Consider the following 71,824-nt stretch of genomic DNA (forward strand, 5'->3'; position numbering starts at 1 on the left):
ATCTGAACCGTGTTTGATGCATCCTCCATCGCAAAGGTTTTGCACCTTTTTTGACGGTTATTTTACACCACCGTTTGCGATTATGGCATCGCACACAGTTTCATTGAAGGGTCTCTGATCGTAGTGTCGCGTTAGCAGCATCTTGTAGTAGTGAAGGAAATATAAATAACAACTTTATTATTGCCTCTAGGGCATATTTCCTTCATAAAGGTGCTCTACAGGTATCTCCGAGGGTGTCTATTGAGTTGGCATGGATCAAGACTGGGATTTGTCACCCCATATTGTGGAGAGGTATCTCAGGGCCCACTCGGTAATACAACATCACAAGAAGCTTGCAAGCAATGTGACTAGTGAGTTAGTGATACGTCTCCAACGTATCTATAATTTTTTATTATTCCATGCTATTATATTATCTGTTTTGGATGTTTAATGGGCTTTAATACGCTCTTTTATATTATTTTTGGGACTAACCTATTAACCAAAGGCCCAGTGCCAGTTTCTGTTTTTTTTTTGCATATTTCAGTGTTTTGCTGAAAAGGAGTACCAAACGGAATCCAAGCAGAATGAAACCTTCGCGATGATCTTTCTTGGAACGAAAGCAATCCAGAAGACTTGGAGTTGAAGTCTGGAACTCCGCGAGGCGGCCACGAGGCAGGAGGGCGCGCCCGGGGGGGTAGGCGCACCCCCCACCCTCGTGGGCCCCACGAAGCTCCACCGACGTACTTCTTTCGCCTATATATACTCTTATACCCTAAAAACATCAGGGGGAGCCACGAAACCACTTTTCTACCGCCGCAACCTTCTGTACTCGTGAGATCCCATCTTGGGGCCTTTTGCGGCGCTCTGCCGGAAGGGGAATCGATCGCGGAGGGCTTCTACATCAACACCATAGCCTCTCCGATGATGTGTGAGTAGTTTACCACAGACCTTCGGGTCCATAGTTATTAGCTAGATGGCTTCTTCTCTCTCTTTGATTCTCAATACAAAGTTCTCCTCGATGTTCATGGAGATCTATTTGATGTAATACTCTTTTGCGGTGTGTTTACCGAGATCCGATGAATTGTGGATTTATGATCAAGTTTATCTATGAACAATATTTGGTTCTTCTCTGAATTCTTATATGCATGATTTGATATCTTTGCAAGTCTCTCCGAATTATCGGTTTAGTTTGGCCTACTAGATTGATCTTTCTTGCAATGGGAGAAGTGCTTAGCTTTGGGTTCAATCTTGTGGTGTCCTTTCCCAGTGACAGTAGGGGCAGCAAGGCACGTATTGTATTGTTGCCATCAAGGATAAAAAGATGGGGTTTATATCATATTGCTTTAGTTTATCCCTCTACATCATGTCATCTTGCTTAATGCGTTACTATGTTCTTATGAACTTAATACTCTAGATGCATGCTGGATAGCGGTCGATGTGTGGAGTAATAGTAGTAGATGCAGAATCGTTTCGGTCTACTTGACACGGACGTGATGCCTATATTCGTGATCATTGCCTAGATATTCTCATAACTATGCGCTTTTCTATCAATTGTTCGGCAGTAATTTGTTCACCCACCGTAATACATGCTATCTTGAAAGAAGCCACTAGTGAAACCTATGGCCCCCGGCTCTATTTTACATCATATAAGTTTCCGATCTATAATTATAGTTTCCTATTTATTTTATGTTGCAATCTTTACTTTCCAATCTATACAACAAAAATACCAAAAATATTTATCTTACTATCTTTATTAGATCCCACTTTTGCGAGTGACCGTGAAGGGATTGACAACCCCTTTATCGCGTTGGTTGCAAGGTTCTTGATTGTTTGTGCAGGTACTAGGTGACTTGCGTGTTATCTCCTACTGGATTGATACCTTGGTTCTCAAAAACTGAGGGAAATACTTACGCTACTTTGCTGCATCACCCTTTCCTCTTCAAGGGAAAACCAACGCATGCTCAAGAGGTAGCAGTTAGCCATGGGATCTTGTATTACGGAACGAGTAAAGAGACTTGCTGGTAACGAGATTGAACTAGGTATGGAGATACCGATGATCGAATCTCGGGCAAGTAACATACCGACAGACAAAGGGAACTGCATACAGGATTAGCTGAATCCTTGACATCGAGGTTCGACCGATAAGATCTTCATAGAATATGGGGGAACCAGTATGGACATCCAGGTCCCGCTATTGGTTATTGACCGTAGAGGTGTCTCCGTCATGTCTGCATAGTTCTCGAACCCGCACGGTCTACACACTTAACGTTTGGTGACGATATAAGTATAGTTGAGTCATTATGGTGGTTATCGAAGGTTCTTCGGAGTCCCGGATGAGATGCCGGACATGACGAGGAACTCTGGAATGGTCCGGAGGTGAAGATTGATATATTGGACGAAGGGTATTGGAGTCCGGAATTGTTCCGGAGGTACCGGGTGATGACGAGCATGACCGAAAGGGGTTTTGGGGGTCCCCGACAAGTGTTAGGGGGGACTCATGGGCTAAGGGGAGGGGGCACACTAGCCCACTAAGGGGTTGTGCGCCCCCCACACCCCATCCCACCTTGCAAGAAGGGGTGGGGTGCCTCCCTAGGGTTTTGCCTCCACCTAGCTTGGGGGCCAAGTCTCCTAAGGGGAGGGCCAAAACCCATCTAGGGTCTCCCATCCCTTGTGGCCGCCGCCCCCTAGATGGGATATAGGGCGCCCCCTCCTCCTCCATTCCCCCTATATATAGAGGGGTAGAGGGAGGGCAGCCGCACCCCATCGATGCCACGACGCTGCCCTCCCTCTCCCTCGTAGTCCTTCTTCTTCTCCATGAGGCTTGGCGAAGCCCTGTTGAGATTTCTCCACCACTGCCGTCGTGCTGCCGGAGGACTCGAGCTACTACTTCACCATCGCTCACTGGATTGAGGAGGTGAAGGCGTCATCAAGCCATATGTGTGTTGAACGCGGAGGTGTCGTCCGTTCGGCACTTGGATCGGGAGTTCGCGGGACGAATCGTGATTGAATTGCGAAGACGTTCCACTACATCATCCGCGTTTCTTAATGCTTCCGCTTAGCGATCTACAAGGGTATGTAGATGCAATCTCTCCTATCATAGATGTGCATCTCCTAGATTGATCTTGGTGAGCGTAGGAAATTTTTTGTTTCCCATGCAACGTTCCCCAACATTATTCTCCATCAATACAAAAGCTTCTACAATTGCTCTTTCTACTCTTTACTTATTGTCGCTTTGCCTACCACTATCCGCTTTTAATCTTGTAGCTGGCAAGAACAAGGGGAGTGACGCGGCCCTTGCCTTTGTTGGGCGCAAGCAATTGTGTTGTGTTTGTGTGCAGGTACTACTAACGTTGTTAGTGTGGTGCCTACTACTAGTTCGAAAACCTTGGTTCTTAACTAAGGGAAATACTCTCTGCTGCTGTGCTACATCACCTTTCCTCTTTGGGGAATCCAGCAACTCCTATGGGAGTAGCGGGTTGCCCTTTGGATGGCTATAAAGTTGTGAATATGTGAAATGAGTTGTCTAATGAATTGCAAGACGGCACAAAAGATGTAATACAGGATCCTGCGATGAAGAACAACAAGCTTGAGAGGAGAATCAACAAAACCGAGGTTGAAAATCAAAGTGAGCAACAAGATAGGAGAATGAGGGCAAAGATGCACAAAGAGCAGGTGATTAATTCGATGGATAGGATGCTGGTATTTTATTATTATATTTTTAGTTGTTTGATATAATTAGTAAATAGTCATAGTTAACTTTTGAGGTCCAATTATAGATGCCCTTTGAACCAATCTAGCCTCTTTTCTGTTGAAAAAATAACAAGAAAGCTCAAAAGCTGATGGCTAAGAGTACAAAATAAAAAAGAACAAAACATGGTGCAACACAACAACTTGTACAAACAAGCAGTGCTAGACAAGTGGTGCAATCCTTTGGAATCCACCTAGGGCAATCTAGCATGCTGATACATCAAGGGTGTGTCTAGAACTCAGTCGACTGAGACTTAATGAAGTCTCAGTCGAGTGACATCAGCGTAGTTGTTTTGCTACGAGCGGCACGGCTAGATGCTGCAATCGGTGACGAAAACTGTTGCGACAGTTTTCCAGTCAATGACAAGTGACGCTGCAAGCTGTGCAACTAAATGATACAACCATCAATGACGGATGTTGCGACCGGCGAGACGAAGTGCTACGAACGATGAGAGCAGATGTTGTGACCGGTGAGACGACATGCTGCAATCAGCAATGACGGATGCTGCCACCGATAGAAATACGTGTTGCGAACAGTGCGACAAAATGCCGCGAGGTCCATTGGATGATGCTTAATCCAGCACAAATCTTCGTGCAAAAATCAACAGCTGAACAGTCGACTGAACTTGATTAAATTTCAGTCTATTGAGTTTTAGGCTTAAGCCCGGTATATAAAAGTAGAGCGAAAAGATAACACAAAGGACTGTCGCGTCTCAATGCTAGTACTCCCTCTGTAAAAGAAATATAAGAGCAGCTGGAAACTGCAACAAAACCTGATCTTTGGTCTTCAGAGTAAAGCAAAGCATTGCAGTAAATTACAGTGACACACATTCACAAAACGAACCAAATCACTGCACGCAACACCCAAACTAAGAACTTTCTAGATCAGTCGCTAAATTCAGTTATGCTCCGATATCATCTGGCTGCCACTTCATTGACAATCCTAATGTTCTCCTCCGAGCTGGGCTGCCATAGCTTCTCGAACGCGTCGCCCACCGGCAACGGCTGCACCAGCATCGAGAGGCTGAACACCACGTCGGCCATCTTCGGCCGCCGCGCCGCGTCCTCCTCCGTGCAAGCCCTCGCCATGCCGGCCAGGCTGAGTGCCGCATCCAAGTAGTACTCGTCCCCAAGGGCGGGGTCCATCCACTTCCTCAGCTTGGCGTCCCTCTTGTCCCCGGCCTCCAGCACCGCCCGGATGTCCCTCCATAGCATGCCGATCTCCGCGCCGACGCGCGCCTCCATGGCCGTCCTGCCGGAGAGAAGCTCGAGGACAAGTAGGCCGAAGGCGAACACGTCGCTGCTCGTCGCCGCGGCGTCGGCCATCGCCGGCGTGGCCACGGAGAAGTTGGATATCCTGGCCCTGAAGTCCGCGGTGAGGAGGATGTTCCGTGCGCGGACGTCACCGTGCACCATGCTCGGCTGAGTGTGCTCGTGCATGTATAGTAGGCCGTTGGCGACGTCGAACGCGATGCCCAGCCTCTGGTTCCACGAGAGCGTGTCCGCTGATGAGCTCGACGACGGCAGCGAGGACGGAGGCTTCTGGTACAGCCACTTGTCGAGCGAGCCCTTCTCGGCGAACTCGTACACGAGGAAGGTGTAGTCCCCATCGGCGCCGATGGATATGCCGGCCAGCCTGATGAGGTTGGCGTGGTTGACCATCTGCATCATCCTCAGCTCCGCCGACACGTCGCCTTTCGCCGGCTTCACCGCGAACACCTCGCCTTCTAGCTTGGCCCGGTAGTAGGAGCTGCCGATCCTGCACCGTTCGTCCAAGTTCATCGTCGCTTCCATGATCTCCGCTGTGCCGAAGATGACAGGCTTGTCGATGAACTGCGACACGCTGGTGAGCAGCTTGTCCCCTCCGTTGATCATGCGCGCGATGGAACTGCTGCTCTGAATCCCGTAGGCGTTCTGGTTGAAACAAAACCTCGGGCTCGCGAACCTGGACGCCGAGTGCACCGTGGCCTTCTTCTCGCGGTACCTCCGGTACGCGAAGATCGCCGCGCACAAGGCGGCGACCGCGATGAGAGACCCGGCGATGCTCGCCGCGACGGTGGCACCCGAGAAGCGCTTGCTAACTCCGGGATCGCCGGTGCTCGCGCTCGCGCCATATTGCAGCGGAGGAAGCACCGGCGGCCGCGCCACCGGGATCAGCATCGGCAGCATCGTCGTGGAGGTGAAGTCGGCGCTGACGTTGTTCACCGCAGCGATCGCGCTCGCGCTAGAGTTCATCAGCTTGCTCACCTCGGACATGGTGTCGACAGGTCGCCACATGTAGGTGACGAGCAGCTGCGCCCCGCCGCTCCGCTCCGCCGGCGTGGGGCACCGGCAGAAGAGCGGCACGGTGACCAGCTGCGAGACATTGAGCTTGTTGAAGACCGCCTGCGGGTTGAGCTCCTGGATGACGTCGGGGGTGGTGAGGTTCTCGAAGCCGGTGAGCGCGAGCGCGTAGAAGGTGTCGCCGGAGCGGATGGGGTAGGTGACGTTGACGAAGGAGCGGTTGCCGGTGCAGCCGCAGCGGACGGGCACGAGCAGCGGCTGGTCGGGCAGCAGCGCCGCGCCCTCGGCGTCGAGGCTGAGGCCGTTGGCGCTGGCGATCATGGCCCGGCTCACGCCGAAGAGGTCCGAGATGGCGCCGAGGTCGAGGGACCCCGGGGCCTGCGTGCGGTACAGGACGAACGTGTCGCACGGGGCCGGCACGAGGCACGCGAAGCGCCCGGTGCCGTTGGCGGCGCCCTGCGCGCCGCAGCGGCGGAAGGCGAGGGCGAGGGCGAGCAAGAGGCAGCAGAGGAAGCGGCGGGGGTCCATTTGGCGCGCTCCGTGCCGCGGCCAGGGTTCGTGTCGTGTGCCGCGGAATGGGAATGCGGTGGTGGAAGTGGCCAAGGGGTGTGGGCTCGGTTTAGTATACGTAGCTAGTGGCGTGCAGGGCGGCGGCTGGCTCCGGTGGTTGTTCGGGTCAATAAACCGCGGTGGGCTTTTGTCGCGGCTCTGGAGTTTTTGATTCCGCACTCCAATTCCCGCTGAGCGACTCAGATGCCGTCCCTTCCCCTGCCTGCATTAGACCCGATTAGTTTTGCAAGCAGGCATGATTTGATGCTGAGTAAACACCGCTCTGCAGGTAGCGTCTTCAGGTAATCTATGAGGCGGGCTGCTATATTCTGCAGGCAGCCATGTTTGATTACTCTGTATTAGTAGTATACTCTGTTAACTGGAGGAGGTAGCTTTCGTGTGTGATTGATTGCACTTGCAGTGGGAACAGCGGAACGGGTCCGCCGTCTCCTTGATTGGAGAAAGTGTATGCCAGATGATAATACTCCCTCTCTCTCAGTTTAAAGGGAGTACTACCGGTATCGTTTTCAGAGGAAAATTCAGGATTATACAATAAGCTACTGTACACGCTAACCAACAAGTTATTCATGCGCCCTGTGCGATCTTTTAGCAGCAAACTGTAATACCCACTAATCATATACAGTACAGATACAGCGTGTAGATATCTGTGTGCCAGCCGAGTTGATAGATTGGTCCTGGTATCGCCGCAGGAAGACCGTACGATCCCATTGGGCTATGTCCAAAGCATAATAAACGAGGAACGCCGCAAGTGATTCAGGTGTTACCCTTGTTTTCACTGGAGTCTACAAACATCTATTAAACGGGAAAGAATCCAGCATAAACGAGGAACGCCGCAAGTGATTCAGGTTACCCTTGTTTTCACTCGAGTCTACAAACATCTATTAAACCGGAAAGAAACCAGCCCTTTCACAAAGAGAAGAAATGGCTCTATCTTCTTTATCTATTCTCCAACTAGACGATGCCGCGTGCATTGCTGAGGGAATTTGTAAAAAATATATTTCGATTGTATTTGGTTGTATGGACTATGAATTTTAATGTTATAATATAAAAACTAAAATTTGAGGTACATATTATTTACTGTATTTAATTATTGAGTTGTATCTTTTCCCGTGCATATTTGCATGTTGAAGTAAACATTTTTTATGCATGTTTGCATGTTGAGGTGGCACATGTGCATGTTGAGAGAAATAAGAATTATTGAGTTGAGTTTTTTTTTCCATGCATGTTTGCTTGTTGAGGTGGACCTTACCCTTTCATGTTGGTATCATGAGGTGGCATGTGTGGGCACATGTTGAGAGAAATACATTAGTGGGGACTAGCAATTTAGATATAGTAAGATCTCGCTTAGGATCTCTAAGAAAAGTATCACGAAACAACACATTCCAATTTTGTGGGCATCTTCATAAAAAAGAACTCGTCCTTCATGTCCTTGATCGTGAGTATTTCCGTGCATGCGTGCGGTGATGTGCATATGTTTGCACCTTCCCTGGTGCTCCTAAATGAAACAATAACCTAAAGAAAATAAGAATGAGTTTGACACCACATCATACCATCACATGCAAGTTTTTGTTCAAATGGAACGCAACAAAGTTTAGGAAAAATAAACATAGGTATGTCACTCGTGACAACAAGAACGAAACAAAATGCCCATGGAATTGATATATGGTTGGCCAAATGAGTATGCCTCATGATAGGACGAACAATGGCAACAAAAATCTCTGCATGCCAGAGGATCATGAGCTAATTGGCCGCCTCTTCTTTTGTCTTACTCGTTTCAGCTTAAGCAGAAAGCTCACTCAATTGTTTAAAATTATCGTGTGGCACTTTGCGAATGATTTGTTTTGTCTCTTTGGTGGATATGATTGATCTCAATCATTTTAATACTCATCTTTGGCTTACCTTTTTTGTACGGTTTTGCTAATCCCAAGTCATCTGAGATTTGTTATATTTAAATCGGTTCTTCTAAAAATCAACTTAGATATAAAGAAAAATCTCAGTCGAGAACATTCTAGGCCTATACTTCGCCATTCTTAATTTTTGTGAGAAGCTTACCCTTCATACTACCAGTCAACATAAGAACACTTGAGTGTCTGAAAGAAATATAACAATATTCAAGCTCTCAATTAGTATAGACAACACACGGTCTAGCAAAGTTCTATTGGGCACAATGGCGAAAGTGTCCTTCTGCTCCCGACCTCAAATGAGCTCGGTGAATCGTAAAATAAAAAAGAAATCAAACAGCTCTGTTTTTTTTGTGACACAAAAGTTTCAAGTGCTTACAAAATTTCGTCATGTAATCACATTTCTGTAAGGCGTGACAAACAAAAAAAACAAAACCAGTGCTCCAAAAATGCTTTTGAAAGTAGCATTTTCAGAGTATCAAAAAAAATTTTTTTGCCACGCCTTCTAGAGATGTGATTCCATGACGAATTTTTGCAAGCCGTTGAAACTTTTGTTAGTGTTTGTCACAAAAAAATCAGTTTTTTTTAATTTTTTCTTGATTTTTTTAATTTTACTGTTCACCCGAGCTTATTTGAGCTTGGGCTGAGAAACTCTGCGTCCGCACAATGAGCCCTATGCGCAGGCCAGTTTGCCACAAATGGACAAATGTCCTCCTGTTCACGGATACAAAAATTAAGAACAACGTGAACTCCATGAATTTTAAGCATGCGTGATGGATTTTTTTTTAATAAAGCGATGGACTTATTGGATGACAATATTTTCAAGTTTACAACAAGCACAATGTGGGTTAAAATCAATGCAGATGGTGCTTTTTATCTCGAATGCTGAGAAATGCGACCAGTGCCATCGCCATCACAAATGAAACACGCATGTAGAAGCGTAACCAACGGTATGGATGGGATCTCAAACTTGCACTTGCAGCGAAACGGCAACCAACAATCTTAGGATCAGACCTGAGCATTGGTTGTTCGTCAATTAGCTAATGGATGTCCAAGAATGTCAAAGTTGTTTATACAAACTATATTGCGTGTGGTGTCTTAAGAGAAAATTGCACGGCACATGAATCAGCAGACTAAGCAAGGTGGACTTTTTTTTTTGAGGGGTCTAAGCAAGGTGAACTAAGAATGGAGTTCAGTGGAGACAGGGACCATTCGCCCGCGTGCGTAAACTCTCGCTGTCCATGAGGTCTTACCTTGCCTTCCAAGCCCAGCCTGCTACACAGGCCCAAAGTCACAGCTGGGCCGCAGCAGGATGCCTACGGTGGTACCGCAGCCAACGTAGGTGTCTGCCAACTGCCAGCTTTCCCCATTAAAAAAATCAAAACGGTGCCTGGCATTTTTTCACTTACCCCCTTCGCCCTTGCCAGCAGCAGCCGAAAGGCGCAGCCCTTCCCCAATTCCGGCCACGCCCCAGCGCCTCCGCCTCCCCCCCTTCACTCCCCTCCCAGCTCCTCCGCCGCCCCCGTCCCCGTCTCCTCCGCCGCCTCCCTCCGGCCCGATATCCACCCGCGCGCTTCCTCCCTCCCTACCCCTCTTCCCCAGCGCCGCCGCCTCTTCCACCAACTCCATCCGCCAATCTAGAAAGAAACCCCTATTTGTTGCGCTACCGCCGCCCTCTTTGATTCGGCTGATCTGATCGGTCGCTGAGCCGATGGGCAGCGACGCCGAGGAAGTGTCCCAGCCGGCGTCGTCGCCGGAGTACGAGCAGGACGACGAGGACGAGGACTGCTACCTGAGCGATCAGGAGGACGATGCCCTAGAGGAGTCCGTCCTCCAGGTCCTCGAGGACGGCAACCTCGAGGACTGCCATTGGTCCTCCTCCTCCGTACGCGCCTCGCTTACCCGTGCTTCTCCCGGCCCTCCCCGATTGCTTCTCTTACCGACGGATTTTTTTTTCCTTGCTTGTGCTTGCAGGTGATCACCAAGGAATACCTCTTGGCGGCGCAGGTGACTATGTGGCCTGAGGGCTCCCCCCATTCTGTTTCCAGGCTCTAAGCGATTTCCGGATGCTGACGCTTTGTTTTGTAAATTTATTCTGGCTGATTGGGGTCTGTAGAGGGAGGATCTGAGGAAGGTGATGGAGCTGCTAGGGTTAAAGGAGCACCACGCAAGGACGCTTCTAATCCACTACCGCTGGGATGTGGAGAGGATATTCGAGCTGCTCGATCAGAAGGGGAGGGATAGGCTCTTCTCCGAGGCTGGTATTCCTCTCGGAACTGCCAATAATGCTGGCTCGCCCTCTGCGACGGAGGTCACCTGCAATGTTTGTTACGATGATGTGCCCCTCACGGCCGCTTCCCATATGGACTGCGGCCACAACTACTGCAATGAATGTGAGTACTAGTCGCTGAGAACACGGAAGTGCTTGTTATGTACATGAAGCTTTGCATATGTGCCAGCTATAGCTTTTATATGCCGGTAGAACGATCGTATGATGCATTTTCGGATGAATACTTTGCTTTTTGACCACTGTGCTGATCAGCAGTGTGATATCCGTGTATTAGGAATGACAAATCAACAAACATCTTATTATCCTACTTACGAAGAAAATGGCGCAACTAATCATCTTCATTTAGCTCTGTATTATTGCGGACCATCTGTACTTGTACTTCATGCACAAAATTAACCTAGGGAAGCATGGGATATCACTTCCTAGTCGCAAGAATAATCATTATGTTACTTCATGTAATCTACTAGTCTATTATTACGAATTTTTGCTCTAAGTACCAGCGAAGGATATATCAACTACGCAAGTTTTTTATACTGCCTACCTCCACGCCAACCGCACCATGTGAATTAGCATTGCTATATCATTTATTCCTGAATAGCCACTAATATGTGCGTTTCATCAGGTTGGACAGAATATTTCATTGTGAAAATAAATGAGGGGCAGAGTCGGCGTGTCAAGTGCATGGCTCCAAAGTGCAATGCCATCTGTGATGAAGCATTAGTCCGGAAGTTAGTAAGTGCAAAGCGCCCAGATATTGCTGAGCGCTTTGAAAGATTTTTACTGGAATCTTATATCGAGGACAATGATACAGTCAAGTGGTGCCCCAGCACACCACATTGCGGAAATGCTATACGTGTCAAAGGTGATATTCATTGCGAGGTGGAATGTACATGTGGACGCCAGTTTTGTTTTAATTGCTCCTCAGAAGCGCATTCCCCTTGTTCCTGCGTGATGTGGGAGCTCTGGATCAAGAAATGCCGTGATGAATCAGAGACTGTGAATTGGATAACAGTAAATACTAAGCCCTGTCCCAAGTGTCATAAACCTGTGGAGAAGAATGGTGGCTGCAACCTGGTTGCATGTATATGTGGACAAGCATTCTGGTGAGATTTCGTATTCCTCTTGAACATTTATGTTTTATTACGTACCGTTCCATTTGTTGGCAGCTAATGATGCACTGTTGTTATATTGATGCCTTCTTTTATTTGTTATATTGGTACCTTTTTTTTTATCTTACTTGATACTTGTCCATACAAACTGAAAGCACCACATATGTCTTGTCTTCTTCCTACTTTCCTGTTTTATGTAAGCGTGAGCATACTTTCCAATGAGTAATGATGTTCAAATGAATCATAGAACAGAATGCGGTACGATGAGATAGAATGCAGTAGAAATAGAAACAAAAATAGGGAACTGATTACCTACCCCTAAGGGTCAAAGCAAGCCTTCAGTTCAGTTCGCTATTCTTAGAATTAATCAAATCTCCCCAAGTAGTATTGGCACGTACGACCAGTCAGTTAACAGTTGACTACTCTACCACTGAGCTACCGAGGAACAAGGGGGGATTCGAACTCCAGAGTTGAACTCCCGCTCTCAACCCATGAACAAACTTGCTGGAATGATTGCCCTGGCCCTTGATCTTCGGGATGCAGAGTAGGGGATGGCTTGGCACATGTTAGTTAGGACTTAGAACCAGTGAAAACCCACCTTGGGTAAGGTGAAGTTCAGTTTGGAGATCTAACGATTCCTTATATCCTGTATCCTCGATTGATGCAGCCTCAGATGCTTCAATTGTATTTGTAGAGTATTCAGATATACTGAGTTACAAATCAGCTCGGTCAGTACTACACTACAACTAGGATACTATCGTGATATAATTGTATGGTGGGCAGATAGTACTTTGATGCTGGTGAAGTACATATTGTTCTCTCTTTGATACCGATTGCTCTTTTGTAAGGACAGGTTTTCTGACATATTTATAGCCCCATAATTATTCTATAAAGATACAACCACCTAGATTGTTAATGAAAATTTGTTGGTAGTTGGAAATAATAAGTTTGGTATCATGCTTTTACCAGTAATTCATAGCATATGGAGGAAAGTCTTGTAACGGTATAGGCGTATAGCTTATCTAACCTGTGTGTGGAAGTATTCTATCCATCATTCATAGCTCCTGCCCTGATCACGTATGCTACGTACGACTTATGGTGTGTGGGTATAATAGCAAAAGCTGTGCTCTGCCAATTGTGTAATGGGACAGAGTATTATTGTTTCCTATTCAAGAATGCTCACTGCTAGAGGTAATGCTGGCAGTCTGGCACATATCTGATCGGAAATCTAGATACCGTAGTAGGGTAAATCAAGAGACACTGCAGACTTCAATTGTACTGTCAAGGGTCATTACAGGCCTTTTGTTAGCATGTGCCTGACAGGTTATAATATTTTTTAAGTTTGGTGTGTCATTCACGCTGCGCGACAACTTACATGCTACGCTGACTAAGCTGATCTCCTCTCTTTTTTTTTCTTTCTCGGTTTTTTCCTCTTCACTCCACTTGTTCTTAAGTTTGAGTTTTATTTTGCTGATTTTATGTATTTTGGATGCAGTTGGTTATGTGGTGGTGCTACTGGTAGAGATCACACATGGTCAAGCATTAGCGGCCACAGTTGTGGCCGATTCACAGAAGATCAGTCAACAAGAACAGAGCAAGCAAGGCGAGACCTCTATCGTTATATGCACTACCACAACAGATACAAGGCACATACTGATTCTCTTAAGCAGGAAGCAAAGCTTAAGCGTGACATCCAGTGGAAGATATCCATTTCTGAAAATAAGGAATCCAAGATAAAAGATTACTCTTGGGTGATAAATGGACTGAACAGGCTTTTCAGATCAAGGCGTGTTCTTTCATATTCTTATCCTTTTGCATTCTACATGTTTGGTGATGAGATTTTCAAGGATGAGATGACTCCCGAGGAAAGAGAACTCAAGCAGAATCTGTTTGAGGATCAGCAACAACAATTAGAGTTCAATGTTGAACGGTTATCTGGTTTCCTTGAAAAGGATTTTCAAAATTTTAGTGACGAGGAGGTTATGGATACAATGAAGCATGTTATCAATCTTTCCAATGTGGTAGATAGGCTCTGCAAGCAAATGTAAGAACTCTGCTCAACAAAATCCCTGTCAGTTACCTTGAGAAAATATGTTTAGCCAGTGTTTGTGCAAAGTAAATTGTACTAACTGTATATTGCTTTGCAGGTATCAGTGCATCGAGAATGATTTGTTGTACCCTCTCCGCACGCCTCATAATATTGCCCCATACAAATCCAAGGGTCTTGATAGAGCCTCAGAGCTCCACATTTGTTTGGACTCTGCTGAACAAAGTTCGCCATCTATGAAGTGTAGTCAGGATGAACACAAGAGTCAGCTTGGTTTATGTAGCGAATCAGGTATTTAACTGGCAATATTTCCTTCATACAAGGCTTAAATTCATGTGATAAGGATCACTACTAGAAGTTCAGAGTAGTCATTAGCAGTTTCTGGTTGCTTATTTTTTTAATTGAGATTAGCTGTTTCTGGTTGCTGATGCATATTTTAATATCCGCCTTAGGCTCGTCCCTCACGGGAAAGCGACCTATTATTCAGATGCACGGATCAAGTTCTGACAACAGTGGACGCCCGTCTCACAAGAGAGAAAGAAGAGATGCTCATGGCGGCGGTGCTCTTTTTGATCTCAACGTGCCAGCCGAAGTGGCGGACAAGATCTGAAGCTCCAGTATCTGACGGAACATTCCGCTGCAACTGTACAGCTGACCTGTGTTTCTTCAGCTACATAAAGGAATCTGTGTTCTCTTTTGTTGCCTTGGGGCGCTTGCTTGCGCTGCAACCTCGCCCTGGGGCTGTGATCCCGACCAATAGAGCAAGCAAACTTTCAACTTATCCTCTTGTATATCATGACATGACATGATGCCGTTGTGCATAGTTCCTATAATGCTAAATCTACCTGTTGAGCAAGAAGATGACTTTTTGGGAGAGAACTGTAGAGATGTTCTACTATATTTGTGCTGCAAATTGCAATTTATTGTAGAAGTAACTGCTTCAAGCTCTTTGGGACGCTGACTTTCTAAAACTGGAAACTGAATACTAGCAGCTGGTTAAAAGTTGGGACTCCGTCTTGTTGTGGTAGTCAACCAGATGAGGTTCTTTAGGTCAGCTGATTGATTCCCATCCAAACTCGCAAAGTTTGAATCCTGGGAATGCGTTCCCCGCTGAGAAATGCAAGATGCTGCCTGTGGAGGATTGCGGTGCGAGATGCACATCAGCATGTCTGTCGTTGAGGCATGTTTACCCCGAGATTTTGTCAGCTCTGCTGGCTTCGAACATACTGCCTTGGAAGTCAAGCTTTGGATTACGTGTTGAAACGGCTGCTCATGCAAAGGGACACGCTGCATATGGCGACCCGATGGTACCGAGGGTCCGTTTGTACGACGCGCATCACCTGAGAATCTACCGGTGCGTGAAAGAACACTCCATGTTGTCCTCTCCCGTGCTTTCCTTTGGATTTGTGTCGTCCCTCCTCTCTATTCGCTAGGTAGCTATCTAATGGAAAATGCTCGAGCTCTGCACGCCCATTGACTTCCAGGTAGGACACCGTTGCCACGGTCGTAGTTGTTGGTAAGTAGCGCGCTCTCTGACAGCTTGGAAGACCGATGAGAAGAATCTTTCCCGGATCTCGAACTGAGGACGCTTCAGTAATCAAATGCCACCGGAGCTGGTTTCCTATGTGCGCACATCACGCTGCATCGGTGTGGTTCCTTTCCTTGCTTCACCTGCTCTTTCCGGTCCAAGAGCACATGAAACCTCCGGCATGTCTGTCGCTGGGATGTTTCTTTAATCACTCCACTGAGATTTGAATAGCTTCTCTTAATCGAGGCCCCTTTTGTCGTTATTGCGTACAGGCGCAGCTCCCCTCCCCTTGTTGTCATTGACAGCATCATTGTGGATGGGGAGTGTATCTTATCTTACTGCTCATGCTAATGATCATTGTGAACCAAGCGGCCACGACGTCTGTCTCCTTTCTTCTTACCCTTCCTCTGCTCCGGAATTACATGTCACAAATGAATGTATTTACATATATTTTTAATGATAGATACATCAATTTGTATCCATTTCCGCGACAAATAATTTGGGATGGAGGGAGGAGCAAATTTTCAGAAGTCCTTCGTTTGCCAACAGATAGCAAAAAACCAGAGAGGGCAAAACTTACCACTAGTAGCGATACCAAGCGTACCTTTTTCCGTTAGCCATGAAGTCTCTGTTGTGCGACGCGATAAATACCGCCAGTGCAGAACCAAGTACCATCTCCTATATCCTACGCACATGGCACGATGCACAAAAGATTGGTCCAGCAGAACGAATAGTCGTGCAAGGAAAAAAACGCCCTGGACTAATAATGCTCTCTAGGTACGTGCACCGTGGTGGCGCGTGCGATTGCGACGTGGGGGCGCCGGGCCGGATCATGCTTGAGGAATAGTTGAGGGAGACCAAACCCACAGCGAAACCGCAGTGGGATTCCGTGACAAGCAGCTACATGACATTTGGGGCCCGGACGCCCGGTTAGGGTACACGAGGGATGGGGCTGGCCGGGCATCCACCGAATCCAGCCGGTGCACACCTCCCACCTCCCATTCCATCCCATGTAGCGTTTGGCATGTATGCTACTTGCCCTAAAGCTAGAGTAACTGACTCTGGGACAATTGACACGATCCAACCATGTGTATGCGGCCATCTAAGCGCTGATATATGAAGTTAAGATTACCAATCTACGTGCAGTATGGCCATCTCCACCGCACAACCCTAAACGGGCGTCCGGTTTGGCCGGATTTCGTCCCTTTGGAACGGCAATGGGTTCGCCCATATCCGCTTCTGTCCGTTGGGTCGTGGGTGCGCCTAACGCGCGGCCGCATCCCAAATCATGTCCGGGGTGGACGTGATAAAAAAACAGAAAAACTAAAATGAAATGCCCAAAAAAGTAAATAAACGCAAATATGAAAACATAAAACATAAGTTAACCATCACGGCCACAGAACGACCCAGTTTCACGGTTCACATTGCCATAATTAACATAAAAAACAAAATAAAAACCGCCGCCCGCGCGCTCCTGCCGTGCCCGTCGATGCTGTCGCCGTCGCCGTCTTCAGTGGCCGCCGTTGTCGTCGTCGTTGCTGACGAGGTTGACGTAGTCCGGCGGGAGGTGCCAGCACCACCTCCTCCCGTGGCGACGCCTCCCGCTCCGGTGACCGCGGCGGCGTGGAGCACCAGTTCACGCCCCATACGGCATCGGCCATCTCCGGAGCCGTGCACGACCAGCTCCACTGCTGGCCCACCAGGCCCAGGTGAAACGCGGCCACCGGCTCCTCCTCCATCACCTCCTCCGCCCTCATCATCTCCAGCTCGGGGATAGCGACATCGCCGGCCGCAGAGAGGGCCATCATCTCCTCGAGGCCCTCCCATTGGGGCTCATCGTGCGTGTTCATGGAGTCCTCCATGACACGTTGCATGAGCCGGGCCTCCTCCTCCGCTGTCATGCGAGGAGGTGGTGGTGGCATCGGAGATGGGGAAGGCGACGACGTGGGCGTGAGGCCGCGCACCTGGGGAGCAGGCGTGGCGCGCTCTCGACATGGCCGCCGCAGCCCCGACGACGTGCCGGCGAAGAACGAGGCGCGCCGCATGTCGTGCTCATCCCTTAGCCACGTGTCCCAGAGCACGGAGTCGGGGGCGTACCTGGAGTCGTAGTACGGGTCGTTCGGCAAGAGGCGGCGGCGGCGCTCGATCTCCTCGCGGCGCGCACGACCGCTCGTCGGGACCGGCGGGATCAGGACCCGGTCGACGAAAAGATGCCAGTTATTGGGGAGGTGTGTTGGGGAACGTACTATTTCAAAAAAAAATACCTACGGTCACGCAAGATCTATCTAGAAGAAGCATAGCAACGAGCGGGGAAAGTGTCTCCACGTACCCTCGTAGACCGAATGCAGAAGCATTTAGTAACGCGGTTGATGTAGTCGAACGTCTTCGTGATCCAACCGATCCAAGTACCGAACGCACGACACCTCCGCGGTCAGCACACGTTCAGCTCGGTGACATCCCTCGTGTTGGGGAACGTAGTATTTCAAAAAAATTCCTACGATCACGCAAGATCTATCTAGGAGAAGCATAGCAACGAGCGGGGAGAGTGTGTCCACGTACCCTCATAGACCGAAAGCGGAAGCGTTAAGTAACGCGGTTGATGTAGTCGAACGTCTTTGCGATCCAACCGATCAAGTACCGAACGCACGGCACCTCCGCGATCTGCACACGTTCAGCTCGGTGACGTCCCTCGAACTCTAGATCCAGCTGAGGCCAAGGGAGAGTTCCGTCAGCACGACGGCATGGTGACAGTGATGATGAAGTTACCGGCGCAGGGCTTCGCCTAAGCACTACGACGATATGACCGGGGTGGAAAACTGTGGAGGGGGCACCGCACACGGCTAAAGATCAACTTGTGTGTCTATGGGGTGCCCCCCTCCCCCGTATATAAAGGAGGGGAGGAGGAGACCGGCCGGCCACAAGGGGCGCGCCAAGGGGGGAGGAATCCTACTCCTAGTAGGAGTAGGTTTCCCCCTTTCCTAGTCCAACTAGGAGGAGAAGGAAGGAGAGGGAGAGGGAGAGGGAAAGAGGGGCCGCGCCCCTCCCCTAGTCCTATTCGGACTACCCTTGGGGGGGGGCGTGCCACCTCTTGGCTGCGGCCTTCTCTCTCCCCTAAGGCCCACTAAGGCCCATAACTTCCCCCCGGGGGGGGGGGGGTTCTGGTAACCCTCCGGCACTCCGGTTTTATCCGAAACTCTCCGGAACACTTCCGGTGTCCGAACAACATGGTCCAATATATCAATCTTTATGTCTCGACAATTTCGAGACTCCTCGTCATGTCCGTGATCATATCTGGGACTCCAAACAACCTTCGGTACATCAAATCACATAAACTCATAATACCAATCGTCATCGAACGTTAAGCGTGCAGACCCTACGGGTTCGAGAACTATGTAGACATGACGGAGACACCTCTCCGGTCAATAACCAATAGCGGAACCTGGATGCTCATATTGGTTCCTACGTATTCTACGAAGATCTTTATCGGTCAAACCGCATAACAACATACGTTGTTCCCTTTGTCATCGGTATGTTACTTGCCCGAGATTCGATCGTCGGTATCACCATACCTAGTTCAATCTCGTTACCGGCCTCTTTACTCGTTCCGTAATGCATCATCCCGTAACTAACTCATTAGTCACATTGCTTGCAAGGCTTATAGTGATGTGTATTACCGAGAGGGCCCAGAGATACCTCTTCGACAATCGGAGTGACGAATCCTAATCTCGATCTATGCCAACTCAACAAACACCATCGGAGACACCTGTAGAGCATCTTTATAATCACCTAGTTACGTTGTGACGTTTGATAGCACACTAAGTGTTCCTCCGGTATTCGGGAGTTGCATAATCTCATAGTCGTAGGAACATGTATAAGTCATGATGAAAGCAATAGCAATAAACTAAACGATCATAGTGCTAAGCTAACGGATGGGCCTTGTCCATCACATCATTCTCTAATGATGTGATCCCGTTCATCAAATGACGACACATGTCTATGGCTAGGAAACATAACCATCTTTGATAAACAAGCTAGTCAAGTAGAGGCGTACTAGGGACACTCTGTTTGTTGTATTCACACATGTACTAAGTTTCCGGTTAATACAATTCTAGCATGAATAATAAACATTTATCATGATATAAGGAAATGTAAATAACAACTTTATTATTGCCTCTAGGGCACATTTCCTTCAGTCTCCCACTTGCACTATAGTCAATAATCTAGATTACATAGTAATGATTCTAACACCCATGGAGTCTTGGTGCTGATCATGTTTTGCTCGTGAGAGAGGCTTAGTCAACGGGTCTGCAACATTCAGATCCATATGTATCTTGCAAATCTCTATGTCCCCTTCCGACACTTGATGATGGGTGGAATTGAAGCGTCTCTTGATGTGCTTGGTTTTCTTGTGAAATCTTGATTCCTTTGCCAAGGCAATTGCACCAATAGATTTTTATTGGACCCGATGCACTAGGTATGACACCTAGATCGGATATGAACTCCTTCATCCAGACTCCTTCATTTGTTGCTTCCTAAGCAGCTATGTACTCCGCTTCACACGTAGATCCCGTCACGACGCTATGTTTGGAACTACACCAACTGATAGCTCCACCATTCAATATAAATACGTATCCGGTTTGAGACTTAGAGCCATCTGGATCAGTGTCAAAGCTTGCATCGACGTAACCATTTACAACGAGCTCTTTGTCACCTCCATAAACGAGAAACATATCCTTAGTCCTTTTCAGGTATTTCAGGATGTTCTTGACCGCTGTCCAGTGATCCACTCCTGGATTACTTTGGTACCTCCCTACTATACTTATAGCAAGGCACGAATCAGGTCTTGTACACAGCATTGCATACATGATAGAACCTATGGCTGAGGCATAGGGAATGACTTTCATTTTCTCTCTGTCTTCTGCAGTGGTCGGGCATTGAGTCACGCTCAACTTCACACCTTGTAATACAGGCAAGAACCCTTTCTTTGACTGATCCATTTTGAAATTCTTCAAAATCTTATCAAGGTATGTGCTTTGTGAAAGTCCAATTAAGCGTCTTGATCTATCTCTATAGATCTTGATGCCCAATATGTAAGCAGCTTCACCGAGGTCTTTCATAGAAAAACTCTTATTCAAGTATCCTTTTATGCTATCCAGAAATTCTATATCATTTCCAATCAGCAATATGTCATCCACATATAATATCAGAAATGCTACAGAGCTCCCACTCACTTTCTTGTAAATATAGGCTTCTCCAAAAGTCTATATAAAACCATATGCTTTGATCACACTATCAAAACGTTTATCCCAACTCCGAGAGGCTTGCACCAGTCCATAAATGGATCGCTGGAGCTTGCACACTTTGTTAGCACCCTTTGGATCGACAAAACCTTCTGGTTGCATCATATACAACTCTTCTTCCAGAAATCCATTCAGGAATGCAGTTTTGACATCCATTTGCCAACTTTCATAATCATAAAATGCGGCAATTGCTAACATGATTCGGACAGACTTAAGCATCACTACGGGTGAGAAAGTCTCATCGTAGTCAACTCCTTGAACTTGTCGAAAACCTTTCGCAACAAGTCGAGCTTTATAGACAGTAACATCACCGTCAGCGTCAGTCTTCTTCTTGAAGATCCATTTATTTTCTATGGCTTGCCGATCATCGGGCAAGTCAACCAAAGTCCACACTTTGTTCTCATACATGGATCCCATCTCAGATTTCATGGCCTCAAGCCATTTCGCGGAATCTGGGCTCATCATCGCTTCCTCATAGTTCGTAGGTTCGTCATGGTCAAGTAACATGATGTCCAGAACCGGATTGCCGTACCACTCTGGTGCGGACCTGACTCTGGTTGACCTACAAGGTTCGGTAGTAACTTGATCAGAAGCTTCATTATCATCATCATTAGCTTCCTCACTAATTGGTATAGGAATCACTGGAACTGATTTCTGTGATGAGCTACTTTCCAATGAGGGAGCAAGTACAATTACCTCATCAAGTTCTACTTTCCTCCCACTCACTTCTTTCGAGAGAAACTCCTTCTCTAGAAAGGATCCATTCTTAGCAACGAAAATCTTGCCTTCGGATCTGTGATAGAAGGTGTACCCAACAGTTTCCTTTAGGTATCCTATGAAGACACATTTCTCCGATTTGGGTTCGAGCTTATCAGGTTGAAGCTTTTTCACATAAGCATCGCAGCCCCAAACTTTAAGAAACGACAACTTGGGTTTCTTGCCAAACCACAGTTCATATGGTGTCGTCTCAACGGATTTAGATGGTGCCCTATTTAACGTGAATGCAGCCGTCTCTAAAGCATAACCCCAAAATGATAGCGGTAAATCAGTAAGAGACATCATAGATCGCACCATATCTAATAAAGTGCGGTTACGACGTTCGGACACACCATTACGCTGTGGTGTTCCGGGTGGCGTGAGTTGCGAAACTATTCCACATTGTTTCAAATGAAGACCAAACTCGTAACTCAAATATTCACCTCCACGATCAGATCGTAGAAACTTTATTTTCTTGTTATGATGATTTTTCACTTCACTCTGAAATTCTTTGAACTTTTCAAATGTTTCAGACTTATGTTTCCTCGAGTAGATATACCCATATCTGCTCAAATCATTTGTGAAGGTCAGAAAATAATGGTACCCACCGCGAGCCTCAACACTCATTGGACCGCATACATCGGTATGTATTATTTTCAATAAGTCAGTGGCTCGCTCCATAGTTCCGGAGAACGGAGTCTTAGTCATCTTGCCCATGAGGCATGGTTCGCAAGCATCAAGTGGTTCATAATCAAGTGATTCCAAAAGCCCATCAGCATGGAGTTTCTTCATGCGCTTTACACCAATATGACCTAAATGGTAGTGCCACAAATAAGTTGCAGTATCATTATTAAACTCATATCTTTTGGCTTCAACACTATGAATATGTGTATCACTACTATCCAGATTTAATAAAAATAGACCACTCATCAAGGGTGCATGACCATAAAAGATATTACTCATATAAATAGAACAACCATTATTCTCTGATTCAAATGAATAACCGTCTCGCATCAAACAAGATCCAGATATAATGTTCATGCTTAACGCTGGCACCAAATAACAATTATTCAGGTCTAAAACTAATCCCGAAGGTAGATGTAGAGGTAGTGTGCCGACGGCGATCACATCGACTTTGGAACCATTTCCCACGCGCATCGTCACCTCGTCCTTAGCCAATCTTCGCTTAATCCGTAGCCCCTGTTTCGAGTTGCAAATATGAGCAATAGAACCAGTACCAAATACCCAGGCACTACTGCGAGCATTAGTAAGGTTCACATCAATAACATGTATATCAAATATACCTTTCACTTTGCCATCCTTCTTATCCGCCAAATACTTGGGGCAGTTCCGCTTCCAGTGACCAGTCCCTTTGCAATAGAAGCACTCAATCTCAGGCTTAGGTCCAGATTTGGGTTTCTTCACTTGAGCAGCAACTTGCTTGCCATTCTTCTTGAAGTTTCCCTTCTTCCCTTTACCTTTTTTCTTGAAACTAGTGGTCTTGTTGACCATGAACACTTGATGCTCCTTCTTGATTTCTACCTCCGCAGCCTTTAGCATTGCGAAGAGCTCGGGAATTATCTTATCCATTCCTTGCATATTATAGTTCATCACGAAGCTTTTGTAGCTTGGTAGCAGTGATTGAAGAACTCTGTCAATGACACTATCAACCGGAAGATTAACTCCCAGTTGAGTCAAGTGATTATGATACCCAGACATTTTGAGTATATGTTCACTGACAGAACTATTCTCCTTCATTTTGCAGCTGTAGAACTTATTGGAGACTTCATATCTCTCAATCCGGGTATTTGCTTGAAATATTAACTTCAACTCCTGGAACATCTCATATGCTCCATGACGTTCAAAACGTCGTTGAAGTCCCGGTTCTAATCCTTAAAGCATGGCACACTGAACTATCGAGTAGTCATCAGCTTTGCTCTGCCAGGCGTTCACAACATCCAGCGTTGCTCCTGCAGCGGGTCTTGCACCTAGCAGTGCTTCCAGGACGTAATTCTTCTGTGCAGCAATGAGGATAATCCTCAAGTTACGTACCCAGTCCGTGTAGTTGCTACCATCATCTTTCAACTTAGCTTTCTCTAGGAACGCATTAAAATTCAACGGAACAGTAGCATGGGCCATTTATCTACAACAACATAGACATGCAAAATACTATCAGGTACTAAGTTCATGATAAATTAAAGTTCAATTAATCATATTACTTAAGAACTCCCACTTAGATAGGCATCCGTCTAATCATCTAAGTGATCACGTGATCCATATCAACTAAACCATGTCTGATCATCACGTGAGATGGAGTAGTTTTCAATGGTGAACATCACTATGTTGATCATATCTACTATATGATTCACGCTCGCCCTTTCGGTCTCAGTGTTCCGAGGCCATATCTGCATGTGCAAAACTGGCTTGTACCCGTTGTATGTGAATGTAGAGCTTATCACACCCGATCATCACGTGGTGTCTCAGCACGACGAACTGTCGCAACGGTGCATACTCAGGGAGAACACTTGTACCTTGAAATTTAGTGAGAGACCATCTTATAATGCTACCGCCGTACTAAGCAAAATAAGATGCATAAAGGATAAACATCACATGCAATCAATATAAGTGATATGATATGTCCATCATCATCTTGTGCCTTTGATCTCCATCTCCAAAGCACCATCATGATCGCCATCGTCACCGGCTTGACACCTTGATCTCCATCGTAGCATCGTTGTCGTCTCGCCAACTATTGCTTCTACGACTATCGCTACCGCTTAGTGATAAAGTAAAGCAATTACATGGCGATTGCATTTCATACAATAAAGCGACAACCATATGGCTCCTGCCAGTTGCCGATAACTATTACAAAACATGATCATCTCATACAACAAATTATATATCATCACGTCTTGACCATATCACATCACATCAAGCCCTGCAAAAACAAGTTAGACGTCCTCTACTTTGTTGTTGCAAGTTTTACGTGGCTGCTACGGGCTTAGCAAGAACCGTTCTTACCTACGCATCAAAACCACAACGATTTTTTGTCGTGCTGTCTTGACCTTCAACAAGGACCGGGCGTAGTCACACTCGATTCAACTAAAGTTGGAGAAACAGACACCCACTAGCCACTTGTGTGCGAAGCATGGCGGTAGAACCAGTCTCATGAACGCGGTCATGTAATGTCGGTCTGGGCCGCTTCATCCAACAATACCGCCGAATCAAAGTATGACATGCTGGTAAGCAGTATGACTATCATCGCCCACAACTCTTTGTGTTCTACTCGTGCATATAACATCTACGCATAGACCTGGCTCGGATGCCACTGTTGGGGAACGTAGTATTTCAAAAAAATTCCTACGATCATGCAAGATCTATCTAGGAGAAGCATAGCAACGAGCGGAGAGAGTGTGTCCACGTACCCTCGTAGACCGAAAGCGGAAGCGTTAAGTAACACGGTTGATGTAGTCGAACGTCTTCGCGATCCAACCGATCACGTACCGAACACATGGCACCTCCTGAAGGAAATATGCCCTAGAGGCAATAATAAAGTTATTATTTATTTCCTCATATCATGATAAATGTTTATTATTCATGCTAGAATTGTATTACCCGGGAAACATAATACATGTGTGAATACATAGACAAATATAGTGTCACTAGTATGCCTCTACTTGACTAGCTCGTTAATCAAAGATGGTTGAGTTTCCTAAACCATAGACATGAGTTGTCATTTGATTAACGGGATCACATCATTAGGAGAATGATGTGATTGACTTGACCCATTCTGTTAGCTTAGCACATGATTGTTTAGTTACTGCTATTGCTTTCTTCATGACTTATACATGTTCCTATGACTATGAGTTATGCAACTCCCGATTACCGGAGGAACACTTTGTGTGCTACCAAACGTCACAACGTAACTGGGTGATTATAAAGGTGCTCTACAGGTGTCTCCGATGGTACTTGTTGAGTTGGCATAGATCAAGATTAGGATTTGTCACTCCGATTGTCGGAGAGGTATCTCCGGGCCCTCTCGGTAATGCACATCACAATAAGCCTTGTAAGCAATGTGACTAATGAGTTAGTTGCTGGATGATGCATTACGTAACGAGTAAAGAGACTTGCCGGTAACGAGATTGAGCTAGGTATTGAGATACCGACGATCGAATCTCGGGCAAGTAACATACCGATGACAAAGGGAACAATGTATGTTGTTATGCGGTTTGACCGATAAAGATCTTCGTATCATATGTGGGAGCCAATATGAGCATCCAGGTTCCGCTATTGGTTATTGGCCGGAGACGTGTCTCGGTCATGTCTACATAGTTCTCGAACCCGTAGGGTCCACGCGCTTAAAGTTCGGTGACGATCGGTATTATGAGTTTTTGTGTTTTGATGTACCGAAGGTAGTTCGGAGTCCCGGATATGATCATGGACATGACAAGGAGTCTCGAAATGGTCAAGACGTAAAGATAAATATATTGGACGACTATATTCGGACACCGGAAGTGTTCCGGGTGGTTTCGGAGAAAACCAGAGTGCCGGAGGGTTACCGGAACCCCTCGGGAGAAATAGTGGGCCTTATGGGCCTTAGTGGAGAGAGAGAGGGCTGGCCTAGGGCAGGCCGCTCGCCCCTCCTCCTCTGGTTCGAATTGGACTAGGAGAGGGGGGGCGGCGCCTCCCTTTCCTTCTCCCTCTCCCCCTTCCTTTCCCCCTCCTAGTAGGAGTAGGAAAGAGGGGAGTCCTACTCCTACTAGGAGGAGGACTCCTCCTCCTGGCGCGCCCTACAGGGGCCGGCCGGCCTCCCCCCTTGCTCCTTTATATATGGGGGCAGGGGGCACCTCTAGACACACAAGTTGATCTGTTGATCTCTCCCAGCCGTGTGCGGTGCCCCCCTCCACCATAATCCACCTCGATCATATCGTAGTGGTGCTTAGGCGAAGCCCTGCGTCGATAGCATCATCATCACCATCATCATGCCGTCGTGCTGACGAAACTCTCCGGTGAAGCTTTGCTGGATCGGAGCTCGCGGGGCGTCATCGAGCTGAACGTGTGCTGAACTCGGAGGTGCCGTGCGTTCGGTACTTGGATCGATCGGATCGTGAAGACGTACGACTACATCAACCGCGTTGTGCTAATGCTTCCGCTTTCGGTCTACGAGGGTACGTGGACACACTCTCCCCTCTCGTTGCTATGCATCACCATGATTCTGTGTGTGCGTAGGAATTTTATTGAAATTACTACGTTCCTCGACACCTCCGTGATCTGCACACGTTCAGCTTGGTGACGTTCCTCGAACTCTAGATCCAGCTGAGGCCGAGGGAGAGTTTCGTCAGCACGACGGCATGGTGACGGTGATGATGAAGTTACCGGCGCAGGGCTTCGCCTAAGCACTACGACGATATGACCGAGGTGGAAAATTGTGGAGGGGGGCACCGCACACGGCTAAAGATCAACTTGTGTGTCTATGGGGTGCCCCCTCCCCCATATATAAAGGAGGGGAGGAGGGGGCCGGCCGGCCACAAGGGGCGCGCCAAGGGGGGAGGAATCCTACTCCTAGTAGGAGTAGGTTTCCCCCTTTCCTAGTCTAACTAGGAGGAGAAGGAAGGAGAGGGAGAGGGAGACGGAAAAAGGGGCCGCGCCCCCTCCCCTAGTCCTATTCGGACTCCCCTTGGGGGGGCGCGAGCCACCTCTTGGCTGCGGCCCTCTCTCTCCCCTAAGGCCCACTAAGGCCCATAACTTCTCGTCGGGGGGGGGGGGGAGGGGGTCCGGTAATCCTCCGGCACTCCAGTTTTATCCGAAACTCTCCGGAACACTTCCGGTGTCTGAACAACATGGTCCAATATATCAATCTTTATGTCTCGACCATTTCGAGACTCCTCGTCATGTCCGTGATCATATCCGGGACTCCGAACAACCTTCGGGACATCAAATCACATAAACTCATAATACCAATCGTCATCGAACGTTAGGCGTGCAGACCCTACGGGTTCGAGAACTATGTAGACATGACCGAGAAACATCTCCGGTCAATAACCAATAGTGGAACCTGGATGCTCATATTGGCTCCTACATATTCTACGAAGATCTTTATCGGTCAAACCGCATAACAACATAAGTTGTTCCCTTTATCATCGGTATGTTACTTGCCCGAGATTCGATCATCGGCATCATCATACCTAGTTCAATCTCGTTACCGGAAAGTCTCTTTACTCACTCCGTAATACTTCACCCCACAACTAACTCATTAGTCACATTGCTTGCAAGGCTTATAGTGATAAGCATTACCGAGAGGGCCCAGAGATACCTCTCCGAAACACGGAGTGACAAATACTAATCTCGATCTATGCCAACCCAACAAATACCTTCGAAGACACTTGTAGAGCATCTTTATAATCAGCCATTTACGTTGTGATGTTTGATAGCACACAAAGTGTTCCTCCGGTATTCGGGAGTTACATAATCTCATAGTCTGAGGAACATGTATAAGTCATGAAGAAAGCAGTAGCAATGAAACTTTAATGATCATAATGCTAAGCTAACGAATGGGTCTTGTCCATCACATCATTCTCCTAATGATGTGATCCCGTTCATCAAATGTCAACACATGTCTATGGTTAGGAAACATAACCATCTTTGATAAACGAGCTAGTCAAGTAGAGGCATGCTAGGGACACTTATGTTTTGTCTATGTATTCACACATGTACTAAGTTTCCTGTTAATACAATTCTAGCATGAATAATAAACATTTATCATGAAATAAGGAAATAAATAATAACTTTATTATTGCCTCTAGGGCATATTTCCTTCAGTCTCCCACTTGCACTAGAGTCAATAATCTAGTTCACATCGCCATGTGATTTAGCACCAAGAGTTCACATCACCATGTGATAGTTCACATCGCCATGTGACTAATACCCAAAGGGTTTTACTAGAGTCAATAATCTAGTTCACATCGCTATGTGATTAACACCCAAAGAGTACTAAGGTGTGATCATGTTTTTGCTTGTGAGAGAAGCTTATTCAATGGGTCTGTCACATTCAGAGTCGTATGCATTTTGCAAATTTTCTATGTCTACAATGCTCTGCATGGAGCTACTCTAGCTAATTGCTCCCACTTTCAATATGTATCCAGATTGAGACTCAGAGTCATCCGGATCGGTGTAAAAGCTTGCATCGGCATAACTCTTTACGACGAACTCTTTATGACCTCCATAGCTGAGAAATATCTCCTTAGTCTTCTAAGGATAATTTTGACCGCTGTCAAGTGATCCACTCCTGGATCAATATCGTACCCCCTTGTCAAACTCATGGCAAGGTACACAATAGGTTTTGGTACACAACATAGCATACTTTATAGAACCTATGGCTGAGGCATAGGGAATGACTTTCATTCTCTTTCTATTTTCTGTCGTGGTCGTGTTTTGAGTCTTACTCAACTTTACACCTTGCAATACAGGCAAGAACTCCTTCTTTGACTGTTCCATTTTGAACTACTTCAAAAGTCCTGTCAAGGTATGTACTCATTGAAAAACCTTATCAAGCGTCTTGATCTATCTCTATAGATCTTGATGCCCAATATGTAAGCAGCTTCACCGAGGTCTTTGTTTGAAAAAATCCTTTCAAACACTCCTTTATGCTTTCCAGAAAATTCTACATCATTTCTGATCAACAATATGTCATTCACCTATACTTATCAGAAAGTCTATAGTGCTCCCACTCACTTTCTTGTAAATACAGGCTTCTCCGCAAGTTTGTATAAAACTATATGCTTTGATCAACTTATCAAAGCGTATATTCCAACTCCGAGATGCTTGCACCAGTCCATAGATGGATCGCTGGAGCTTGCACATTTTGTTAGCACCTTTAGGATTGACAAAACCTTCTGGTTGCATCATATACAACTCTTCTTTTAGAAATACATTAAGGAATGTAGTTTTGACATCCATTTGCCAGATTTCATAAAATGTGGCAATTGCTAACATGATTCGGACAGACTTAAGCATCGCTACGAGTGAGAAAATCTCATCGTAGTCAACACCTTGAACTTGTCAAAATCCTTTTTCGACAAGTCTAGCTTTGTAGATAGTAACACTACTATCAGCGTCCATGTTCCTCTCGAAGATCCATTTATTTTCTATTTCTTGCCGATCATCGGGCAAGTCAACCAAAGTCCACACTTTGTTCTCATACATGGATCCCATCTCAGCTTCATGGCCTCAAGCCATTTCGCAGAATCTGGGCTCATCATCGCTTGCTCATAGTTCGTAGGTTCGTCATGGTCAAGTAACATGACCTACAGAACAGGATTACCGTACCACTCTGGTGCGGATTTTACTCTGGTTGACCTACGAGGTTCGGTAGTAACTTGATCTGAAGTTTCATGATCATCATCATTAACTTCCTCACTAATTGGTGTAGGCATCACTGGAACTGATTTCTGTGATGAACCATTTTCCAATTCGAGAGAAGGTACAACTACCTCATCAAGTTCTACTTTCCTCCCACTCACTTCTTTCGAGAGAAACTCCTTCTCTAGAAAGGATCCATTCTTAGCAACAAATGTCTTGGCTTCAGAACTGTGATAGAAGGTGTACCCAACAGTTTCCTTTGGGTATCCTATGAAGACGCACTTCTCCGATTTGGGTTCGAGCTTATCAGGTTGAAGCTTTTTCACATAAGCATCGCAGCCCCAAACTTTAAGAAACGACAACTTTGGTTTCTTGCTAAACGACAGTTCATATGGTGTCATCTCAACGGATTTAGATGGTGCCCTATTTAACGTGAATGCAGGTGTCTGTAATGCATAACCCCAAAACGATAGTGGTAAATCGGTAAGAGACATCATAGATCGCACCATATCTAATAAAGTGCGGTTACGACGTTCGGACACACCATTATGCTGTGGTGTTCCAGGTGGCGTGAGTTGCGAAACGATTCCACATTGTTTCAAATAAAGATCAAACTTGTAACTCAAATATTCGCCTCCGCGATCAGATAGTAGAAACTTTATCTTCTTGTTACGATGATTTTCTACTTCACTCTGAAATTCTTTGAACTTTTCAAATGTTTCAGACTTATGTTTCATTAAGTAGATATACCCATATCTTCTCAAATCATCTGTGAAGGTCAAAAAATAATGATACCCGCCGCGAGCCTCAACACTCATTGGACCGCATACATCGGTATGTATTATTTCCAATAAGTCAGTGGCTCGCTCCATTGTTCCGGAGAACGGAGTCTTAGTCATCTTTCCCATGAGGCATGGTTCGCAAGCATCAACTGGTTCATAATCAAGTGATTCCAAAAGCCCATCAGCATGGAGTTTCTTCATGCGCTTTACACCAATATGACCTAAACGGTAGTGCCACAAATATGTTGCACTATCATTACCAACTTTGCATATTTTGGCATCAATATTATGAATATGTGTATCACTACGATCGAGATTCAATAAACCATTCACCTTGGGTGTATGACCACAGAAGGTTTTATTCATGTAAACAGAATAACAATTATTCTTTGATTTAAATGAATAACCGTATCACAATAAACATGATCCAATCATATTATGCTCAACGCAAACACCAAATAACATTTATTTGAGGTTCAACACTAATCCCGAAGGTAAAGGGAGTGTGCGATGGTGATCTTATCAACCTTTGGAATCATTTCCAACACACATCGTCACCTCATCCTCAACTAGTCTGTGTTCATTTTGTAACTCCTGTTTCAAGTTACTAATCATAGCAACTGAACGAGTATCAAATACCCAGGGGCTACTATGAACACTAGTAAAGTACACATCAATAACATGTATATCATATATACTTTTGTTCACTTTGCCATCCTTCTTATCCGCCAAGTATTTGGGGCAGTTCCGCTTCCAGTGACCATTTCCTTTGCAGTAGAAGCACTCAGTTTCAGGCTTGGGTCTAGCTTTGGACTTCTTCATGGGAGTGGCAACTTGCTTGCCATTCTTCTTGAAGTTCCCTTTCTCCCCCTTGCCCTTTTACTTGAAACTAGTGGTCTTTTCAACCATCAACACTTGATGCTTTTCTTGATTTCTACCTTCGCCGATTTCAGCATCGCGAAGAGCTCGGGGAATCGTTTTCGTCATCCCTTGCATATTATAGTTCATCAAGAAGTTCCAGTAACTTGGTGATAGTGACTAGAGAACTCTGTCAATCATTATCTTATCTGTAAGATTAACTCTCACTTGATTCAAGCGATTGTAGTACTCAGACATTCTGAGCACATGCTCACTGGTTGAGCTATTCTCCTCCATCTTGTAGGCAAAGTACTTTGTCAGAGGTCTCATACCTCTCGACTCGGGCATGAGTCTGAAATACCAATTTCATCTCTTAGAACATCTCATATGCTCCGTGACATTTCAAAACATTTTTGAAGTCCCGTTTATAAGCCGTAAAGCATGGTGCACTAAACTATCAAGTAGTCATCATACCGAGCTTGTCAAACGTCATAACGCGTGTATCTGCTCCTGCAATAGTTATGTCACCTAGCGGTGCATCAAGGACATAATTCTTCTGTGCAGCAATGAGGATAATCCTCAGATCATGGACCTAGTCCGCATCATTGCTACTATCATCTTTCAACTTAGTTTTCTCTAGGAACATATCAAAAAATAAAACAGGGGAGCTATACGCGAGCTATTGATCTACAACATAGATATGCAAATACAATCAGGACTAAGTTCATGATAAATTAAAGTTCAATTAATCATATTACTTAAGAACTCCCACTTAGATAGACATCCCTCTAGTCATCTAAATGATCACGTGATCCATATCAACTAAACCATGTCCGATCATCACGTGAGATGGAGTAGTTTTCAATGGTGAACATCACTATGTTGATCATATCTACTATATGATTCACGTTCGATCTTTCGATCTCAGTGTTCCGAGGCCATATCTGCATATGCTAGGCTCGTCAAGTTTAACCCGAGTATTCTGCGTGTGCAAAACTGGCTTGCTCCCGTTGTATGTGAACGTAGAGCTTATCACGCCCGATCATCACGTGGTGTCTCGGCATGACGAACTGTAGCAACGGTGCATACTCAGGGAGAACACTTATACCTTGAAATTTAGTAAGGGATCATCTTATAATGCTGCCGCCGTACTAAGCAAAATAAGATGCACAAAAGATAAACATCACATGCAATCAAAATATGTGACATGATATGGCCATCATCATCTTATGCTCATGATCTCCATCACCGAAGCATTGTCATGATCTCCATCGTCACCGACGCGACACCTTGATCTCCATCGTAGCATCGTTGTCGTCTCGCCAACTATTGCTTCTATGACTATCGCTACCGCTTAGTGACAAAGTAAAACAATTACATGGCGATTGTATTGCATACAATAAAGCGACAACCATATGGCTCCTGCCAGTTGCCGATAACTCTGTTACAAAACATGATCATCTCATACAACAATTTGTATCACATCATGTCTTGACCATATCACATCACAGCAAGCCCTGCAAAAACAAGTTAGACGTCCTCTACTTTGTTGTTGCAAGTTTTACGTGGCTGCTACGGGCTTCTAGCAAGAACCGTTCTTACCTACGCATCAAAACCACAACGATTTTTCGTCAAGTGTGCTATTTTAACCTTCAACAAGGACCGGGCATAGTCAAACTCGATTCAACTAAAGTTGGAGAAACAGACACCCGCTAGCCACCTGTGTGCGAAGCACGTCGGTAGAACCAGTCTCATGAACGCGGTACTGCAATGTCGGTCCGGGCCGCTTCATCCAACAATACCGCCGAATCAAAGTAAGACGTTGCTGGTAAGCAATATGACTATTATCGCCCACAACTCTTTGTGTTCTACTCGTGCATGTAACATCTACGCATAGACCTGGCTTGGATGCCACTATTGGGGAACGTAGTATTTAAAAAAAATTACCTACGATCACGCAAGATCTATCTAGGAGAAGCATAGCAACGAGCGGGGAGAGTGTGTCCATGTACTCTCGTAGACCGAAAGCGGAATCATTTAGTAACGCGGTCGATGTAGTCGAACGTCTTCGCGATCCAACTGATCCAAGTACCGAACGCATGGCACCTCCGCGATCAGCACACATTCAGCTCGGTGACGTCCCTCGAACTCTTGATCCAGTTGAGGCTGAGGGAGAGTTCCGTCAGCACAACGCCGTGGTGACGGTGATGATGAAGTTACCGGCGCAAGGCTTCGCCTAAGCACTACGACGATATGACCGAGGTGTGTAACTGTGGAGGGGGGCACCGCACACGGCTAAAAGATCAACTTGTGTGTTCTAGGGTGCCCTGATACGTCCCCAACGTATCTATAATTTTTGATTGCTTCATGCTATATTATATTCTGTTTTGGATGTTTAACGGGCTTTATTATACACTTTTATATTATTTTTGGGACTAACCTATTAACCAGAGGCCCAGCCCAAATTGCTGTTTTTTGCCTATTTCAGAGTTTCGCAGAAAAAGAATATCAAACGGAATGAAACCTTCAGGAACGTGATTTTCGGAGCGAATGGGATCCAGAGGACTTGGACCCTACGTCAAGAAAGCAACCAGGAGAGCACAAGGCAGGGGGCGCGCCCTCCACTCTCGTGGGGCCCACATTGCTCCACCGACGTACTTCTTCCTCCTATATATACCTACGTACCCCCAAACCAACAGAAGCATCCACGAAAACCTAATTCCACCGCCGCAACCTTCTGTACCCGTGAGATCCCATCTTGGGGCCTTTTCCGGCGTCCTGCCGGAGGGGGCATTGATCACGGAGGGCTTCTACATCAACACCATAGCCTCTCCGATGATGTGTGAGTAGTTTACCTCAGACCTTCGGGTCCATAGTTATTAGCCAGATGGCTTCTTCTCTCTCTTTGGATCTCAATACAAAGTTCTCCACGATTCTCGTGGAGATCTATTCGATGTAATCTTCTTTTGCGGTGTGTTTGTTGAGACCGATGAATTGTGGGTTTATGATCAAGTTTATCTATGAACAATATTTGAATCTTCTCTGAATTCTTTTATGTATGATATGTTATCTTTGCAAGTCTCTTCGAATTATCAGTTTGGTTTGGCCTACTAGATTGATCTTTCTTGCAATGGGAGAAGTGCTTAGCTTTGGGTTCAATCTTGCGGTGTCCTTTCCCAGTGACAGCAGGGGCAGCAAGGCACGTATTGTATTGTTGCCATCGAGGATAACAAGATGGGGTTTATATCATATTGCATGAGTTTATCCCTCTACATCATGTCATCTTACTTAAAGCGTTACTCTGTTCATTTGAACTTAATACTCTAGATGCATGCTGGATAGCGGCCGATGTGTGGAGTAATAGTAGTAGATGCAGGCAGGAGTCGGTCTACTTGTCACGGATGTGATGCCTATATACATGATCATACCTAGATATTCTCATAACTATGCTCAATTCTATCAATTGCTCAACAGTAATTTATTCACCCACCGTAATACTTATGCTCTTGAGAGAAGCCACTAGTGAAACCTATGGCCCCCGGGTCTATTTTCCATCATATTAATCTTCCAACACTTAGCTATTTTTATTGCCTTTTATTTTACTTTGCATCTTTATTATAAAAATACCAAAAATATTATCTTATCATATCTTTCAGATCTCATTTTCGTAAGTGACCGTGAAGGGATTGACAACCCCTTTATTGCGTTGGTTGCGAGGTTTTTATTTGTTTGTGTAGGTGCGAGGGACTTGAGGGTGGCCTCCTACTGGATTGATACCTTGGCTCTCAAAACTGAGGGAAATACTTACGCTACTTTACTGCGTCACCCTTTCCTCTTCAAGGGAAAACCAACGTAGTGCTCAAGAGGTAGCATGCCCCTGCCCCCGTATATAAAGGAGGGAGAGGGAGAGGCAGCCGGCCCTAGGGGGGCGCGCCAAGGTGTGGAGTCCTACTAGGACTCCCTAGTCCTAGTAGGATTCCACCTCCCACACGGAGTAGGAAAGGGGAAGGGAGAAAGTGAAGGAAAGGGGGGGACCCCTTCTCCTAGTCCTAATCGGCCTCCTGCCCAAGGGGGGGGCACTAGCCCCTTGTGGGCTGGTGTGCTTCACTCTTATGGCCCATAAGGCCCATAACTTCTCCCGGGGGGTTCCTGTAACCTCCCGGTACTCCGAAAAATACCCGAACTTCTCCGGAACCATTCCGATGTCCGAATATAGCCATCCAATATATCAATCTTTATGTCTCGAGCATTTCGAGACTCCTCGTCATGTCCGTGATCTCATACGGGACTCCGAACAAACTTCGGTTCATCAAATCACATAACTCATAATATAAATCGTCATCGAACGTTAAGCGTGCGGACCCTACGGGTTCGAGAACTATGTAGACATGACCGAGACACATCTCCGATCAATAACCAATAGTGGAACCTAGATGCTCATATTGGCTCCTACATATTCTACGAAGATCTTTATTGGTCAAACCGCATAACAACATACGTTGTTCCCTTTGTCATCGGTATGTTACTTGCCCAAGATTCGATCGTCGGTATCATCATACCTAGTTCAATCTCGTTACCGGCAAGTCCCTTTACTCGTTCCGTAATACTTCACCCCGCAACTAACTCATTAGTCACATTGCTTGCAAGGCTTATAGTGCTGAGCATTACCGAGAGGGCCCAGAGATACCTCTCCGAAACACGGAGTGAGAAATCCTAATCTCGATCTATGCCAACCCAACAAATACCTTCGGAGACACCTGTAGAGCATCTTTATAATCACCCGTTTACGTTGTGACGTTTGATAGCACACAAAGTGTTCCTCCGGTATTCGGGAGTTGCATAATCTCATAGTCTGAGGAACATGTATAAGTCATGAGAGAAAGCAGTAGCAATGAAACTGTAACGATCATAATGCTAAGCTAACGAATGGGTCTTGTCCATCACATCATTCTCCTATTGATGTGATCCCGTTCATCAAATGTCAACACATGTATATGGTTAGGAAACATAACCATATTTGATAAAGGAGCTAGTCAAGTAGAGGCATACTAGGGACACTTATGTTTTGTCTATGTATTCACACATGTACCAAGTTTCCGGTTAATACAATTCTAGCATGAATAATAAACATTTATCATGAAATAAGGAAATAAATAATAACTTTATTATTGCCTCTAGGGCATATTTCCTTCAAGGTGGACGTCGCTCCACGGGAGCGGCGTCCTCGTCTCCCAATAACGCCGGCATACATCCGCTCTGATGTACTGCCGGTCGCGCTCGCCGCCGGCCGTATGGCCGATGGTGAATGGGGCAGGCGTGGGGGGCCACGCGGTGGTGGTGGTGATGCGGGCTCCTCTTTCATGGAGCCGCGGCGGCGGCCCGAGGACGAGCCAGCCTCGCGGTCGTGCTTCCCCTTGCGGCCGTGGTTCCAGAACCCGATGGCTGCGAGGCGGCCGGCCGGCGAGATCGAGGACGGGGAGAGGATAAGCTAGGGTTTGAGGCGTGTCGGGTTTCGAGGAGGCAGCACGGGCTGGAGTGGGGAGTGTGGACGACGACTGGTCCACGGCTTCCCCATTTAAGAAGGACGGCGACCGTTCGCCTGGGCGGATGACAGGTGGGGCCGACCGCGCGTGCGCATTAATGTCGGCTGGTGGGAGGTAGGTGGCCGCGTGCCACGCGGCCCCGAAGCGGACGAGCGATGCGTCCGTTTGCTGTCCGTCGCGACCCAAACCCGGCGCAAGTTTGCGCTCGAAATGGATCGGCCCGGACACAAAACGGACCAGATGGGTTCAGGCCGTCGCGCTGGGCCGTCTGGTTTGTCCCTTTTACCCCAAATGGACGGGGCCTGACGGGATGGGGTCGTGCGGTGGAGTTGGTAATAGCTGGTAAAAACTACATTCCGCTAACCAGGGGTAACTCAGTTGGTTAGGTTTCTTACGGTGGTACTGGTCCTGTAGTGACTTCGTCTCACAGAGTTTAGTGTATGTGTGGTTATATGAGTGTCTGTGTCTGTATTGTGTTTTACTCCCTCCGTCCGGAAATACTTGTCGCATAAATGGATAAAAATGGATGTATCTAGAACTAAAATACGTCTAGATACATCCATTTCGCTGACAAGTATTTCCGGACGGAGGGAGTAAAAAATACACTTGAGTTGAAACCAACTTTTTTTCCTTTTATTTTTCGAATACAACCAACTATTTGTATGTGTGTACGTAAGATTGGTCTAGCTACTGAGTTCAGGCTTCTGTGGCAACGATGATGGTGGGAGCGATGTCGGTGACGCGGCAATGGTTGCGGTAGTCGGCTCTTCTTCGGCGTGTCCACGGTATTGCCTCGGTTTGCTTGTTGCTATGGAGTCGAAGCTACGGCGGCGAGGCCCTGTGGTATACGATGACTGGCTGCAGGTTGCCCATTCGGCGATCTCTCGTGGCGCCAGCCGTGCCTGGTTTTGTCCTACTGAGTTCTCCGTCAGAGTTGGAGTTGCGCTGTTTGGCCGCAGGAGGCTGAGGTTTTGGCATAGATCTTCATGCAGCTTCACGCGTCCGCTACAGTGTGGGTTGAGTCAACGATCGCCTGCGGCGAAGTGGGAGTCGTTTGCTCAGAGTGTAGGGATGGCGATGACGCCTTTAGGGGAGGAATGATGACGATGACGCCTGCGTGCGGTCTCGTCGAGGCCCTCTTTGGAGTGGTGTGCGTGGGGCTTTCTATGTGTGCCGCTCAGCGGTTGTGAGGGTTTTAGCCCGGTTCTCCATGATTAACTGGGCAATCTGGTTTTCGCTCGGTTTTTCCTAATTAACCGAGCAACTCTCTTCTGCTTAATTAATTGATGAGGCGAAACTTTTTGCTCCGTTTAAAAAAAAGAGATTGGTCTAGCTAGCAGGACATGGTCCCGGTCGCTGTGGATATCTTGTGAGACTGACAAGGGCTCAGTTTACTACTAGACAGTACTATACATACATGTGGTGAGCGTGTCACATGACCTGCCAAAGTTGTTTCTCACGGAGGTCAAGCAGCAGCAACCGCAGCAGAGGCAGCGCATCAGGGCAAAAGGAGCGCCTGTTTCGAGGTGAAAAGAGGACAGATTCACCGCAGTCAACAGTGGACGTGTGCCTGTGCCTGCCCATTTCCTTGGCCGCTTTCTCCGGGGTTTTGGACTCGTGGGCTCTTGCTCCCTCCCTCCCTCTCTCTGCGATCTCCACCGTCCACGCTCTCTGCTCGCTCGTGTCTGGTGCGTAGACACATAGGACGACTTCCATCAATTGCCTCGGCAGTGAGCAGCGTAGCGTAGCGTAGCAGAGTCTTCACATTCACAGGCAGGTCAAAGAACGGAGCCATGCATGTTACTGTGCCTGCCTGCATGCTGACTTGCTGCGCTGTTTTTTTACCTCCCCTGCCATATCAGCTCATCATTACCGTCCAGGGCTTCAGGCAAAACCTGCATAATGCGTATGAAAATGCAACCGATACCATCCTTTTCACCGAGAGCAAGCAAAAGTCTTGAGCTATTAGATAACCCAAGCTAAGTGGCGCATGATTAAGGTAATAGGAAGGATTCAGTTAAATTAACCCATCAGCATGTGATCTGAACATCTGACGTAACAAGAGAGTAAAAGGGCGAGCAGCCTTGCACGGAGCAACATAGCATGTGGGGATAAGTAAAGAAAGGGTTTCCAGATCTGGATAGAAGAGAGTCGCCCGCCCGGAGGCCTCACCTCACCTCACCTCTAGTCCAGTAATAATAATAATAAAAACTTTGCATAGAAAAGGAGTGAAGTTGGTAAGTTTTTGGTCAGGCATAAATATACATCAACACCATAAACAAAGCATCGGAACAGCCTGACAGAGCAGAGGACCGATCGGAATAGGCGTACGATTCTCATAGGAGCAGTGGAGGTACCCTCTCTAGCACTTACCCGCACCTCCCTCAAGTTCATCCGTCGCCCTCATGCTCCACGCACACGGCCACCGAGAGAAGAGGAAGCAGCTCCGGGACAAGGGAAGGGAGACATTCAGAAGGCAGCCCAGCCCAGTGGTTTCGTTGGTTAGGTGATCGACTCCTCGGCAACAACTCCGATAAATCCCGCCCCTTGTGCACGATTTTTGTGTAAGGTGAGATTCCTCTCCCTCTCCATTATAGGAGAGCGTCTCTCATTACCCGCCTCTCTTTCCTGTGGGTTTCTGGCCTGTGTGTGATACACTGGCTGCAGATTTCAGGTTTTAGCTTGGCTGGGTTCACCTGTGGGATCAGGCCGGAGGAGAGGAGCCATTCTTGAGCTCAGCTGCTGCAGTGGACTGGCTCAGCAATGAATCGCAGCTGCTCCAAGAGGTTCGCACCATGCTTGCGGTTTCTTTTACAGCATGCTGTTTGGATTCTGGACTGGTCTCATGATATGGTTCTGCATTTCTTAGGTAGAAGAAGCACTTGTCGGCGAACTCAAATCGGCGGTGGTTTTGTTCTAGTAGGAGAAATAATGCTCGGAATGGAGAGCGTGGATTCGCCGTCCCCGAGGTGCCATGCTCAGCATCAACAGGTAAATTGGCAGTTGCAGAGATAAAATGGCGCCATTGTTTTTTCTCTTAATATGCATATAAGCAGAGTCAGTTTTGCTGTTAGATTGATTGTCGCAGCAGATAATCCAGGGATATTTTTCTCTTATCATTTTTCCATCCTGTAGAAAATCCCCATCTCTGAACCAGTTTGTTTTGTCAAGGATCAAAACCGTCTTGGTTACTGTATTTGATAAATGCCTTGGGGTGTATGTGTTTTTACTGCAAATATCTCATATTTTCTGTGTTTTTTTTTCTTTCTCTTTTGCAAGAATGCCGGCGGACCGAAGGATTATAACAGCACCAGTAAAAGGCAGCCGCACAGCACTGAGATTCCATGCTCTTTGGTACAAGAGGTAAATGATTGAAATCAACAAAAATCCCATTTTGGCTCACTACCATATTTCAATGGCATATGGCCCATGTCAGACCTCTCTTATTAATTGCTTTCAACTTACTTGATTGTTTCTTAGTTGCTCGTGATTCTGACTTGTCCCTCTTCTCTTAAATGCCATATCCATGGACTAATTTGGCCAATTATACGAATTTCTGCAGGAAAATGCCAATTATCTGAATTTTGAGATTCAGTTCATGTTCATCACTTGTCCATCGTTGGTACAATATTACATGAAAAAGCTACTCAGTTGCCCTGTGTAAAAAACAAAAAAATGAATTCCAAATTTGAGAAATTTAAGGGGTAGGGTAGGCATTGTTGCCCGCAACAATATCGTTATCCCAGTACGGTATAGGACCAGAGAATCAGTCGGACTGTATGTTTGTTGACATATGGTGGTACTTCAATTCGGTTCTGATACTCATGATGATGTTGCTTCTGCAGGTCCAACACCTCGAGAAGCGACTAAATGATCAGTTTGCCATGCGGCGTGCTCTAGAGAAAGCATTAGGTCACAAGCCCTGTGCCATCAATTTATCGAGAGACTGCTACCTTCCAAAGGTAATTCTTTTTCCTGATGTAGCGATGCCGGAAGAATCAGAAAATTCAGATTTAAAACACATCATCTTCAGGAATGTTGTATGCTATGCACATCTTTTTTGGAGGGCTGCATGTTTGAATTCCTGATTCAAAGCAACTATGTATGTTTCATGTCATGTCAGCCTACTGAGAAGCTCATAAAGGAGATTGCGGTACTGGAGCTAGAAGTCATATGCTTGGAGCAGCATCTCCTGACACTCTACCGTCAGGCGTTTGACCAACAATTGTGCAGCACGGTTTCTGCTTGTGACTTGGAGGGGAGAAGCAGGCAATCAGCAAGGTCGTTTTCAGGCACACTCTCTGAAACTTCGGCGCACGATTTCTCAACCCCAAAGAAGCACCAATTGGTGCAGTCCAGCCGCATCGTTCAGGCACGCAGATCGACAACGGCAGCGCTTAATAGTGAGCCCGGCATTTCACGGCACAATGATAGCAAGACCGTTATCGGGCGCAGTCATTCCTCGCTCCTGCCGCGTTCCATCTGCTCGGCTAGAGTATCTCCTTCAGCGAACAATCTTGCTAGAGCTCTTAAACCATGTCATACCTCGCCTCTAACATTCGTTGAGGTACACAACGATGCCTGAATATTCATTTGTAACCTGTTTACCAGTGATCCTGGTTGCTGTAGGCCTGTTGCAATGTTGGTACTAACGTCGCTTTCATAAGCAGGAGGGCAAGTGCATGGATTCCAGTATTGTAAGCTTAGCAGATATCCTGGGTACCAGGATTGCAGATCATGTTCCTCAAACACCTAACAAGATATCCGAGGACATGATCAAATGCATTGCCGGCATATACATCAGGATCAGAGATGTCAGTGCCGTGCAACGCGCCTTCTTCCCCTCACCATGCTCGTCCTTTTCATCGGCGAGTGGGATATCTTCCAAATTTACTGGGGACATATGGAGCCCCAGATGCAGGAAAGAGAGCTTCATCGAGGCATGGCAGGACAGTTCATTCAGTTCAGGTGATTTGGGCCAGCAATGTGATTCTGTAATTGAGGTGTCTGCTCTGTGCAAGGGGGCTCAGAGGTCTGCTGATGTGAAAGACATGTTGTGTAAATACAAGTGAGTGTTTTTTTCATGCCATATCGATGTGTTTCAGTCCATACGTTGAGCAAATGATCCACATAGCTATTTGTGTTTGACAGATTGTCATGTTGTCACTCTGCAGATCACTTGTTCAGCTGCTAGAAACGGTCGATCTCGGTGGAATGAAGAACTTAGAAAAACTCGCTTTCTGGATCAATGTGCACAATGCCATGATGATGCATGTAATGCAACTAGTTTCTTAGCCTGTACTTGTATATCTGACCATATTTTCCAAATTGATGGAATGATGGACTTCAATCCTAACATTGTTATTTTTTCAGGCCCATATTGAATACAGGATCCCGCAGAGTAACAGCAAGAGAATGCTGCTTACTAAGGTCGTAGCCCACATCGAACCGGAACCTGTTTATATACAACAGCACCTACTCATCCCCTCTCAAAATTTTAACCTGGCAAACATTTTTGCACCACAGGTATCCTACATCATCAGTGGGCAGAGAGTGAACGCGGAGTTGATAGAGTACCAGATCTTGTGCTGCCGGGTGCACTCTTCTGGACAGGTCCAGAATTCGACCCCCTCTTCTCAATTTCTGAACTCCATTTTCTTTTGCTAGTTGGCATTGCAAATAATGGTTCTGATTTGCTCTGCTTCCCTTTTCAAATTCTGCAGTGGTTCAGGCTGCTCCTGTACCCGAGATGGAAGCCCAGAGACAAGGATGAGCTGCAGGGGTTCGCCGTCGACCGGCCCGAGCCTCTGGTGCACTTCGCGCTCTCCTCCGGAAGCCACTCGGATCCAGTGGTACGTACGCGCGGATCACCGACGCAATCCGACACCTGTAGCTCCAATAATTTATGTTCTGCAATAGCGCATGGAACTGACTGACGGATCGTCTCGTCTTGATCTGTGCCCTCCGTCACTCGTCAGGTGCGGCTGTACAGCCCGAAGCGGCTGTTCCAGCAGCTGGAGGCGGCCAAGGAGGAGTTCATCCGGGGCAACGTGGGCGTGCGCGGGTCGGGGCGCGGCAGGAGCAGGGTGATCCTACCCAAGGTGCTGGAGTCGTACGCGAGGGACGCCGGGCTGGCCGCGCAGGAGCTGCTGCGCGTGGTGGAGCCGTGCCTCCCGGAGGGCCTCCGGGCGGCGGTGCGGCAGCAGGGGAGGCCGCGCGGCGGCGGCGGCGGCGTGGAGTGGAGGCCCCACAACATGACCTTCAGGTACGCGCTGGCGCGGGAGCTGGTGCCGGTGGGGTCCCCCGCCGGCGTGCAACAGGCGGTGACGCCTTCGGTTGCACGATCCCATGAGCCATGATGGTGATGATGGTGATGGCATGGCGTGGTGCTTGGCAGCTTGCTCCGTGCAAGAGTCCAAGAGATGCAGCGGGAGATTCAGATCTGCAGTCATCTTCTGGGCGTGATCGTGTTGGATGTACAGGGAGAAGGGTGGATACGGGGCATACGGCCAAGGCACAAGGACCGCATGAGTGTCGACGTGTATATCTGTTGCGAATTTGCGATGTCATTCGTCGATACGCGCTCGCGGCTCGCACGGAGATGTACAACATGATCGGTCGGGTTCGGGTTCACGGAGAAAAATCAAGTAGCGGGGGTGCCTCTTTGCATGACTCCTCCCTGAGCTTTGGAAGGCAATGTATGCGGAAATGAAATGAGTTCCCCGATTCGCTAATCCCAGCAACCCCTCTTAATCTCGAATACGCTAAGGTAGCGTATCATTGTATTGATAGACGGAGAGAAAAAAATATAGGGATGGGAGTCATAGTCTCGTGCGCACGGATAGCGAGCCTATGAACCCAGGGGAGCAGAAGGCAGGGGTTGCTCAGCCCCAACACTTACAAGGTCAGGTTACAAAACGGTTCGAGGCGAGCCCTCGAGCTCCAGCGGCAGCCCAGGAGCGAGCTTCGTCTTTGATTGCGGCGATCAGGGAAGAGGAGGAAGGGGTAATCTTATCGAAGATGATCGCGTTCCGGTGTCGCCAAAGGGACCAAGCAATGAGGGAGGCGATAGTGGCCAGGCCACGCCTACGCGCAGCCGGGAGGAGAAGGATGGCTGCGGAGAGCCAGGCAAAGTAGCCGGTGGTGCCATCCGGCGCAGCCGTCGTTGGGGAACACCACGAGAGGATCTCGTGCCATGTGATGCGCGCGAACACGCACCCCACCAAGATATGATGGAGTGTTTCGGGTTCCTGACAGTAGAAGACACACACGGGTTCGTGTGGCAGGCCTCGCCGGGCCAGGCGGTCAGCAGACCAGCACCTGTTAAGGGATGCGAGCCAGATGAAAAATTTGACCGAGGTGGGGGCACTAGTTTCCCAGGTGAGGCGCCAAAACTCGGAGTCCGTGGAGCCATGGAATAGGGCGCTGTAGCAGGAGGAAGCAGAGTAGACGCCATTGGCGGTCCATCGCCAGCGAAGCAGGTCTGGACGCGGGGCGAGCTCGACGAGCTAGAGGCGGCGCCAGAGCCCCACATACTCAACCGCAGCCGCGGGACCGAGGGGCCCCCGGATGTCTGATATCCAGCAGCGATCAGAAAGAGCCTGGGCCACCGTGCACGATCGCCGGACACGACGAGGAACCAACGCCACCAGGGAAGGGGTGCTGTCGAGGGGGGAAGACCGTCCAGCCATGGGTCCATCCAGAAGCGGCAGGTATTACCATCACCGAGGATCCACGACGTGGATGCCCGGAAGAACTGAGTCACCTCGGGGTCGCGCGGGAGCTGGAGGTGTGTCCACGGCCGAGAGGGATCAGTAGCCTGGAGCCAAAGCCAGCGCGTCCGAAGCGAGATGCCAGTACGGTGAAAGTCGCGGATGCCAAGACCCCCCAGCTCGATCGGGCGGCATACCCGTGCCCAGCTAACTAGGCAGGAGCCGGCGCGCGCGTCCTTCCGCCCGTGCCAGAGGAAATCAGAGAGAATACGATTGGCCTGCTTCAGGATGGCGGGGGAGAGAGCCATGGCGAGGAGCATGTGGACAGGCATGGCGCTCAGGACTTGCCGAACCAGATTGAGCCGCTTGACGCGGTTGAGCAAGGCAGCCTTCCATGTAGCAAGCTTACGACCAAGCTTCTCAATCAGAGGAAGCAGGTGGGCGGTAGGCACTTTCCTGAGCGAGAGGGGGAGGCCCAGGTAGTGGATGGGGAAGGGCACCACCGGGCAGGCGAGGGCGGCGGTGACGTTGCTCGCAGAGTCGTCGGGGCACTGGATGGGAGCGGCAAGGCACTTCGCGAAGTTTGTGCGCAAGCCCGAGGCAGCGCCAAAACGCTCTAGCAGAGAGTTGATAGCAGAGAGCTCAGATCTGTCGGGGTGGCAGAAGATGATCACATCGTCAGCGAAGAGGGAGACGCTTGACGGGGCATGCCTGCGCGTCAGCCGCTTGAGGATACCGGACTGGACGGCGAACTGGAGCAGCGTGTTGAGCGTATCAATGACCAGCACAAACAACATCGGGGAGACCGGATCGCCTTGGCGAAGGCCCTGACCGTGCGGAATCGGGGGGCCCGGCGTGCCGTTGATCAGGACGCGTGCCGAGGCCGTCGAGATCAGAATGGAAATCCACTCACGCCACCTCAGGCCAAAACCCATATGTTGGAGCACCTGAAGCAGGAACGACCAAGAAATAGAGTCGAACGCTCGCGCGATATCCAGCTTGAGAAGCACACGGGGTTGCTTCAGTTGGTGCAGTTGCTGCGCGGTCTGCTGGACGAGGAGGAAGTTATCGTGAACGCTCCTTCCAGAGATGAAAGCACTTTGGTTGGGGGAGATGAGTTCGCCAAGACGCGGCGCCAACCGAAGCAAAAGAACCTTAGCAAATAGCTTCGCGATCAGGTGGATGAGGCTGATTGGCCGGTAATCAAAGAGGGAGGCGGCGTCGGGCCGCTTGGTCAGTAGAGTGATGTATGCCTCGTTAAGCCGCTGAAAGGCTTGACCATTTAGCGCGTAGAGCTTGTCAAAGACGTCGCAAAGATCGTCCTTGATGATGAGCCAACATGAACGCAGAAACTCAGCAGTGAATCCGTCGGGACCGGGGGATTTTCCAGAAGGAAGTCGCTTGATAGCCTCCGAGATTTCCGCCGACGAGAATGGGCTATCCAGAGCAGAGAGGTCGAAGGAGTGCTGGCCAATGGCAGCTAGGTCAAGGGTGAACCCGCGCTCTGCTGGGGCACCGAGGACGGAGGAGAAGTGCGTGAAGGCGGCCTGGGCTAGGTCAGCCTCACCCGACACGTGCACCCCATCCACGAGAAGGCTAAGGATGCGGCTCTTGTTGCTGCCGTGAGACGCCCGGATCTTGGAGATAGCGGCTGCAGCTTCGCCAGCCCGAAGCCAACGCAAGCGAGCGCGCTGGCGGGCGATCGACCGCTCAAGGGAAGCCAACCCGAGGTATTTGCGCTTGAGCTGCCGACGGAGCCAGGTCTCGGGAGGGGATAGGCGGCGAGTGTCTTGAGCCTCGTCTAGCCTGGCAATGAGCTCGCGGGCAACCCCAAGTTGAGCGGTAAGGTTGGAGGCGAAGCGAGAGCTCCATCTTTGGAGGCTGCGCGCGGTGGCCCTGAGCTTATCAAAAATGCGCCTGAACGGGTCATGCTCCGGGGTCGTGGAGTGCCAAGCCGACTGGACGGTTTGCTGAAAGCCATCGAGGCCGGGCCAGTACTGCTGGAAGTGAAAGCGCCTGCAGCTGGACGCCCATGTGGCACAGTCCAGGAAGAGAGGTGAGTGATCCGATACCGAAGACGCAAGACAACACAAGAGGCAGTGGGCGTGGTCGAGCTCCCATGACGGGGTACACAACACACGGTCATTACGAACCAGGGTCGGGTTGTCCTGCTCATTGGACCAAGTGTATCGCCGCCCATGGAGGTAGATGTCGTGGAGACCATGATCCGAGATAAAGCGTTGGAATCTGTTCATCGTGCGCCTATTGATTCGGTCATTGTTTTTATCACTAGCCGAGGCTATCATGTTAAAATCACCGCCCAGGAGCCAGGGCCCGACCATGGTAGATCGGAGCTGTTGGAGCTCAGAAAGGAATGCCAGCTTTGCATCGTCCCCTTGGGGGCCATAAACGCCAGTAATCCACCAATGGGCACCACCGGCGGTGGCGGTGACCACGGCTGAGACATGGTGATCGCCGATGGACGGGTTAGACAGGGCGACCAGGGCGCTATTCCAAGCTAAGATGATGCCGCCGCGCGTGCCCTCCGCGGGCAACCAGAAGAACTTGTCGAAAGCAGGGCCGAGGGTCTCACAAAAAATCACCTACGAGACCAAAGCAAGTTTAGATTCCTGGAGACAAACAATACAGGGAGAAGCCGAAGCAATAACAGACCGGACAGCCATGCGCTTGGCCGCGCTATTGAGCCCGCGCACGTTCCAGAAAATAACTTTAAGGTTGTCCTCCATAGGAAAAGATGGGGGGGGGGGCTGGATGGCGACAGCGGGCGTCGCGCTCATGCCGCAGAGGGGCATGGCAGGGGGTGAGGCGACAAGATGCCGTCGAAGACAGACTGAGGCACTTGCCATCCCTAGAATTCGGCAAACGCGTGAACCACATCCACGGCGAGGGGCTGCTCAAATAGCTTGTTGTACTTGACCATGATCTCGTCAGAGAGCGGCTTGTCATCCTTGATGAGACCCAAGCGGAGAAGGAGGACGCGCTTGGCCTTGGATTCCGAATCCAAACCCCGGTCAGCCTTGGCAATGCACGTGCTCCGGCAGGGGGGGGGGGCGTGAAGTTGGGGGGAGAGCGGCCCTCCCACGGCGGGGCCCAGGGGTTGGCAGGACCGGTGAAGCCACGGTGCTGATGGAGTTGAGGAAGCCAAGAAGGTGCGAGGGCGCAACGGCTTGGGCGCACTGCAGAGGAGCGTCGGGCGGGGGTACGTGCATGGCCTCGAGATCCGGCGACGGGGCTTGGCCATGCATAGGTGGGGGGGAGCCGCATGGGCCAGCGGGGCACGATTGGCCTGCTACGTCGAGGTGGGGCCACTGACCAGGGGACATGCAGTAGAGGGGTCAGCCTGAACAGGAGACAGCGCAGGCTCGGGTGGCGCGCCTGCCAAAAGCGGGGGTGCAGGGGGATCGCCTGCCAAAAGCGAAGCAGGTGTGGGAGGCGACAAAACAGCCTCGGGGACGCGAGCGCCAATCAGGGGCCGAGGGGAAGGATTTGGAGTCCTCTTGAGCGCGGCCGTGGTGACGCGTGGCGAGTCCGGAAGGGGTGGAGCGAGGAGCAGCACCGGGGCGACGCGGTTGGCGGGCTGGGCGGTCAGCGGGGCCGTTTGAACCGCGACGACGCTGGGACCCGCCTGGTCCAAAGCGAGCAGGGCTGGTGACGAGGGCGTGCCAGCCGGGGCCGAGGGGGGGCCAGGCGTAAAGTGGCGGGAATCCGATGCGGAGGAGGAGAGGCACCGGGGTGCGGGTCCAACACGCCTTGCCAACCCCGATGGGGGGGCGGCCGGCGGCCAAAGGGGCGGGCAGCGCCACCACGACCGGCACGGCGGGAGGAGCCAGGGGAACGCCGAGGAGGGAACTTGTGCCTACGTGGCCATGGCCCAGGGACAGGCGGCGAACCAGGGGCATCGTCATCCGCATCACTTGGCGGCGCCCGCGGCGGAGGAGCTGGGAGGCGATAATCCTGGGACTCGGAGACGTGGATCGACACCGGGAACCGGACGAGGGGACGCGCGAAGCGCGAGACGCGGTCCGGGTCGGCATCCAGGGCAATGCCATCGCGTGGCGGCAGGAGGAGCTCTGAGGAGCGGGGGATCCCGTCGGGGTTCGTCGTCCATGCCGAAAGGCGGAACACGGACATGTCACGGCCGGAGCGAGTCTCCGGGGTGAGATCCTCGATGGGGCAGAAGGGTGCCAGGAGGAAGTCGGCAGAGGCGCGGCACCACGCATGATCCGGAATCCCGCGGATCTCAATGAGGACGCGCATACGAACAGTGACGGGCTCGCCGCCGGCGATGGGGCTCCAAGGGGTGAATCGGAGGCGGAAGCGCGGGGTGTGCAGGCTCGTGGCCGAAACGCGCGCCCGGGAGTCACGAGACTGGAAGCGGACGAGGAAGTCGTCGGGGTGGTGGGGGTGGACCGAGAACTCGTCAGGCGAGAGACCAAAACGTGCCTGGAGGGCCTCGAACACCTCGCCGGAGGAGACGCCGCGATGGTTGCCCGCGGGCTCGGCGAGCAGGGAGAGAGATTGGAGCTCATCCTCTGCGTCCCCCATCTCCGCAGACCACGACAGGTAGCACACAGCCCCTGCCGGACGGAGAGAGGGGTGCCCGGAGAGGGGGGAGACGGCAACAGACTGGCTGGGGCTGGCAGGGGAAGACGAAGCCGGCACGGAGCGTGGGGAGGAAGCGGGCCTGGAGGACTCCGACGGCAGCACAGGGGCGGAGGACGTGGACCCAGCCCTGGAAAACGCGGGGCCGCTGGGTCCGGCAACACTCGCGTCCGAGGAGCCAGAGGAGCGTGGGCGCAATCGCTTCGGAGGCGGCGAACCCGAGGACCGGCGGAGAGGAGGGGCGGTGCAGTACCGCGCGATGTGCCCGAAGAAACGGCATCTTCTGCAGTAGATGTCACGGCGACACTCGGACCTGGGGTGCCACAGACGAGCGAGGCAGCGCGGGCACTCGTCGACCCGGCAGGAGGGTGCCTCCGGCGCACGGCGACGACGATTGGGGCGGGGCGGCGACTGGCGCTCCTCGCGACGCGCCTGGCGGTTGCGGACGGTGGTCCAGGCGGCCTCGTCCGCGCCGGGGCCTGGCTCCGCCACCGGGGAGACGCGGTGGATCTCGGAGCGAGGGCCGGGCCGGGGGGCGGCGGAGGCGGGCGAGGAGGAGACCACCAGGGCGTAGGAGGAGGCGGGGTGGGCAGGGCTGGGCGAAGGGGATGGACTGCGGTCCATCCAGCGGACCTCGCAGGTCCGACCCGGGCTCGAGGGGGGCGGGGAGGACGGCGAAGCCATGGCGGCGAGCGCCCGGAGCGCGGAGGCGCAGGCGGAGGTGGACGCCGGGGCCGGAGCGGCCACCGGCGGAGCTAGGACGCGGGCGGGCGGAGCTCTCAAGCCTATCGAAGGAAGGATCACGCAACCCCTCTTAATAGTAGTATGGTTTCTCCTATGACCCAAAATCAACCGATTTTTTTCAAGCCACCGAAGAACATCGTCTTTTGTCCTTTCCGAATAGGGAGTCATCGAAGTCCGTGGACCAATAAGAGATACCATGATATAAACTCGAGTAGCGCGGAGCCACATTGCATGACTCCTCCCTGAACTTTTGTGCCTTGATAGGTTTTTGTTTTTCGTAGAGGTTGTCGCTTAGGTTGGACCCTGACTGAAGCTTGCTTGAGGAAGCACTCGCTTTTCTGTCGACGACATTCTAGGTTCTGCACCCAACACTCTCGGGTGTAGCCGTGTAGGTGTACCCTATATGAAAAAAATAGTAATTTCAGACAGTCAAAACATTAAGAAATTTTTTGGGACAAACTTGACCTTCTATTGTATTCATATAAAAAGTTTCGGCAAGGAATGACTTTCATGGTATTCTGGGTGAAAAAATAAAAAAACAACACCTTTTACAAGATACTATTCACACTTGTTGCCCTAAAAAAAATTCACCCTGAAGTCGACGGGAGTTTTTCTTTGTGAAACCTTTTATATGAGTACAACCGAAGGCCAATTTGTTCCCAGGGAAATTTCACATTTCTTGACTTCTTTTGGAATTATTTTCCTATATAGGTGCACCTACACCTGGGAGCCAAAGGGTATTTCCTGCCTTGCACCTCCTTACATGTTAAGTGAGCATATGGACTACAAGACTTTTACTATTTTAGTGTAAACTAGATAATTTCTTGTTGCGACGGGTATGAATATTCTAATATTTTAGCCTCTGATTTATCTGCCCATATTAATATGATTACGTAAATAAATGTTTACCAAATTTAGCTCGTGATTTATCTATCTAAATAAAATTTAGGACTTTATTTGGTAACACTTATTTGCAAAATACTTACTAGCTTACTAAAGACACTAAAACTTTATTTGGTAGTTGTGTTTTAAGGAAAACCAGTGAAGCAACCCAAAGATATGAGGGGAAAATCAAAATATAGAGAGGGCAGGAAGTACCTAAGGCTGGGCGAAGGACGAGGTGGACCATACACCTTGCATTCTTTTGGGTAGGAGAAAGAAAAGTAGAAACACCGGGCTTTTAAATTCGTGAAACACCGATGAAAGTAAAATCACGTGAAAATACATTAGGCTTTTCATATGAAAAGAAATCAGTGGTGCTCAATTAGTTTTGATAATGTACCATACGTAAAACATATGCACCGATTGAGATATCATTTTCTAAATAACAGTAGATGCAGACATCCACATACACATACGCACACTCACCTCTATGAACACACACACACACCCTATCTCTATGTGCACATTAAAGACAGAACGAGTTACCGTAGCGGAGGGGGGGGGGACTTGCCCCCCTTCCCCGCCCCACCTCCATGTTGCTGTTACTTGTATTATGTGAAATGAACAATAAATGTCACCCTTCTCACTTAGCTGCCCAGACATATGGTACCTACTCATCAAAACAATAAAAGATGTGCATATAAGTTTAATAATTCATTTCCAAAACAAACCAAACGAAGCTACAAGATATGAAGCTCACGAGAACGAGAGAAAAGGCCTGACTCTGGATCCACATATCCGAATATCCCAGGAGCTCGCCTTGACACTCGAGGGTCATTAACCATTGGCTTCGATAGGTCGAAATCTGTAATTTTTGTTCTCATGTTGTTGTCAAGCAGGATGTTACTGGTCGTCAGATATCGATGAATAATGGTAGAGGTACATCCTGTTTGGAGATACTTTATACCTGAAATTCAAAACGTATGAGGAGAAGTAACAATTTTCTAAGACCTTTTTCTAATATAAACATCGCCTTTATTCATTGGAAATAACAATTACATCGTTAATAAGAAAAGTTACAATATCATTCATAGGTTCCTTTTATATCTTCACCACGGGTTGTCACAAGCATATGTACTCTATATGATTATTAGTGAGCTTGTGAACCCATTTGCGAGTTGTGTGTGGGCATGACAGGCCTTGCACCGTGTATCTCATTCATTCAAGACTATATTGATGCTTAATGCTCATCCATTCATTAGTCTTCTCAAGTGCATTGCCTTGACTTACACACATCGGTTTTGATTGAGCCTATTCCTAAGTTGCCTCTTTTACATGTTGCTCAACCATGTGTTTGTTGCAAGTGCTAGGCTTAGTTTCCTACATGCTCACTTGCACTTGTTGTAAGTTTCTATTGATTTTGGGTGAGCCATGATCCTATTTTGTGCACTTTGTATCCAAATACAAAAATTCTTATTTGTGCACAAATCATGGGGAGCCTCTCTAGTTTCTTTAGAACACTCCTTTGCTCATATGATAATATCCTTTATTCATGTGGCTCATAGGATCTTTGGTCTAGTTGGTTCAATTGATATCCTTTGATTGCTTGCTTCAATTGGTATCTTTTGATTGCTTGATTGCTTGTATCCAAAATGGGGGAGACTGAAAGGACGTGCGGTGCCCCCATGCGTGGTTTTGGTAATTGATGACATTCTCTATGGACTAATGGTTGCATTGAGTTATATTTGAAGGATTTGTCCATAGGCATTTCTTGAAGTCCATGTGTTGGTTTCAAGGAGTTTATGTGTTGACCAAGGTGCTATTAAGGAATTATCCAAAGATTGGTCATGTGAGAGTTGAGCTTATTGCAAGCATGTCTTGAAGAAGAAGATTGTGTGATCATTAATGCTTACCTTCAAGGCATCATCCAAATGAAGAGATTTGGAAAGGTTCAAGGTTGATCAAGACTAAGTCAAGAGTGAATCAAGTTGATCAACACACAAAGCATAGAAGATGTACCGAGAGGGATCAAGTGATCCCATGGTATGGTGTGCATTGTCCATTACGCTTTGTGTACTAACCCATGATCTACGTGTGAGTTCTATGTGGGGTTAGGTTTGTTTCCATGGGTTTGCATCAAGAGGAAGATCTCATACAGCCCATGGAGGATGACATCAAGTGGTGATCGTCATCAAGATTGTGGGGTGCAAATTCAAGTGGAGCATCACGAAGAGATCATCCTTGAAGCTTGCCATCCATTATGGTGTCAATGGACTTGTGAAGATGTGCCAAAGAGTGGCTCACCCATAGTGGAGTATGGGGGAGAAATCAACTAGTCTTCATCGAGCGAACACAATCAAGAAAGGTGGTCCAACTTGAGGGAGTCAAGGTCGTCATCATCTAGCTCAAGTGGACTTCGTGCAAGGCAAAGGTTTGCCCTTGATAGGTTTTCTATTTTACCGGTCCCATGGTGATAGTTTGGAGACTGGGTTATAGGATCGATAGCCGTACTATCAAGGGGGGCTCTCACGTGAGTAGCTTCATCGTATCGTTCGTCGAGAGCTCAAACCATTGCATCCTTGCATCATCTTTCTTGATTCTTATTTTTACTTTCTCTTTTTGAGGTTTTAGAGCTTGTGGTTATCTTCGTGACAAGCTCTAGTACATCGAAAACGGATTTCATATGCTTCCTCTATTGCGTTTTTGGTGTTGGAGGTTTTACCGGTCTTATTCGAGGAAGGGTTCTCACCATTTTGTTATGCGTGTAAGATTTGGAAGTGTTCCAACTCTCCTGGAGGAGAGCCGCGTTGGGTATATATTGATTAGCGACAGAAAAAGCCCCTGCCGTGGCGTACAGGTTTCAGCCGATCGCTTGGATGCAGCTATCGATCAGGAGACCGAGATACAGGAGGAGTCTGAGATAGATACAGAAGGGAATAGAGATAAGTCATGTTTAGATTACAATAAGATTTAGACTGAATATTCTAACAACCTCCCTTAATCTAAACTACCCTAAATTTAAATTTCTCTTGAACTCCTCAAATGGCCTGGATGGAAGAGCCTTAGTAAATCCGTCTGCCAACTGATCCTTGGATGGAATGAAACGTATCTCCAACTTCTTGTCTGCTACTCTTTCTCGTACAAAATCAAAATCAATCTCAATGTGTTTGGTTCTAGCATGAAAGATAGGATTGGCAGACAAATAAGTTGCTCCTAAATTATCACACCATAAACAAGACACATGATGTTGCTTAATCCCTAATTCTGTAAGTAAGGATTCCACCCAAATGATCTCTGCAGTTGCGTTTGCCAATGACTTGTATTCAGCCTCTGTACTCGACCTTGATACGGTTACCTGCTTTTTGGCACTCCAAGAAATAAGATTACATCCAAAAAATACTGCAAAGCCTCCTGTTGATTTTCTATCATCACTGCAGCCAGCCCAATCAGCATCAGAAAAAGCACTAACAAGAGTTGAATTAGAGTGTCTAAACTGAAGACCCAAACTTGTAGTATGCTTTATGTATCTTACAATCCTTTTAACAGTTGTCGAGTGTGCAGTAGTAGGTGCATGCAAATACTGACAAACCTTATTAACAGCAAAGGATATATCTGGCCTTGTCAATGTCAAATATTCTAAAGCTCCAATAGTACTCCTGTATCTTGTGCTTTCTTCTTCCTTAAGAGGTTCACCTTCAAAAGCTGAAAGTTTCTCTGAAGAAGATAATGGTGTAGGTGACGGCTTACAGTCCTTCATTCCCATCCGAGTTAGAAGTTCAGTAGCATATTTTTCTTGATTCAATACTATGCCATCTTGAATCTTCTTAACTTCAATACCCAGGAAGAAGTGTAGATCACCAAGATCCTTAAGAGCAAATTTTGAACTTAGATCACGCAGAAGAGCATTAGTGGCATTTTGTGAAGAACTTGCAACTATAATATCATCAATGTAAATCAGCACAAATATAACTATGGTTGCCTTATTATATAAGAAAAGTGATGTATCAGCCTTGGATGCAACAAAACCAAGATGCCTTAACTGAGAGCTCAACCTTGAGTACCATGCTCTTGGTGCTTGTTTCAGGCCATAAAGAGCTTTGTCAAGCTTGCGCACATAGTGAGGTGTTTTCTTATTTTCATACCCAGGTGGTTGTCTCATGTAAACCTCCTCTTCCAGAACACCATGCAAAAACGCATTCTGAACATCTAGCTACCTTAAACTCCATCCTCTGGACACAGCAATAGCTAGCACAAGTCTGATAGTTGCAGCTTTAACAACATGACTGAAAGTATCTTCATAGTCTAAACCATAATGTTGTTTAAAACCTTTTGCAACTAGACGTGCCTTATACCTATCAGTTGAGCCATCCACCCTTTTTTTGATTCTGTAAACCCACATACAATCAATGATATTTTTACCTCTCTGTTCTGGTACAAGATGCCAAGCCTTGTTTCTCATAAGTGCCGAGTACTCTTCATCCATTGCATTTTTCCACTTTGGATTTCCAAGTGCAACCTCTAAATTTGTTGGCTCTCCTACGATACACAACATGCCATACGGTACAGTACCATCAGTTCTAATTTTTGGATTTTTTATACCTTTCTGTAGTCGGGTTGTAACACGTGAGACAACAGTTGGTTGAGGTTGAACATGACGTGTAGGTTGTTTCACAGGAGATGATGCGGAAGATCTGGACACAGAAGATCCCGACAGAGCATCTGACCCGCTTTGCACAGCGGATCCAGGCCCAAAGCTAGTAGCCTGCAGTGTGGCCGAAGATATTGCACTGGTGGCCATAGAAGATCCTGGATTCTCCTCTATCTGTACCTGCATGTGGCGTGTGAGGCGCAGCGGCCTTGAGCCAGCCACTGTCGCACCCGTCCCTGTCGTTTCTGCATGCCCGCGCGTGGGGCGCGGAACCAGCGCTGCATCGGGTGACATGGCGCCCATCCATTGGATGGACCGGCTCCTGGCCAGCACATGATCCTGGGCAGATCCCCGTGCGCGATCCAAGAGCTCCTGATGCACATGAGTTTCAGGTGACACTGGATTATCCTCGTGCCCAACGCCATCGTCTTCTTCCTCCAACGCATGAAATACATCATCGTTTGCAGCCAAATTTTGATCATTATGTGCACCGTTTTTTGCATCGTTTTCCTCTGCGTTTTCTCCATGACCCTGCACAGGCAAAGACACAATACCGACACTAGTAGAATTATCATTTTGGTCAGTACAATTGTCGCCCCCATGATCAAAATCTCGGAGAGTGGGTGGAAGAAGAAGGATTTCTTTTCTAAGAAGGGCTCCGACATTAGGATGAAGTGATGCAAAGGAAAAAACAGACTCGTCAAAAATGACATCACGAGATATGTAAACCCTATGAGTAGAAATATCTAGGCATTTGATTCCTTTGTGAATTGGGCTATACCCAAGAAAAGCACATTGCTTTGAACGGAAGGCAAGTTTGCGTGTATTGTAGGGTCTAAGGTTGGGCCAGCATGCACAACCAAACACACGAAGAGATTTATAATCAAGAGTAGTACCATAGAGTCGTGTGATAGGAGTTTCAAACTTGATGAGTTTACTAGGGAGCAAGTTTATGAGATATGTGGCAGTCAAAAATGCTTCATCCCAGAATTTTAGTGGCATGGATGCATTTGTTAGTAGGGCTAGCCCTACCTCAACAACATGACGATGTTTTCTTTCTGCAGAGCCATTCTGTTGGTGGGCATGTGGACATGAAACATGATGCGAGATGCCAAGTTGCTGAAAGAAAGAATTGAGTTTCTTGTATTCACCACCCAAGTCAGTTTCCATGGCAATGATCTTAGTGTTTAGTTGTCTTTCAACAAGATTTTGAAAATTCTTGAAAACTTGATACACTTCATATCGTTTCTTAAGAAGATATATCCAAGTAAATTTTCTATAGTCATCAATAAAGCTTACATAATATAGGTGTCTACCAACTGAAACAGGAGCTGGCCCCCAAACATCCGAGAATACAAGTTGTAAGGGTGCAGTGGAAATACTGGTAGAGATAGGATATGGTAGCTGATGACTTTTAGCTTGCTGACATGGATCACAAACTGACTCAATGCTAGACTCAAAAACATGGGGAAGCTTATTTCTGCTGAGAACAAGTTTAACTATAACTGATGAAGGATGACCTAATATACTATGCCACTTTGCAGAAGACGGCTTGATGGCGACAAAAGCTTGCTTATTTGAAGACGACGATGACGACGATGATATAAGTGGGTAAAGACCACCCACACACTTGCCCCTAAGAAGTATTCTCCTCGTGTCCAAGTCCTTAACCACAAATAAGTAAGGATAAAATTCAATGAGAACACGATTATCACGAGTAAACCTATGAACGGAGACAAGATTTTGTGAAGTTTCAGGAACATATAGAATCCTATTTAGATGCAAGTTTTTCATGGGGGTTTTGACAACTGAACGACCAACATGAGTAATTTTCATACCATAACCGCTTGCGGTGTGAACTTGGTCCGATCCATGGTATTTGTCCCTCATGGTTAGCTTGTCCAGCTCTCCCGTGATATGTTTTGTTGCTCCGGTGTCTGCGTACTAGTTGGTGTCGATGCCATAGCCGTTGGTGATGGAATTTACCTCCTTCTCTTCATAGTCATCTTCCTCATAGCGATCCCAACAAGCACGGGCACCTCCTGCATGAAACTTGGAACATATCTGATATTCAGGATAATCTCGAGGTGGTTGTTGACGTTGTTGTTGTTGCTGTTGTGGACGTCCTCGATAGCTTCTACCACCGTTGCCTGTAGAGGGAGAAGGGGGGCGCCTTCCTCGGCCACACCCTCTGTGGCCGCGCCCACGGCCTCGGTTCTTGAACTGGCCACACCCCCTGTACACCGCATTGGCTGAGGAGTTGAAGCCCCCATCTGGGCCATCGTCAAGCATCTCTACCCGCTGATCAAAAGCAGAAATCTGGGTGAAGAGATCATCCACGGTGATGGCAGATTTGACAGTGCCAATTGCTGCTACAACCGGATCATAGTCTCGGTCAAGGCCCGCAAGAACGTAGTCCACCATCTTAGGGTCACTAACCGAGCGACCTGCTGCTGCAAGCTCATCCCCAAGGTTCTTCATCTTGGCGATGTAGGTGCTGCTAGACATGGTGCCCTTCTTCGTGTTGGCAATGGCGATCCGTAGATTCGTAATTCTGGATTGTGACTGCGATGCAAAGATAGTAGTAATTGCAGTCCATAGATCGTATGTGTTTTCCTTACCAATGACTTGAGCAAGGATCTCCTTGGATAGTGAATTCAACAGATAGCTTAGGACCTGTTGATCCTTCGACAACCATGGCCCGTACAGTGGATTTGGTACTGCGGCTGTTGTCTTGTCCGACTGCTGCTGCTCCACCGTTGTTGGGGGCGCGGCGTCACTTCCATCGAGAAGCCCTGTAACCTACGCTCCTCGCAGGCCGGGCATCACCTGAGCTTTCCACAAGAGGAAGTTCCCCTTTGTCAACTTCTCGGACGGAGGAGGACCGAGGTTGAGGACGACCATAGCCGACGTGGAAGACATAGCGATGGAAGAAATATTTCTCATGACTAGCTAGATCGGGAAGAGGAAGGCTCTGTATACCATGTAAGATTTGGAAGCGTTCCAACTCTCCTGGAGGAGAGCCGCGTTGGGTATATATTGATTAGTGACAGGAAAAGCCCCTGCCGTGGCGTACAGGTTTCAGCCGATCGCTTGGATGCAGCTATCGATCAGGAGACCGAGATACAGGAGGAGTCTGAGATAGATACGAGAGGGAATAGAGATAAGTCATGTTTAGATTACAATAAGATTTAAACTAAATATTCTAACAATGCGCCTTTTCCCGTTTGCTTCTTATTGTTATTTCTATCAAGAATGTGTTAGCCCATGTCGTTAGGTTTCCAACAAACTTTGTTTCGTTGAATTTGGAGTCCGTTTGCAAAAGTTGTGGTAGTTTTGGTGTCCTTAAAAGGTTGCAGCGGTACTACCGCGGCTACTACCGCTTGGAGCGAATGTAAGTTTTCACTACCGCTCCAGAGCAGTACTACCGCGTCTACTACCATGGCACTTCCGCTCCGAACCAAAATCTCGTATTAAGTCCAGCGGTGGTAGGCATAGATGTATTTTTTTTAGTACCGAGCAGTAGTACCGCTACCCATAGCGGTAGTGCCGCTAGTCCGCTACCCCTAGCGGTAGTACCGTGAGGACGAGCGGTAGTACCGCTTCGGCAGTTCTACTGGCCTTTTGCCTCCTCGCTGTTGTTTTTCAAAGGGCTTCCACCGCTCTAGCGGTAGTACCGCTCCCATGAGCGGTAGTACCGCTCTGTGCGGGTTGTGAGCATAACGGTTGGATTTTTCCTCACCTATAAAAGGGGGTCTTCTTACCCAATGAACCTTATCCTTTGAGCTCGTGTTCTCCCCCCATTGTTGACCTTCTTCGAGCTTGCTATCTCTCAATCCCTCCATGGATTCTTGCTAGTTTTGGGGGGAAAAGAGAGAGGAGATCTAGATCCACATTTCCACCAATCACTTTCTCCTCTATGTGAGGGGAACCCCTTGGATCTAGATCATGGAGTTCTCCTTCTTATTCTTCCTCCCACTTTCCTCCCTAGCATTACTTGCTTTGGTGGGATTTGGGAGAGAAGGACTTGGGCACTCCGTGTGCCCTTGTCATCGCATTTTGTGCATCGGTTTGAGTTCTCCACAATGATACGTGGAAGTTACAAGTTGAGAAGCTTATTACTCTTGGGTGCTTGGTACCCTTGAGCTTGTTCCTCTTGGGTGCTTGGGCGCCTTAGACGGTTGGAGGTGTTCGGAGCTCAATCATTGTGGTGTAAAGTGATAACCCACAAGTATAGGGGATCACAATAGTTTTCGAGGGTAGAGTATTCAACCCAAATGTATAGATTCGACACAAGGGGAGCCAAAGAATATTTGAAGGTATTAGCAGCTGAGTTGTCAATTCAACCACACCTGGAGATTAATTATCTGCAGCAAGTAATCAGTAGCACAGTAGTTTGATAGTTATGATAGTAGTGACGGCAGTAACGGTAACAGTAACAGTGATAGCAGTAATTTGTAGCAAGTGTAACAGTGATGATAGCAATAGTAATGCAGCAGAAACAATATAAGATAAATTCATAGGCATTGGATCGGTGACTTGTTGGATTATATTCATCATGTGACAGTTATAACCTAGGGCGATACAACACTAGCTCCAGTTCATCGATATAATGTAGGCATGTATTATGTAAATAGTCATACATGCTTTATTAAAAGAACTTGCATGACATCTTTTGTCCTACCCTCTCGTGGCAGCGGGGTCCATACTGGAAACTAAGAGTTATTAAGGCCTCCTTTTAATAGAGAACCGGAACAAAGCATTAACACATTGTGAATACATGAACTCCTCAAACTACGGTCATCACCGAGAGTGGACCCGGTTGTTGTCACTCCGGGGGTGTCGGATCGTAACACGTAGTAGGTGACTATAACTTACAAGATCGGATCTAAAACATGGATATAATGATGAATTCATAAACGGTTCAGATCCGAGTTCATGGCACCCGGGCCCAAAGTGACAAGCATTAAGCATAGCAAAGTCATAGCAACATCAATCTAAGAACATAATGGATACTAGGGATCAGGCCCTAACAAAACTAACTCAATTACATGATGAATCTCATCCAACTCCTCACCGACTAGCGAGCCTACGAAGGAATTACTCACTCCTGGTGGGGAGCATCATGGAATTGGCGATGGAGATTGGTTGGTGATGACGAAGAATGAAGATCCCCCTCTCCGGAGCCCCAAACGGACTCCAGATCTGCCCTCCCGAGGAAGAACAGGGCTTGGCGGCGGCTCCGTCTCGTGGAACGCGATAATTCTTTCTCCCTGATTTTTTTCTGGAAATATGTGATTTTATAGTATCAGGGGGATCGTCTGCGGGGCCACCAGGTGGGTACAACCCACCTGGGCGCGCCAGGAGAGGGGGGCGCGCCCTGGTCGGTTGTGCCCACCCAATGGCCCCTCTCTGGTGGGTCTTAGCTCCAGTAATTCTCTTTTATTCCATAAAAAATCGTCACAAAGTTTCGTTTCATTCCGAGAACTTTTATTTCTGCACAAAAACAACACCATGGTAGTTCTGCTGAAAACAATGTCAGTCTGGGGTTAGTTTCATTCAAATCATGCAAATTAGAGTCCAAAATAAGAGGAAAAGCGTGAGAAAAAGTAGATACGTTGGAGACATATCAACTCTCCCAAGCTTAAACTTTTTCTTGTCCTCAAGCAATTCAGTTGATAAACTAAAAGTGAGAAAGAAAAAGTTTTACGAACTCTTTTGCTCTTGTTTGCATAAATAGGCTTAAATAGCACCCAGGTTTTCAGCCAGCATTATAACTAACCATGTCGACAATAACACTTAAAGATTATATTAACTCATATCAATGACATAATCAGCTAGCGAGTGATAATAAGAGATCTCAAACAGCAACACGTTGTCAAAACAACCATGATATAATATGACAATAGTGGTATCTCGCTAGCCTTTCTGAGACCGCAAAACATAAATGCAGAGCACCTCCAAAGTTCAAGCAGTGACCAAACATTGTAATTCATGGTAGAAAAGATCCAGTCATGATGCACCCAACATTAGCTACACACAATGCATAAATCATGACAACTGTGCTCTCTCAGTTTCTAGTGCTTGTTTCAGAAGGTGATGACACAACATAAAAATAAATAGAAAGTCCCTTCGGAGAGGGAAGCAGTGATTTGCAGAGGTGCCAGAGCTCAATTTTTAAAACAGAGATAAATGATATTTTGAGACATGCACCCTTCTTATTCACTTCACGAAAATCAGTTATCAACATCTTCCATGCTAAGCACGCTAGTGGCGGTTCCCAAGCGATAAAAGTAAAGATTTTGAGTCCATTAGGAGTTTTTGTTTGATTATTTAAGAGATGAACTCTTTTTCATGTTTGCAGTTTGGGACTGGGCATCCCTATTACCGCCCATTTTCTCGTGCGATGGCGAGTGAATAAACACTCGAACTGAGAATAACCCGCTTAGCATGGAAGATACCGACCACCTCCTGTCATTCCATGAACGATCCAGGCACACAAAAAGGATAATTTTTAGAAGTTTTTAGAGGTGGCACATGCAAATTTACTTAGGACGGCAGGGTAATACCGTATATAGGTAGGTATGGTGGACTCATCTTGAATAACTCTGGGTTCAAGGTTTTTGATGTACAAGCAGAGTTCCCACTTAGTACAGGCGAAGGCTAGCAATTAGATTGAGAAGCGGCCAGCTAGAGAGCAACAACGATCATAACCATGCATTATGCATAAGTAACATTGGACACTAGCATGAGTAGGATATGAACACCATGAACATAAATATCATAGGGGCTATGTTGGTTTTGATTCAACTACATGCATGAACATGTGCCAAGTCAAGCCACTCGAACATTCGGAGGAGGATACCATATCATCATACTACATCACAATCATTTTAACGCTATGTTGATATCCAAGATAAATCATTATCAACTCCCAGCTACTTATGCATGGCATGAGAAACTATAATCTCTAACTGTCATTGCAAACATGTTTAATCATAACAGGCTGAAGCCTGGCTACTAGGTTAAACATATTTACACAAACAGAACAAGTCGAGTTCATACCAGTTTCTCTCTACCACGACTAGTTCATCGAATATCGTCATTATTGCCTTTCACTTGCACAACCGAATGATATGAAAATAATAATAGCGCAAGAGTGCCGTGGGACTAAGCTGGAATTTGCAAACATTTTATTCAACAGGAGAAGACAAGGTAAAATGTGCTCTTTATTAGTTCAACGGTTATTCATATGAGAGCCACTCAACATTTTCATCGTGGTCTTCTCCTCGGTAAGACTCGAATAAAAAGAAAAGAAATTCAGAGAAACACACTGAAATATTTTTGGAGTTTTGGTTTTCTGGAACAAGCAAATAAAAGGGAAAAGCAAAAACGAGAAAAACTATTTACACGGGAAAGCTTCCAACAAGCAAAAGAAGAACAAGGAAATCTTTTTGGGTTTTATTTTTAATACTACTAGTAAGCATGCATAGAAAGTAAATTACTACAACTAATTTTTTTGGTTTTTCTAAAGTTTTTCAAACACACAAGAAGTAAGCAAGAAAATAAATCTAAGCATGGATAATACAATGAAAAAGTGTGAACACCGACAAATAGAATGATTTGTGTGAACATGAATATAATGTCGGTGAGAACACGTACTCCCCCAAGCTTAGGCTTTTGGCCTAGCTTGGTTATCGATCAGTAGCCTGGATGGTAGTAGGGATCCTGAGGAGCAGGCTTCCACTCATCCCACTGCTGAGGCTCCTCCTGTGCTGCCTTCGCAGCAGCCTGAGCGTTTCGGTAGGCGATGATGTCTGCAGGCATAATCCAGTATCCGCCCCTGGCAGTAGAATCAAATAAAGCAGGTGCAGGCAATGGAATAACATCACAAGTTTTAACGCTAAAGACCAGGTTATAAGGCATGGCGATGTTAGGACGATCATGTGCAAGAAAGTGATGGTGTTCCATGGCTGCACGGTCTAGGTAAACCTTGGTCAGAGGGTAATCTTGAGGGCGTATCCCAACATTGAAGTGGGCCACCAAACGAGTAGCAAAAATCTCATCATGTATTTCCCCCCGGGATTTATTAAGATGGAGGCGACGAGCCACAATTGGTCCCAAGTTATAAGTGTCATCACCCTCCAGTGCCCGGCGTAAAACAACAAAGTCTGTTGCGTTGAGCGCACCTACTTTCTTTCTAGCAAGCAGACACTTAGCAACAAATAAAGCAAAATAATGTACGGCAGGAAAGTGCAAGCTAATAGCCGTGGTGGTTGACACCCCTCTCTCATCTCCCACAGTCAAAGTGCGATAAAATTCCTCAAACCCAGCCGGCCTAGACTCAGCCAAGCTCCCATCAGAACGGATCATGCATATGTCACAAAACTCAGTAAGTGGTATCTGATGGTTTTCAGCATATAAATCAAAGCTCACTTCAGGAGGATTATTTCTAGGCAAGAAAGTAAAGCTCTGAACAAAGATGTTTGTGAGGATTTGGTGCTGGTCACACTCATCTGCGATGAAGTCGGTGAGGCCGGCATTAGCAATATATTGCATGAACTCTGGAAGAATTCCAGCCTCTTGCAGGAACGGGTGTGCAACCATTCACACGGCCGTACCTCCGCCAACCTCCGAGGGTGGAGATCACTGTTAGAAGACTCCCCAATAACACCCTTGGAGTTCTTCTTAGAGCCAAACTTCCTGAAGATATTCATGTCCGCGTACAATTTTTCCTATGAAAAAAAATCTGAATTTTTAGTTCACAAAATTTTCTCAACACAACTTCACGAAATTGATAGCAACTACTCATAGGGATACATAGAGGCCATAGCAAACATTCAAACTACTTAGAACACTAAGAATTCAACATGCAAGCTCATCTACAGCAGCACCAAGAGTAGCTAATTATTCAAAGTATAAACCACTAAAACGAAAACTAATTGGACAAATGGTGGAGTCACATACCAAGCAACAATCCCCCGAAATAGTTTCGGAAACGGAGCTTCGAGCAAAGAGATCGAAATCCGCGGGTTTGAGCTCAAGAACACGGGAGAGAGAGCAATGGAGATTTTTTTGGAGGTAAGTGATGATGTGGGCTAAAGAGATAGGTGAGGGGGCCCACATGGGGCCCACAACCCACCAGGGCGCGCCCAGGTGGGTTGTGCCCACTGTGCACCTCCCTCTGGTATTATTTGCACCAGAAATTCAGAAATATTCGGAAAAAAATTCGTATAAAAATTTCACGGCATTATGAGCACTTTTTTTGGGGTCATTTTTCATTGCACGGGAAATTCAGAAAACAGACTAAACATGTCATTTTATTTTATTCAACTAATAAAAACAGAAAACAAAAGTAAGGACAAAAGGTAGTGCTTACTAAATTCATCAACTTCATACCGCTAAAAAATGATTCATTAATAAGGTTGATCATGTCTTATTAACAACCACTTTCAATTAGCATGGAACCGAAGAACTTTCGTAAATCACTAAGTTACCTCAATGGGGATATGGATGTCCCCAACAATAAGCATTTCATATTTCTTTTTGACAATAGGTAGAGGTATTTGAAAACTTCCAATAGTGATTGTCGGAGATTTTTCAATAACATTAATACCATTCACTTGGAATCGTTTCTTCGGAAAGTGCACTGTATGCTCATTACCATTAATATGAAAAGTGCCCTTGCTTTTATTGCAATCAATAACAGCCCCTGCAATATTCAAGAAGGGTCTACCAAGGATAATCGACATGTTGTCGTCCCCAGGCATCTGAAGTATAACAAAGTCAGTCAAAATAGTAACATTAGCAACAACAATGGGCACATCCTCACAGATACCGATGGGTATGGCAGTTGATTTATCAGCCATTTGCAAAGATATTTCAGTAGGTGTGAGTTTATTCAAGTCAAGTCTTTTATATAAAGAGAAAGACATAACACTAACACCAGCTCCTAAATCACGCAAAGCAGTTTTCACATAATTATTTTTGATGGAGCAAGGTATAGTTGGTATTCCCGGATCTCCAAGTTTTTTAGGTACTCCATCTTTGAAAGTATAATTAGCAAGCATAGTGGAGATTTCAGCTTCCGGTATTTTTCTCTTATTAGTGATGATGGCTTTCATATACTTTGCATAAGGAGGCATTTTCAAGATATTAGTCAAGCGAGTACGCAAAAAGACTGGCCTCAACATTTCAGCAAAGTGTTCAAATTATTAATCATCATTCTTTTTAGTTGACTTGGGTGGAGAAGGCATAGGTTTTTGAACCCATGGTTCTCTTTCTTTACCATGTTTTCTAGCAATGAAGTCTCTTTTATCATACCTTTTATTCTTAGGTTGTGGGTTATCAAGATCAACATGTGGTTCTATCTCAACATCATTATCTGGTTCTTTTTCATTTGGTTGAGCATCTTCATGAACATAAACATTATCCTTTTCATAATCACTAGGTGGATGTTCATTACCAGATTGAGTTTCAGCATCAGAGATAGAAACATCATTTTCATTATCAGGAGGTTTGTCTATTTCAGGTTCACTAGAAACATGCAAAGTCCTATCATTTTTATTTTTATTTTTCTTTTTAGAGGGACTAGGTGCACTAGTGTTATTTCTTTGTGAGTCTTATTCAATTATTTTTGGGTGTCCCTCAGGATGAGTGGTTCCTGAGTCATTTTACCTCCTCTAGTTGCAACTCTAACAGCAAAGTCATGCATATTATTATTCATTTCATCAAACAATTCTCTTTGTGATTAGCAACTTGTTCTAACTGAGTTTGAACCATAGAAGCATGTTTTCCAACACCTCTAACATCATTTGAAATTCTAAATAACAAGTCACTCAAGCGAGCAATCATATCAGAACTATATTTCAATTGTTTCATAACATTTGCATTGAAGTGATCTTGTTTTCTAATGTAGTTTTCAAACTCATAAAGGCATTGACTAGGACGCATATTGTGAGTATTATCATTTTCATTAAACTTTATTAGAGAATTTACCTCTACCACCTTAGGCAGTGGTGGTGTATTAAGCCCATGTATTTCTTCAATAGGAGGTAAATTTTTAACATCCTCAGCTTTAATACCTTTTTCCTTCATAGATTTCTTCCCCTCTTGCATATCTTCAGGACTGAGATATAATATACCCTCTTATTTGGAGTGGGTTTAGGCGGTGGTTCAGGAAGAGTCCAATCATCATAATTTTTCAATATGTTATTCAATAATTCCCCAGCTTGAGCAATAGTTCGTTCCCTGAAAACACAACCAGCACAACTATCTAGGAAGTCCCTAGAAGCATCGGTTAGTCCATTATAGAAGATATCAAGTATTTCATTTTTCTTAAGAGGATGATCAGGCAAAGCATTAAGTAACTGGCAAAGCCTCCCCCAAGCGTGTGGGAGACTCTCTTCTTTAGTTTGCACAAAGTTAAATATTTCTTGCAAGGCAGCTTGTTTCTTATGAGCAGGAAAATATTTTTTAGAGAAGTAATAAATCATATCCTGGGGACTATGCACACAACGAGGAGCAAGAGTATTGTACCAAGCTTTAGCATCAGCCTTTAATGAGAAAGGAAATAATTTAAGAATAAAGTAATAGCGAGTTTTCTCATCATGAGTAAAAAGAGTGGCTATGTCATTCAACTTAGTAAGATGTGCCACAACAGTTTCAGTTTCATAACCATGGAAAGGATCAGATTCAACCAAAGTAATTAACTCTGGGTCGACAGAGAATTCATAATCCTCGTCATCAATAAAGATAGGTGAAGTAGCAAACTTAGGATCATATTTCATTCTAGCATTCAGAGATTTTTCTTTATACTTGCACAGTAATTTCTCTCGATCATCTCTATCCTTACAAGCAAGGATATCTCTAGTTGTCTCCTCATTCATAACATAACCTTCCAGTACCTTAGGCAATTCATATCTAGGAAGGCTAGTTCTAGTAGGTGTTTTAGGAGTTTCAGCTTCAAGCTCATCATCAGATTCAACAACATCATGTTGTATTACTCTAGCAATTTGTTCATCAAGAAATTCACCAAGTGGCACGTCATCATTATCAAGCAAGGTACTATCATCATCAAAAGCATCATTCATAGTAGAAGTAGCTTCATCAATAACTTGCGACATATTAGAATTGATAGCATGTGGTGGTGTTGCAAGTTTACTCAAAACAGAAGGTGAATCTAAAGCAGAACTGGATGGCAGTTCCTTAACTCCCCTCGTCTTTGAGGGAAATATCTTAGTCTTTGGATCCTTCAGATTCTTCATAGTGATAATATGATAATAATCCCAAGTGAATCAACAAATATTGCAATGCTCCCCGGCAACGGCGCTAGAAAAAGGTCTTGATAACCCACAAGTATAGGGGATCGCAACAGTTTTCGAGGGTAGAGTATTCAACCCAAATTTATAGATTCGACACAAGGGGAGCCAAAGAATATTTGAAGGTATTAGCAGCTGAGTTGTCAATTCAACCACACCTGGAGATTAATTATCTGCAGCAAGTAATTAGTAGCATAGTAGTTTGATAGTTTTGATAGTAGTGACGGCAGTAACGGTAACAGTAACAGTGATAGCAGTAATTTGTAGCAAGTGTAACAGTGATGATAGCAATAGTAACGCAGAAGAAACAATATAAGATAAATTCGTAGGCATTGGATCAGTGACTTGTTGGATGATATTCATCATGTGACAATTATGACCTAGGGTGATACGGTACTAGCTCCAGTTCATCGATATAATGTAGGCATGTATTCCGTAAATAGTCATACGTGCTTTATTAAAAGAACTTTCATGACATCTTTTGTCCTACCCTCCCGTGGCAGCGGGGTCCATACTGGAAACTAAGGGATATTAAGGCCTCCTTTTAATAGAGAACCGGAACAAAGCATTAAGACATAGTGAATACATGAACTCCTCAAACTACGGTCATCAGAGAGTGGGCCCGGTTGTTGTCACTCTGGGGTTGTCGGATCATAACACGTAGTAGGTGACTTTAACTTGCAAGATCGAATCTAAAACATGGATATAATGATGAACTCATAAACGGTTCAGATTTGAGTTCATAGCACATGGGCCCAAAGTGACAGGCATTAAGCATAGCAAAGTCATAGCAACATCAATCTAAGAACATAGTGGATACTAGGGATCAGGCCCTAACAAAACTAACTTGATTACATGATGAATCTCATCCAACTCCTCACCAGCCAGCGAGCCTATGAAGGAATTACTCACTCCCGGTGGGGAGCATCATGGAATTGGGGATGGAGATTGGTTGGTGATGACGAAGAACGAAGATCCCCCTCTCCGGAGCCCCAAACAGACTCCAGATCTGCCCTCCCGAGGAAGAACAGGGCTTGGCAGCGGCTCCGTCTTGTGGAACGCGATAATTCTTTCTCCCTGATTTGTTTCTGGAAATATGTGATTTTATAGTATCAGGGGGATCATCTGCGGGGCCACCAGGTGGGTACAACCCACCTGGGCGCGCCAGGAGAGGGGGGCGCGCCTTGGTGGGTTGTGCCCACCCAGGGGCCCCTCTCTAGTGGGTCTTGGCTCCAGTAATTCTCTTTTATTCCATAAAAGTCCTCGCAAAGTTTTGTTTCATTCCGAGAACTTTTATTTCTGCACGAAAACAACACCATGGTAGTTCTGCTGAAAACAGCGTCAGTCCGGGGTTAGTTTTATTCAAATCATGCAAATTAGAGTCCAAAACAAGAGGAAAAGCGTGAGAAAAGTAGATACGGTGGAGACGTATCATAAAGCTCAGGCCAAGCGTCGGGGTCTCCAATTAGATTGCGGAGATCATCCCGAGCAATTTGACGGGTTCGGGTGACCGCCCCCAAGGGTTGCCAAAGTGTACGGGTTCGGTGACCGCCCAAGGGTTGCATTTGTACGGGTTCGGTGACCGCCCTCAAGGGTCCCTTAGTGGAATCACGACATCTTGCATTGTGCGAGGGCGTGAGGAGATTACGGTGGCCCTAGTGGCTTCTTGGGGAGCATTGTGCCTCCACACCGCTCCAAACGGATATTAGCATCCGCAAGGGTGTGAACTTCGGGATACATCATCGTCTCCGCGTGCCTCGGTTATCTCTTACCCGAGCCCTTTACTTATGCACTTTACTTTGTGATAGCCATATTGTTTCTTGTCATATATCTTGCTATCACTTAGTTGTTTATCTTGTTTAGCATAAGTTGTTGGTGCACATAGGTGAGCCTAGTTGTTGTAGGTTTTGTGCTTGACAAATTAACTGTAGGTTTATTCCGCATTTGTTCAAGCCTAAACCGTAATTATTTTAAAGCACCTATTCACCCCCCCTCTAGGCGACACCCTCGATCTTTCAATTGGTATCAGAGCCTCGTCTCTCTTTGTCAGGTTTAACCACCTAGAGAGCAAGGATGTCGACTAGGGGATCAGGATTCTCTGACACTCTTAGTTTCGATGGCACAAAGTTTGATGTTTGGGTTATTTGCATGCTTAATCATTTTTGGGCCATTGACCTGTGTTTAGAGCGAATTGTAGATATGGGTTTTTCTCCTCTGAAGGATCCTCAAAGATTATCTATAGAGGATGAGAAAAACTCTTATTTTTCTCCTCTGAAGGATCCTCAAAGATTATCTATAGAGGATGAGAAAAACTCTTATCTCAATGGTCAAGCTTCTAATGTGCTTTTTGATGCTTTGAGCAATGTAGTTATATTTCAACTCATGCCGTTTCGGGGTGCTCATGAGTTGTGGACAAAGCTTAAAGATAAATATGGTGTGTCCAAGATATGTGAGGATAATTTTCCTCCCTCCACCTTCGGTCATATAGTGTTCTCAACTTCTTCTACTTCACCTACATGTGGTTTGCCACAAGGTAATGACATGGTGAGCCGTGGTGTTCATTGCAATGATGATAGTGGGCTTATTGTTGATTATCCTTCATCACTTTCTTATTGCAATGCTTCATCTTTGGACTTTAGCACTTTGAGCACTCCAAATGTTTCACATGCTTGTGTTGAGAGTCCGTGCATATCATGTAGAAATTGCTTGACTAAATCTCATGATGATATGCTTGCTATATCTTGTTTCCATGATAAAAATGCATGTATTTCCTTGAGTTGTTGTGCTAACAATGTAGAGGAAACCCAACACTCCATGGAACAAGATGTGGTCTTGAACGGTGCTTCAAGGGATCCTACATCGTCATCTATTGCTTTTTGCCTTATGGCTAAGGCTTCAAAGGTATCTCCTACTTTGTACCCCATTATGTCTCGTGATGATGATGTTAATGCTAGTAATGATGAGGATAATGATGAAGAGAGTGATAATGTTGCCTCCTTAAAAATTAACGGGGAAATGGTTTTTAAAGCTCTTCATAAAAATAAAATTGCTCGTTCCAACTTCATGGAAATCATGTCCATTGCCATTGAGGGCAAGAAATATATTGAGGAGTTGGAATCTCATCTCGAGGAGCATGAGGTCACCATTGATAAAATGAAAGGTCATGAGCGTGATTACGCTAATGAGATTGCGGACCTCTCCCAAGCTCTTGAACTTGAACAAACCACCAAGGAATCTCTTGAGGAGACTTTTGCTCTAGAATTGTATAGAGTGAAGGAATCTCATGATAGAGGTCTTGAGGTGGCCAATGATTTTGAAACTAAAAATGAGAAGCTTGAAGTTGCGCATGATAAACTCCTTGAGGACTTTGGGCACCTCGAAAATGGCTCAAGGGTCATTAAGAGTGAGCTCATCAAACTCACCGAGTCTCATGCTCAACTTAAAGCTTCATATTCAAAAGAGTTCTACCTCTTGAGCACTGCGTTGGTTTTCCCTTGAAGAGGAAAGGGTGATGCAGTAAAGTAGCGTAAGTATTTCCCTCAGTTTTGAGAACCAACGTATCAATCCAGTAGGAGACCACACTCAAGTCCCACGTATCTACAAAAAAAAATAAGAACCTTGCAACCAACGCGATAAAGGGGTTGTAAATCCCTTCACGGCCACTTGCAAAAGTGAGATCTGATAGAGATGATAAGATAATATTTTTGGTATTTTTATGATAAAGACTAAAAAGTAAAGAAAGCAAAATAAAATAAACGGTGCCAGAAATAGCTAGTTAACGAGAAATTAGTATGATGGAAAATAGACCCGGGGGCCATAGGTTTCACTAGTGGCTTCTCTCGGG

The 71,824-nt window shown here is 46.8% G+C and overlaps 3 protein-coding genes across 4 annotated transcripts; 2 read left to right on the forward strand and 1 right to left on the reverse strand.

Moving 5' to 3' along the window:
• Positions 1-4,430: 4,430 nt before the first annotated feature.
• Positions 4,431-6,591, reverse strand: LOC109733260 (serine/threonine receptor-like kinase NFP). Its single transcript, XM_020292456.4, has one exon. It carries the CDS (start codon positions 6,535-6,537, stop codon positions 4,642-4,644), a length of 1,896 nt encoding a protein of 631 aa, XP_020148045.1. The 5' UTR covers positions 6,538-6,591; the 3' UTR covers positions 4,431-4,641.
• Positions 6,592-9,887: 3,296 nt separating this feature from the next.
• On the forward strand, positions 9,888-14,857 carry LOC109733273 (probable E3 ubiquitin-protein ligase ARI2). Its single transcript, XM_020292465.4, has 7 exons — positions 9,888-10,365; positions 10,455-10,487; positions 10,597-10,873; positions 11,393-11,873; positions 13,375-13,923; positions 14,027-14,217; positions 14,379-14,857. The coding sequence occupies exons 1-7, from the start codon at positions 10,192-10,194 to the stop codon at positions 14,534-14,536; spliced, it is 1,863 nt and encodes a 620-aa protein (XP_020148054.1). The 5' UTR covers positions 9,888-10,191; the 3' UTR covers positions 14,537-14,857.
• Positions 14,858-39,345: 24,488 nt separating this feature from the next.
• Positions 39,346-43,777, forward strand: LOC109733274 (uncharacterized). Of its 2 annotated transcripts, none has more exons than XM_020292466.4 (12): positions 39,346-39,620; positions 39,719-39,837; positions 39,921-40,042; positions 40,331-40,414; positions 40,897-41,013; positions 41,175-41,618; positions 41,722-42,119; positions 42,226-42,325; positions 42,425-42,481; positions 42,578-42,664; positions 42,775-42,903; positions 43,030-43,777. In XM_020292466.4, the coding sequence occupies exons 3-12, from the start codon at positions 39,983-39,985 to the stop codon at positions 43,408-43,410; spliced, it is 1,857 nt and encodes a 618-aa protein (XP_020148055.1). In that variant the 5' UTR covers positions 39,346-39,620; positions 39,719-39,837; positions 39,921-39,982; the 3' UTR covers positions 43,411-43,777. The 2 variants fall into 2 exon arrangements, with proteins under 2 accessions (XP_020148055.1, XP_020148056.1); XM_020292467.4 differs by having other exon boundaries at positions 39,726-39,837; positions 43,030-43,628.
• The last annotated feature ends 28,047 nt before the right edge of the window (positions 43,778-71,824 follow it).

This window comes from Aegilops tauschii, chromosome 4 (assembly GCF_002575655.3).
Source record: "Aegilops tauschii subsp. strangulata cultivar AL8/78 chromosome 4, Aet v6.0, whole genome shotgun sequence".
Taxonomy (NCBI): Eukaryota; Viridiplantae; Streptophyta; class Magnoliopsida; order Poales; family Poaceae; genus Aegilops; species Aegilops tauschii.

Excerpts from the sequence above, each read along its gene's own strand:
- LOC109733260 (XM_020292456.4), bottom strand. The coding sequence starts at position 6,537 with ATGGACCCCCGCCGCTTCCTCTGCTGCCTCTTGCTCGCCCTCGCCCTC.
- LOC109733273 (XM_020292465.4), top strand. The coding sequence starts at position 10,192 with ATGGGCAGCGACGCCGAGGAAGTGTCCCAGCCGGCGTCGTCGCCGGAG. Across the intron at positions 10,488-10,596 it reads AATACCTCTTGGCGGCGCAG|AGGGAGGATCTGAGGAAGGT; the intron begins GTGACTATGTGG and ends TGGGGTCTGTAG. Across the intron at positions 14,218-14,378 it reads TGGTTTATGTAGCGAATCAG|GCTCGTCCCTCACGGGAAAG; the intron begins GTATTTAACTGG and ends TATCCGCCTTAG.
- LOC109733274 (XM_020292466.4), top strand. The coding sequence starts at position 39,983 with ATGCTCGGAATGGAGAGCGTGGATTCGCCGTCCCCGAGGTGCCATGCT. Across the intron at positions 40,415-40,896 it reads CATGCTCTTTGGTACAAGAG|GTCCAACACCTCGAGAAGCG; the intron begins GTAAATGATTGA and ends TTGCTTCTGCAG. Across the intron at positions 42,665-42,774 it reads GGGTGCACTCTTCTGGACAG|TGGTTCAGGCTGCTCCTGTA; the intron begins GTCCAGAATTCG and ends CAAATTCTGCAG.